Genomic DNA, 69,880 nt, shown 5'->3' on the forward strand with positions numbered 1-69,880 from the left:
GAAGGCTGTGTGACACCATTAAAAGCTCCAGGAAAAGCAGTACATGGGATGGGATGGTTTTGTGAAAAATGTTAAAGTAAAACATGAACTCATGCCTCTCAAAAGGAGTTGCTGTTGTTTTATCTTACGAAAAAAATAAATAGCTGCAGTTGTTTGTCTGATGATCGTGATGAAACCACCTCTTGAAGGTGAGACAATGGCGGCCGTTCATCATTCCCTAACAGAGGCTGTGATGCATTAGTCCGGTCTCCAGACAGATTGACTGGAGCTCAAGCCAGCAGACACAGGAAGGTCCCCGAAGAGTGGCTGCCACTTTGCTTTTGAAAGGCATTAGCATTGATTTTTCAATGTTCTCGTCATCACAATATACATCCTATGAATCAGGAAGCCTCGCCGGATGAAGCTTCCTTTACAGGTGAGATACTTTGTAAGGGTTACTGACCAAATAAACACAGAAGAGTACAATAATAACACAGGTAATTATAGTAAATTTAATTTAATTAGAGATCGTCTCTAGTGACAAAGTGTTGAGGTAATTAAGGGGGCATGTCAAAATATTTTTAAGCAGAGAAAGTAAGGTGGGTACCATTTAAAGTCAAGACAATGCATGCTGGCCTAGCCTACCTGGTTTTATCGGCAAAATATATTTTATGGGTTGTATTAAAATACGCTATGTAAAACGTTATGTAAAACAACGTTATGTAAAACAACGCTATGTAAAACAACGCTACGTAAAACAACGCTACGTAAAACAACGCTATGCAAAACGCAACGCAAAACGCAACGCAAAACAACGTTACGCAAAACAACGTTACGCAAAACAACGTTGCGCAAAACAACGTTGCGCAAAACAACGTTGCGCAAAACAACGTTGCATAAAACAACATTACCTTAAGAGTGTACATTCATCTCTGTTTGTTTGTCTATGTAGAAATATACTTTAAAGCAGAGGTCTCAGATTGGCGGCCCCCTACCTGAAATCAAAGCTTGGTGTTAGTGCGGCCCGCACGTTATTTTCTTCACTTTATCTGTGTGAGTCGTTGCCCTGTGCCTTTTGTATTTTTTAACACTTGTGGGCTTCTATAGCTCAGGCTCGTGACAACAACACGAATTAGCAACGTTGATCACTTGTACCGTAATTTCCGGACTATTGAGCACACCTGAATATAGTATATAGTAGGAGGAAGTTAGAGAAGCCTATGTTCTGAAGAACCATTCTGAATTGTTATTAGTAAAGATTGAGAAGATTGGATCAGTTGTACTTTATTTGGAATACTTGAACGGCTTTTTTTGTGGAATACTTGATGCGGCCCAGCCTCACCCAGACTCTCCCTCCAGAGGCCCACAGGTAAGTCGAGTTTGAGACCCCTGCTTTAAAGTATGCGTTAAGAAGAATACAATTATCTATGTGTAAATAGTAGTGGCCCGAGGATAGACCCCTGCGGCATGCCACTACTGATGAGCTTGATGTCAGCACCGTCGGACACAACCGTGTAAACTAGAGAAGAGTGGAACCATCATCATCTCAAACTAAATGTTTGCTGATAATCACTGAATAACCGCACAGATCAAAAACAACATCCGTCCATTTTTAATCAGGTTCCACGGCTAATAAGAACTGAAGACCTGCATTTTAATTGACTAAACTGCACGCAACTACAGGAAGGCACACTATTAATGTTGATAAAAAATTACACATTCAGCAACATTTGAAGGAAAAATATTTCTTTCTCTCAGATCTTATTAAATAAAAACAAAATTGAACACTGGAATTGATTGAAGAAAGGCACAAAAAAAGGACTGAAAGAAATATATGGCACAGGCTTTTTACATGTGTGTATAGAATATATGAAGAAAGAAAGGGCCACAGAAAATGTAATATTAGATAATTACCTGAAGATCAATACAGCATCAGTGTACATCATCAAAATAAATAAATTACAGACGGGAAGTGGCAGACGATGAATCCTCGGAGGGCAAGCGTAACCTTGCACTCCAAAAAGGCCAATATTCCCCTCGGAGTGAAGCTCATGTTCACTCTCTCCAGAAAATACATTAGACACAGATGATATCCTGAGCTTGGGCCTTCAATCTATCCCACACAACCACTAATCTGTTAATTGATCTGGCGAGGGGAAGGAGAGAAAGCGTGTGTGTGTGTGTGTGTGTGTGTGTGTGTAGGCGATAGGGGGGGGGATGACATTACAGAAGAAATATATAATTTTTATAATAGGTTCAGGGACCTTGAGTGGATGAAAGCTGACTGTTGTTTGGAGGCCCTCTTTAAGAATTCATCCATCCAAATTTATTGTTGCACTCTCTGAGAGCGTTTTATGCTCTCGTCGTACGATAAAGAATTCTAAACTGCGTTGAAGATGTAATTCAGCCACTTAAAGGCAATTGTTTGACAGATAGGCGCCACCCATAAGACCGTTTATCTTCCACTGAAGCTGTGAGATTTCAGAAGATGCTGCTTACATTAGAGCGGGGCAGCGCAGGCGTTACCATCTCAAAGCAGCAAGCATGATGGGAATTTTTTTTATTTTTTTAAATGATGGCGCTAGATGAAAAGTCAGAGGTTCACCACAGTCATCCTGAGGGGTTCGAGAGTGTCGATTTGAACCAGATTTCATAGCGATAGCTGATGAGACAACAAAAAAACAACAGAGGGAAAAGCCAAGAGCATCATTCAAAGTCATCCTCTGGGGAACATGAACGCCTTGGCGTGGCAATCCGGCTGCTTTAATACCCCTCCACTCTTCTAGGAAGCATTTTGGGCCTGACTGAATGTGGAGAGCATTATTGATGTTGGGCAATGGCGCGGAGGACAAACCAGGATATCCACTGTTTATTTCTTTTTTCTTTAAGATTTTTTTCTGGCATAGATGCCTTTTATTTAGCAGTGGCAGAGAGGAAACATGGGAGAGAAAGGGGGATGTGACATGCAGCAAAAGACCTCCAGCCGGGACTCAAACCAGGGTTGGCTGCGTATATGCGTACATGGGATGCGCTCTAACCACTCGACCACCTGCGCGCCATCAATTGTTTATTAAACCTACAGTATAAAACTAAAGTTAATTAAAAAAAATAAATTAAATTTAGAGTTTTAAGTTTCCCGTTTTACTTTAAAACCTTCAACATAAGCTGAGACCCGCCAGGTGTGAACGCTTGAAACTAAAACAAAGCCTGTCTTTTTTTGAAATACCACAAGCATCTTCTCTGAAGCTCCCCCGTGTTCATTAGAGGATGGTTGAAAAACTTCATAGAAAGTATGTAAAAAAATGAAGCGTATTATTATTATACAACGTTTTATACGAGCTCCCAGTGGATGTGTGCTACTGAGGATCACGTTGTTAGATAGCTGTTGTTAGAGAGTGCTTTGATTTTGTCTCAAGCCCACCTGATACCAAAGAGCCTTCCCACTTCTCCAAGGAGACCCAGAGAAGCTGAAGAAACCCCAGACCGGGGGGATGGGGGGTGGGGGGGTTGTCTGGAGGATGACAGCAGGCATTATAGCACAGAGAGGATGATGAATGCAAAAAGTGTTTTGGTATTACTTCGCTTCTCAACCACTAAAGGGATTAAGGGCCCGATCAAGGCTGCAGCGTAGGTGATAAGAGTCAGGAAAAACAAGAAGAAGAAGTGAGTCACACTCTCTAATCCCTTCTCTGGCGTTCTCACCAGCAGACATTTAGCATCCTCCTCTGCTCGACACGTTCCCCAGCTAGACATAAGGAGCTTAGATGATGCAGCACTTTCTTTTAACTCCTCTAGAAAAAAAAAACTTGAAGTGATCATACTCGTGGCCCACCTAGTTATTTTGACTAGACGCCGAATACAGAATATAACGTACAGAAAACAATATATGATACAACACCGTATCATTTAATACTGAGCTAACCATATATTTAATTTGTTTTTGTTTTTGCATCGTGAGATGTCAACTAGGTGCCTTAATTTGTCTGGTATTTAATGTAATATACTTTGAAAACAACCATTACAGTAGGCGTGCGTCTTAAATATGCAATTGAAGCTGAAATCAAACTCGAATGTGTCACTGCTGTTTAAGCGGGTTAATATACAAGGCATTCAACCTCTCATCTATTCTGATTTGCTTTGCACTTGAAATTGGTGAGAGAAGATTAGAGAAAAGCTCTTCTTTCAGGTGAAAAACTAGAATTTAATTCAGGCTGCAGAGGGCTCAGCGTACAGAGCATCAGAAACACTGCAGGTGATACTTTATATGATCCATCCCATCCAAACACAGCACCTCTCTGTAAAGCAAATACAAACCACTCATTCCTTGTGATTGATTGTTCCATTATAACCAACTGATGTAGGCTTTGAATCAGATTGCTGAATGTGTGAAACATTTCTGCTAGTATACCGACCCCTAGTGATCATTAAAAGTAATGCATGTGTATGCTTGAATGGGCTATTTGTACAGTCCATATACTGTAATACAATACTGTCCTATGTTGGCCATCTGTTGATCAATGAACAGACTGGACACTGTATAGAATCAATACTTAATAGCTTGTTAATAGCATGTCCCCATGCAATTACTATTTTTTTGTTCCGTATAAAAGGTTTCAACCATTTAAAGAAAAAACAACAACTTTTAAATTCCACTCTTCTCAAATAAGTCAAATCTGCTTTGGATAAAAGTTTAATTCACAAAAATACATTGACCAATATAATGAAAATGTACTAAAATGTACTTTAATAATCCATAAAAGCTGGAACATCATTGACAGAAAAACACAAGAAGCATTATTAGAGTTGGTTTAGTATAATATATTTCAGCTTCAAGAGACATAGAAATCAATCCGTATTTTTCCCCATATTTCTTCTATAAAAGACCCATTTTTTCTGAAGCATTAATATGCAAAAAATGGCGTTAGAATATATTATGGGAGCTATGAAATCCCAGTGACAGAGTATAAAATTAAGTCACATCAGAGAGAGATATTCGCAGAAGATAAGTCCATGAACAACAGGGCGAACAAAGAAAAAAATATATAATAAAAATAATACATATTATAGACCTTGATCTATCATCACTGGCATGACAGGCATGGAGAATAGGTGTATGGCTATAAAAAAATTCTCACTCTTCCACTTGATTTCACTTGAAAACATCTACACTTAATGACTGATGCATTTTTTTCATGCTTGTTTTTGAAGAATATTTATAATCATACAACTAAAAAGAGGTCAACTTCCATGTCTTTCAAATACGATATTGATATTGAAAAAGATGAAAAATACTGAATCCAAGTTTCTAACTTTGTTTTCCTTCTTTTTAACGCTGTTATTTTTTCTTTTTGTTAAACTGTCAAAAAAGGAGCTGGAAATAGAAGAGGGGGGGCTTGCTCTCTGGCCATTTTGGCGGCTCATGGACACTTTTTTCTTAAACGTTCAGAGGCTTTTATCATCATCATAAGTTTGTGGTGTTTGTTGGTGCAGAAAATGGAGAGTGTCCATTCAGGGTTCACACTGAAACTGAAACACAGAGGAAGGTCCTCGGAGGCGAGAGACCAGAGTCATCTCTCTCTTACTTGGCTGGCTCTCTCTTTACTCTCTTCATCTCCATCTCTCTCTCCTTCTCTCTCTCTCTCTGGTGTAGATCATCCTCGTCTTTGATAGGAGCAGTTCAGTCAGCTGATTCACCGTTTATGGCTGATGGAGGGAGGGAGGGAGGGGGAGTGGGGGCGGAGGGAGGGGGAGGGTGGGGCTGTTGGAATGCTGGCACGTTCCAATCAGGGCAACAGTTCTTCATTACAGCATTTCTGCAAGACAGCAACAGTGGTAAGTCCTCATTTCAAAGCATGACAGGGATTTCCAAAACACATCTACAAGTTGCCAGCGCCATCTAGTGGCTGGTCTGACATTGCATCTGTAGCAGGAGTAGGCGTTTATAACGTAGGACAAGAAAACAGAAATCAGGGCCACTAAAGCTTTTATTTAATAGTAATATGTTGGTCTTCAGGGCAAAGGAGGTGCTGTTAGAACAGAATTAAGTGTACTGAATTTGTCATAGTGTACTATGTTTTTAGTAATGTTAATATTGCACCAATTTAAAATGCTACAGATGTCATGTGGTTACAGAATAGCCCAACAAAGTAACAACACATCTAAGAAGATTGGAAGAATTACAGTAGGTTGCAACATAAAAATAAAAAACACACATTCATGACATGATGGATTCAGCATTTAGTCTGATTTTTTCTAATGTTCACATCAACTGCATCAACACAAGCTACATAATGTGAACGGATTCCCTCCTCAGCTTTATACAATCGTTTTACTGCGTTTGAAAGAATGAATAGCAAAACAATAACAACACAAGATCTGAATACACCAACTAAAGCTTTTAGTGTCCGTCCTGCGAGTGAATGTCTAGCCGGCTCTCTGAATGGCAGGTATGCGGTCTCAGGGTGCTGAGGTTGATCTTTTTTCCCCACACACAGCAGAAATGTTGATTTGTGATAGTTGCAAAGAGCAGATGCTACCAACAATGGTGGCTGCCTTCCAGTGAAATGTTCCAGGGTCGGGTTTTATTATGCATGCTACTGCAGCTCACAGGCACGACCACCTGGGACACTATGAATGGAAAGTAGCCACGGCTAATGTCATTGGTTTCACCTGTGCTTTCTGCTGCTGCGACAAGTCTGCTTTGAAACAGAGCTTTACTGTGGCGTCCGTCAGAGAGCCGGAGGAACATCCAAGTCGTAGAATTCAAAGTCAACCCAAAGCTCAATTACCAACTCTATAAACGGTTAATTTGTGTATGGTGGTTATAAAACAACATGTGGGCAATGACTCTATGCAAGAGATCAACACTGACGGGGGGGGGGGAGCGCCACCTGTTGCTGCAGGTGCTCAAATGAGTCTGTGACACTAATTCACATCTTTTAATTTGGGGGGAAAGAACCAACACAACTGCAAATACTAACAGTCTGCACCTTTGAATCAATAAACCATGATATGGGGTATCAGCATCCCTGTCGATTCCTGTTCCAGTGAATACAGCGGCAGCTAAAATCCCAGACTAACTGGTTCATGAGGTCAGCAAAGTGGAAAATGCCCATGTTGTATAAAGTGAAATGTCCCATTCCCTGTCCTGTCCGAGGCTGGCACTGAACCCTCTCCCTCTCCATTACAGTGTATGAGCTTGTGTGTTGTGAGCAGTGGAACAGTGGAGCTGTAATCCCATTAGTGTTGGTTCACTGGGCTGGCCAGACACCGGCCCCGGGGCCCCACTCTCACACACTGGACCGCTAACTGACCAACACAGATGGAGTCCGACGAGGTACGCGGTGGGTGGTTTAGCGACCCTGAATTCTGGGCTGAGGCACAATGGCACCGACGATTTCACTAATCCTATGTTATCGGTCATATCGAAGTTTTATCCGCCCCCCGGTTTGGCAACACAGACGTTTTGGTCTAGGCAATGCAGCTCAAAATGACCAAATCATATGCTGTAGTGTATGTATGTACTTACGTATGTATGTATGTATGTTTGTCTTTCTAATATTTTGGTTCTAGGCGATGCAGCCCAACATGTGATTGTAAGGTCTCCTGAGGGAAAAACTCTGACCAAAGCTTTTTGGAAAAACTCTTGTAAACTCAGAGTTGGTCAGCTACACCCTTTTTTATTTCTACACAACAAAGTGGCCCTACTACGAACACTGAACCCACACTTTTTAATGTTACATCTGTACATTTGTTTATAACTGCTTTTTAATTAATGTTAGCACGCTAGATAGTAAAGAATGATATGACATTAACTGCCCTGTCTGGTATAGGGATGCTATTTTAGGGGATGAATAACGTAATCACACCAGATAGTTACTGCTGCAGGAGTACTGATGCAGAACAACATACAGAATCAATCAGCGGAAAAGCTTCATGTTTGGATACTGTCAGAAGAGAATCGAGTTATTATGATGATGCAATACCAAATATGCAGTGAAAATGAGGAATTTGTAGTAATATTTCTAACTAAACAATCTGAGGGTTACACCTCTTGCAGGTACGGCTTGAACTTCTCTTTTATTCTTCACACAACTACCTAATGTACTTTCACTGCGTTCATCCCGAGTATAACGATATCAATGAGTTTGAGAGTGACCGTGAGGAGCAAAATGACCCCTTTAGGTTTACACCTTCAAAAGGAGATTTACATCTGAGGAGGCTGGACGCATTTCATGAGATTTCACAACGATTTGCTCAACTTACTGAAGCTAAACTCATCTTTGAAACTTTGCATATCAGGGTGGAAATAATCATACTGTGACTTTCTAAGCTGGAATGCGGTGGTGTCACTGGGGTCAAATGTTATCAGGAGCTCATATCAAACCACCGACGTCAGTTGGATTTTGGTTAATGTGACCAGCAGCTAAATGACCAACATGACACATATCTTCTGTGAGATTATAGAGACTTTTGTCTCCCTGCTCAGACTTTGCTACACCGTTGTTGCAAAGCAATAAGACTCCAATCTGTAGCTATAAAATCAACATGTATATTTAGGACAATTGTAGAAAAATGTCCTTACATTAGAGCAGAAGGGAAAAATGCAACCATGCGTTTACAAAAAGGGCTGCAAGTACAGTAGCTCCAATGTACTGTCACGGTACAGTTGAAGATTAATTACTACATCACATACAGTACATGTTAATAAAGGCCAGTCAAATTAACCGAGTAGCTTTTTGGTTTAGAAGGACTGAAGGGAATAAAGCAGCTGAATTTATGGAGCGTGTCTGTTTTCAGACTTCCTCTTTACCAGTATCCGGTAAGTGTTAAAAACAGATGAATAAAAAGAAGAAGTGATTCTACTTTTCCTGGGAAACAACTTGATGACAGATCTGGATTTGCTCAGACTTTACCAGCTGCTGCAGTCTGCGGATGGCCGTGTTTAAATTCAACCATCATCCAGTGACTCATTCATTCAACAGTAACAAAGATATACAACAAAACACAAGTTGCTGATGACTAAACAAAGAAAAATGCAATTTGCCGACATTTTCTTAAAGCGACAGCAGCCGTCGTCCTGTGACAAGACATGTTCAACAGATACAAGTTTATAACGGATATAAAGAAACTCCCCTATCTGCCTGGAGGGGGGGCTCTCTCTCTGAATTGCACCTCACAAGGTTTCTCCAATTGCCCCTTTCAAGTCAGCCTGTACAGATTCATTAATTTGACTAGAATGACCTGCATGCAATGATAAACCACGACGACACTAAGATGACATAGACAGACCAACGCTGTGATGTAACACTAATTAACCTGACAGCTTGTTATGCATTATGACCTCATGAATAGGTAAGCTGCTTTTAGACACACACACCTGGCTCAGAGCTGCTGCATGGGCTGGAGGAGGGGAAGGGGGGTCTTTAAAGCAGGACACAGTTGGATTTCTTTTTCGCCTTCTTCTTTTCCACTGGCGTTTTCCTATTTATCTGTCTGACCAGGTCATAGAAGATCTGACGAAGACGCAACAAACAAAAAGAGAAAACCGTTAGTGATTCAATGTAGCGACAAAATCCTCTTGACCTCCTTACACACTGTGGCACATCACTTGAAGCCTCATCGCTAAATGGATTGATGCAGACGTTTACACACATTAGGGGCACCAATGGTGTTGCACTGAGTAGCGGCTATAATCTAGTTGAGCTAGTCATCATATTGGGCTTTGTTACAAAATAAATAATCAAAACTCTAATTAGGTCACTCTTACAATCAGCATTTAAAAAGACTCCCTTATGTATCGATGTAATATTGTGGCTGATGTTTGAGGACTAGTTGTTTGTAGCATAAGGCAGGGCTGGACGATTAATCGAATTTTGATCGAAATTTAGATTTTGGCTTCTCACGATCATAAAAACACTGTAATCGAAGAAAAACGATTAATGTGCCGCCCCGCGGCATGTATGCAAATTACTGTGTTGTAAAAGCACAGTGAACGCACCTGTGTCGCCTGCAGCTGCAGCAGTGAGTGTGAGGCTCAATTGTGGAACGACTGATTGATAACATGGCAGAAAAGCAGCCTGAGCCTTTAGTTGAAAAAAATGCAAGACAACTTTGGTCATTTGGAGACCTTTTGGCTTCAAATGACCGGACGTGGAGCAGAAGGAGATTGTTTGCAAAGTTTGTCACGCCGTCGTGTCTGCAGCCCAAAAGACCCAAAAAAGTGCAAGAGCGTCAACTTCAGCCACCGTAACCCAGTCCTCCATTGAGGACCCTCTTTACAATGCCGCTCCGTATCCCACCGGCTCCCAATGAGAGATAACGGAGGCTGCGACATTCATGCTAGCTAAGGACTTCAACACTTTGGACCAGCGGTACGTGTTGCCATCACGCAAACACTTCAGCAGAGTTGCACTGCCTGCTTTGTACAATAAATGTCACGCTGGCATTGAAAAAGATGTCTCCACTGTCGTGTATTATTTATTTTTATCTATTGTTTTTACATTGGTGTTGCTATTATTCGTTCATCACTGAAGCCTGAGGTGAAAAGACTGGTGTTCCTGCCAAAAACCTCAGTTTGTAGGAAGCAAACTGCAGGGAGAACAGTCTGAGTGCATGTAGACTGATTTATTTTTTATCTATCGTTTTTTATTATTATTTCTATATATTATTTAATGTATTATTATTTTACTTTTTAACTCGTTACTTATTATTTTTTTCATAATGGTCCAGCCCTAGCATAAGGCAACGGTCATCAGCGGTGTGTTTTCATGTGTACTCACATCGAGGACGTTGATCTTTGACTTAGCAGAGGACTCTAAAAAGGCACAGTGGTTCCACTGTCTGGCCAGGTTCTGGCCCTGCTCCTTCCCCACCACACGCTCATCCTCCAAGTCGCACTTGTTCCCCACCAGGATCATTGGCACCTGAGCAAAAGCAAAAGTTTTAATCTATAAACATTATGTAATCTCATATAAGTGACTTCAACATGCAAGCCTTCTCGCTTTAAAATATTGAATTTATAAAACAGTGCGGCAAAACAAATGCATCCATGAATATAAAATTGAAGTTTGAAGCAATAAAAAGAAGAAGTTAATTAAACGCAGATGTGTCCGAGATGTATTTTTGAATGGTTAGGCCATAGGTTCACAAGTAAGCCCATAAAAATAAACAGGGAAAAGGGGGGAGGAGGGGGGAAGTAGAGGAACATTTGGGAAAAGAGAAAAAAATTAATCGTTAGACGGCAAAGAAAGAAAAGGACTTAGGATTTTAAACATGTAAAAAAAGAGTTTTCCCTTTTAACAAAATGATCCAAAATGTGTTAATGCATCTTTGCATTAAACAGATTTAATGTGCATTTAAAAATATATATATTTTATCAATTAAATCCTTGCTAATTTGCACATTTCTGCTGAATAATAGAGTAATGCAGGGCAACAAAAGGCTCAACTCATGCGCGTCCTCAAAGTACCAGAGTGGAGTCTACACAAGTAGTCTATTAATTTCAAAGTGAAGCCTGGATTACAGGGTCGCAAAGACAATCAAGGAAATCAATCCATCCCTGTGGGAAGGCAAAAAATCATTTAGGTTATGCAACAGAGACAAAAGAGATTAAAAAAATCAATATGAACTTGCAATGAATGCAGTTTCTTTTCCTAAACTGAAAACCCAACCATGGAGAACATAACCACTGACATGAAGTGCAGCTGTGTCTGGAATCTCCCAAATACCCAACACTTCTCCTTTTGTGTCCCAGAGTCAGACGTTTTAACAACCAAGGTCGAAAAAACAGAAACTCTCTGAGGAAGAGAGAATATTCTGGGCAAAACTTGAGCCCTTACTGTCACGTCGGGACAGTCGGGGTGTCGGGATGCGTCTCATCCTGCCTGCTGTTTCCTGACCTTCTATCTGGGGAGCGTGCTGGCCCGGAGGAAGTCATGACAGCCCCGCCCAGCCGGGATAACATCGCTTTCCTTCCTGAATGTTTTCGAAACATTTCGGCTAGATTCCACGCTCTGGCTGCTCGCTGGAATTACATGATAGTGTGAGACTGTGTGTGTGTCGTTCATTCTGCGCTTTACTACACCATCTACTCTGAGACTGTATGACAAGGCTGAAGTTTGAGGTGGAGTTCAGTATTCCGTCTCAGTTTTCCAGGGGTTCACAGGATATTTGTGTCTGTGGTGCAGCTTAATAAGCAAGAAACATAATCAACAAGTGGAACATTTTTTGCAGGCAACACAACAGGCGCCAATGATATATCAGCTGGGGAAATCTATTTGTGGTGGGGGCTGCAAGAAATAAATCCATGCATGGGAAATCCTGCCTTCGCTTCCTTCTCCTGGTCCAGAAATGGCACCCACACATGTCTTGTGGATCCAGAAAAAACTGGATATTTGTAAGCACCACGGTGGTATCCTGACATGCACAAACTTGCTCAAACTTGAGACCTTCTCTCAAGTCTACCATCCAGTTGTTTTTGCTAGCTGTATGGCCGCGGCTCCTACAGAAAATTAAATACTTTTGAATGGATAGGATGAATATTCCAGGGTCTCGTTTCCATTCCCCTCGTTCTCGCTCTCTCTGGGCTATGAGGCAGACGAAAGGAAGCTGCAGTGTTTAGATTAACCCCAAAGAGGTTGTTGCTTGATGTTTGATATCCAAACAAGCCCTCTCACCGGACTGCTGAACGACATTTCTCCCAGGGGTCCTTGGAGAACCAGTGGTATGCCCTCCTAACACAAACTCTGAGCCAAGCTGGGATGGAAAGGATGGGGGGGGGAGAAGGTATGCAGGAGAAGAAAAAATGTTCGGTGTCAGCAGCATGCAAGGCAGCATTAACCTAAATGAAGAATCCACGCAGCCCACAGAGAATCTGTTGAGACGTTAGCGTGCTTTAGACAGGTCCAGTCCCGCCCACAATGGCATGATTCGATTGTGGGGGGGAAACACAGAACAGGGGAGTATAGAGTAGCTTAACTGAATGGAGCCAGTCGTTCCAAATGGAGCAGTGAGTCACAAGCATGGAGTCAGGCATTAGCACCATCCAAGTCACACAAGCAGAGACGGAGATGGCCCGGAAAAGTCATAAGACCTCTCTTACATAACTATGGAAGGAAGTAAGGGGACTTAGCTTTTCACACACTGCTCGCTCACTTTATTCTTCTCTCCTAACGACTCTTTCAAGGAGATGGAATTTGGCCCCACTGTGCTCAACGTACAGCCGCTAAAAGGCTTGTTAATTGAGCTTGGCAATATCAAGTGCGTCTGTACATATTGCCAGCTTTGCAGTAAATGGCGCGTGGAGGAGCTGAGAATGAGAACAGCTGCAGCAGCAACTAGAATGTCTGCTTTAGCAATAGCTTGAAAGCTTTCTGCAAATCGGTCCTCTTGGATGGAAAAAAAACAAAACAAAAAAAACACATCCTTTGGTCCTGCATTCCTGCGAGGGGCAAAGAAAGATTAACAGATGCCTCAGTCATCATGGGTAAAGGGATAAATCACCAGCGGACTGATGGCTGACAAGAGTGGCCGCAATACTCGGATAAGCACAAATGTGGGGGTATAATTCAGAGGTAACGCAGTAAGGGAATAAAAGAATGTCAACTGTTTTCTTGCACGTTGAGGAGCCACTGATCCTGCAATCCATCTGTTAGCCTGAGGCTAACCTCAGTTCCCTAACCACGTAGGCTCTAATGATGTACCACAGCCTCACGATCCAGTGTGTTTTTGATGAGCTGAGGCTTTCCTTGCACATCATCCCTGACAGTCCAATCACCCGCACAGAATGCCAGACCGCAGTAAGCCCACAAGGAAGGCCATGGAGGAGAGGGGGGGACACGGAGCAACAGGAGTATACGGGCAAAGATACAGGGAAAGGGGAGCGAGGAAAGGCCGACAGAACGGACAGAGAAGAGTGGTCTAAAACGTCTGCCCCAGGCAGCAGAGGGGCTTTTTAGATGACTGTCAGGGAACGGGGAGAGAGCGAGGGAAGGAAAGAGTGAGAGAGGGTTATGGTAACATGCATTCCCTCCAGAGATCACCAAAAAAGGGCATCTGAGATCCTGCTGACGCGCTATCTGCCCCACCAGAGTGGGGATCGAGGGCTTACTCATTTCACAGCCACACAATTTACCAGAGATACAGAAAAATGGAAACCTGCTTCAAAGAAACAGCCAAGCAGGAAAACAACAACATGACACATCCTCTTTTTATTTGTTCCGTTACAGATCCAAGCTGAGGGCCAGACTTGGAGCGGAAAACCACATCGCATGTGTGTAAAAAAAAACTTAAGACTGAGGGTTGAACATCCACTAACGAAACAAAGATATTCCCCCTATTTTTAAACAGACTCTTCGGCTGTGTGTCCATGTTGAACACAGATGAAGTAATGTTATGCTAGGCCACGTCGGTACACATGTACCGCTGAGTGCTTTCTTATTGTCTTATCGCCACAGACGCCACAAAAATGACACCGTGACACCATGTTCATAACGTTAAGGTAATACAAATGTGTAATTACTGGCATAAGAGCCTGCGATTACAGTGTTAAATAGTATCCATAGCAACTGCAGCCAGGTCCCGAACAATGTAGGCGTCTGAGAACACAGAAGAGGGGGAGCTTGTAACCTAGCTGTACTGTTTTCCACGCTCTCTGTGTTCCTACCGCCCATTCAAACACCATATGGAATAAAAAATGAAATGAGAAAAAAAAGTTGTGTGAAAGAGGTGAGCGCACGCTGAACACTTACATCCTCTGTGTCCTTTACTCGTAGAATCTGTTCTCTCAGGTCCTGGAGGTCGTTGAAGGTGGACTGTGCTGTGATGGAGTATACCAGGGCGAAGCCTTGGCCGTTCTTCATGTACAAGTCCCTCATCGCTGTGAACTGCTCCTACAAAAGCGGGAAAAGAGACAGAGCAAAGGCAGGACATGAGCCACGTCGTGTGTTCTATGGCAATTTATAAACAGCGAAACATTTATTGTTAAAAGTCCAACATAAAACAGGAAATCACAATGTTGTGACCCATCCTGAGATTCAGTAAATACAGTGACAGATAGTATGCAGGGGAAGAGCCACAAGACATTGAGAGTACAGCTACATGCTGTGAGGCTGTACTTAGCTTTGAGCTACGTTTTGAAGTTATGATGATGGTAAATTAAACATTAAAGAGTCAGTTAAATTATTAACAAATCTCTTAACAGGAACACCTGCTCCAAATATGGCAATCCATCCAATAGTTTGAGATGTTTCACTCAACACCTCATGGTGGAGATGGAGGAAAGTGTCAGAGGATCATTAAAGTCAGTAGGATGAATGTCTTCACAACATTTCAGCTGTTCAAATCAAGTCTAGCTTGTTGTTTTTGAGATTTCCTCCAAAAATTCACAGCCTGCGATTTTGTTTTTTCTGCCAATTAAATTACAATTGTGGAAGACAGTTTTCCACCACCTAAAATGTATTCAATACAATGACTCATGAGTCCTCATACACAGAAAGACGGGGTATCAACAGAGCCTTCGGTGGTACAGAGTTCACTTACTGTGCCTGCCGTGTCGAGAATTTCAAGCATACATTGCTGGCCATCTACCTCCACTTGCTGCGGGAGAGAAAAAAAGAGACAACAGATAAATGTAAAGCCTCATTTCAGGTCAATGGGCACATCATATTCCATATTTAAAATATTGCATGCAATACAATCCAGAGAGGGAGGGAGGGAGAGAGAGAGAGCACAAGAGCACAATATCATGACGTGAACCTGCAGAGCAGCTGGAAACAATCAGCTCATTCCTATCCGGCACTCTCCCCCCCTCCAGGGACACTCACCTTTCTGTAAGAGTCTTCTATTGTAGGGTCATATTTTTCCACAAAGATTCCCTGTACAAACTGAACCGTCTGTAAGAGAGGACACGGACAAAGTTCAGATCAATGTGACGTCACAGTGACAAAAGCAATACATCCAGCGTGACAATAGTGACCACGTGTCCCTCTGTACGGCGTTGAAGAGGACGACGTTCATGACGTTGTCAGTCAGGTTGCAAGAAGAAGTCTGATTTACCGTACAGACACATGGGGGATTCCCATCTGCCTATAATGCAAATACCATGCAGATAAAAGAGGTCCAAGTTTGGACTGTGCGACTTTGAGCACTGTACTTAATGGTAGGTTTACATTCGGGGTAGACCGAGTTCATCCGATAATGTCTAACGCTACACAGGACAGGCTGCCAGTTTGAGGGATTAAGCCCTACTTCGACACCTGGACACCGTTAGCTAAGCAGGGCATACAACATTTCACAGACACTTATGGTCTCCCGACAAAGAGATACTTCAAACTAATGTTTTGGATGAACTAATGTATAACGCTGGGCTACAAGTATTTTACCGATAAATAAGTAAAGTAAAGAGTTTAAGTAAAAAAAATGGAAATATGTGATGTTGTGGCTCCCTGTGACAAAAATGCCTTACATTCTATAAACAAACTGTTCCCCAAAAACTTTGAAGCAAATATATATTTATATGATAAATGATGGTCCAGCGAGGTGTTAAAGAAACATTGCAGAGGTGTTAGAGGCGTGTGTGTATGTGGGGGTTGAGAGGTTGCAAATACTCACCAGAGCGGACTTGCCCACACCTCCAGAGCCTAACACCACTAGCTTGTATTCACGCATGGCGGGTTTGCTTCACCGGACAGCCCAACAGTCTGCACTGGACAAAAAGCAAAATGTAGATCAGAAAATAGATTAAAAGAAGATCCAACTTTTGAAGCAAAACAAAAGGTATTTTCCCCCAGCCTGGTCTCTAAGTTTTTCCACCCCAGAAAGGAAGGATTCTAGTCATTCCTGGAAGTTATGGACAAGAAGCAGCACAACAATGGAGGGAACACCCATAAGTGGAGCTGCTTCAGGGTGGAGGAGGTGAAGAGTATGTGACCCCGCTTTAACACAAACCAGCTGTGGGGTGTACGAGTACAGGGGGAACTGAAGAGGGACATGATACATGGATCTGGCAGATATTCCTAATGACACAATCATCTGGCCTTCACACAGCAGAACCCCTCCCTGATGTCAGATGTTTCGGTCCCTCACTTATTCTTGGTATTTCTAAAAGAGCAACACAGTGACTGTTTTTTGACTAAGGACAGAAAACAGCTGAGGGAAGTGGAAACTGTGATGGGGAGGAAATTGTGAAATCACTGGAATATCCCTTTAAGGGATGCAGAGGCTTCGAATCATTGGCACACATTGTGGCATGAAGTCTGTTGGGTTAGCCAACTGGGTCACTACAAGTCGGGCTACGGGGACGGATGGACTGCTGCACCGTGGGTTGTAGCTGGGTGAAGTGAGGGATTCCTGAGTCTTTGCTAACTTTCTGGCTTCATATCAAATTACATTATTGTACACGCTGATGTTCAACAGTTGGCAAAAGATTGATTTAAAGTTACTGTGAGTAACAATGAACTGGTTATGAAACAGTCAATGTAATGCTGATGCCTCTATATATAGCGTAAACGTAAATGCATCAGTGAGAAGATTGGCAATTTCCTACTCAGTTATTCTAAATGCCAATGTCATTTGTGCCAACACGGTCGAATTCTGCGCAAAATCAGGCGAAATATTGCAGGTTCACCAGAAACTGGTTCAGGTCAGAGGAGCTCTGCACCCGGTGATGGGAGCCATCACTGATACCACGCTGCCGGAGACCCAGACCGTAATGCTGGGCCTGCTGGATGGAAGGGAGGCATGGGGGGGCAAGATCCAGGACCGTGCATGGCAGACTGTCAGACCCTGCTGCAGTAAATTGAGAGCTTTTCCCAAAAGGGACTGTGGTGCTTTTGTCCACAGGGACCACCGAAAAACACAAAATGACAGTTCCTCAAAGCAGCTGAAAACTACAAAATGTAAAGTTGGAAGGAGGTCAAAAGCATTACTCAGCATCAGTTAATCTTTTTTCAACGATTTATTTAGTTTAAGAAATGTGAGAATGTTCTCAAACCGTAAAGAAACGCTTAATCCTTCAGTTTAAAAGCTATAAATATTGGATTATGAATCAATGAAATGATTGAAAGAATTTATTTTGGTGGCAGATTGGTTGTTTTGAGAACTCTATATTTCCCGTCTGTAAAATGAAAATATGATCTGGTTTCCTTCCTTCCATAACTTTACTGAATATTTTTGCTTTTTTGGACTGCTAGTCGGACAAAACAAGACAGGCAATCAAATCAAATCATGCAATACTAAACCCAGTACATCCTGTTTATCCTAAATACAGTATATGGCAATAAAGCTGTGACTGTACGCAAACTTGCTCGGGGAAATGGTACGTCAGGTTTTTTCGACTGTATGTCAGAAGACAAACTAGCCTTTGATACTCAAGACAGAGGACGCAACTTTCCGCTCTGATGAAAATCAAAAAGTGGCTTCAAGTTCAAATCTGGTCTCAAGGGAGACCGATAGCCTCGCGTGATAAATCGACCTTTTTGCAAACCATTTAAAAGCTTAAATCGGCAGTCATTCTGGGAATCAGATGATCCCCCACATACACTGTTCTTTTTACAGCACACTCCATCACAATACTCAGGGGGGTGGACAAAAGGATCCAAGGACCTCCAACTTCAATCACAAGCAGTGACCATGTGGGACATGAAGCCCGGACTGTGAATAATTCATACCCGGTAATCCTCTACACACAAAGAGAAGTTCTCCCTGCACGATTAGGGAGGAGTCATTGGAAGGAAAAAGACCAGGGCTGCACGAGTGCTTTTGCAAACAGTCCCTGCTGCTCTCATGTAAACGTTCAAGTTCAGAGTCAAGTGCACAATGTCACATACGATGTCACACAGACAATGTCATACTTGGGTTTAGACGAGGCCTCACTATCCACGCGTCATGGCTCAATGAATGGACACTGTGACAGGACGTCAGTGACAGCTGCAGTTTGATTAGTATTACTACTACTTCAGATGTTGCTATGGAGGACGTCTGCTCCTCCAAAATGTGCAGGGTCAAATTTTATCTGTGCTTAAATGCTGGATGAAGGATTAGAAAAAAAATGAGGTGCGTGTCTGTGGCTTTTGGCTTTTTAAAAAAAAAAAAAAAAAAAAAAGGGACTGGATAAGTTTGAACTGATTCACCTACATTTTACAATAAACTCATTAGAAAGTTAAACGTTTCTTTTTATGTTAGAGAAGTTATGTTACTTCAGAAGATGCTGGGTGCCCATTTTCCACACTTAAAATAGTTTTGTTCCTTGCTATAAGAGTATGCTGTTCAGATTAGCTGATATTAATATAAATTAAAAAAAATAATTAAAAAAAGATTCAGTTGTTAGTGCTAACGAAAGCAAAGCTGGGGAACAGTGACATTCATAACAAACTGGTGGCTTCTCTCTCCTCCAAAGTCTCACTCATTCTTGGGCAATATTAAGTACTTTGGTTACTGAACATTTTGCCAACTATCATCGCCTGTATGTGGGGATGTGACGATATAGCATCGGGATAAAAAACACTCACAATCATGGAATCGGTGGTGAATTTCCATCATCGAGATAATCGTAAATGTCGTCACCAGTGATTTGAAAAAGATGCTCATATTTCTGTTGCAGAGACAATATGATTCATGATCATCTGATTTTTTTCCACTAAAAAAGGATGTTCACAGTTGTGCGTCTCATCTGTGATGCATAATGTTCCTAACTAAATGTAAAGTGATTCAAGCATGTTTTATGGTCATTTTAAGAATTTAAAGCACATTTAGATGATCGGGATAATATCGCAATTATTGAAATTATTAAGGCCAGGATAATGGTCCCATGCCTACCTGTATGTAGATAAGCAGCTAATCTGCTAGTAAACTGATGAAGCAGCTCAACCTTTGCCTGCGATCAAGTTTTGAAGTTAAAATGCATCATTGTGCATTAAGCTACTTTTTGTTTTTTAAGAACTAGACCGTGTATCTTACTGAGCTCGAGTGGGGGTGAAGGACCACATTTCTCAGCACAAGTGTGTTGATTCATGTTCTGGAGAACAGCAAAGTGGTGGCGCTTGATGCCTGCCAAGACACAAACACCACTCTGCCCAACTCAAATGATATTACTAAAAATCGAGACTCAAACAAATTCGGATTCATATTCAATAAGTGAACAACACCCGTCTCATTTGAACGCCGCTACTGTACTGCTTCCCACTCTGACCTGTAACATTTTCTACAAAAGGCCACAATGGATGGTGTCGCTTTGACTCCTTTTTCTACAAACACTCATACCAGGAATAACTACACAAAACGCTGCACTCACTCAAGCCTGCCTACACGCTCATGACACACACACTCACACACACACACACTCACACACACGCGCACACAAGGCCATTTAAGGACATCTGCTGTTAAAAACCAAACCTCTCCCTCTTTCCATTGCCCTCAACTACACACTGTCATTCCCAACAAAACAAACACGCCGCTGCCGCTCCCCTGCTCTCGTAGTAACCCCAGCAAATAAGGAGCGAGGGAAAGCCACATGCCACAGAAAACATGCTCCACCATGACATCACTGCATCACTCGCCCTCTACAGCCAAAGGTATGTATCCATCTAAGGCTGGAAACTGGATGAGGTGCTGCTGCTACCAAGAACATGCACCGAATGCATCTGGATAAACTGGGTCCCCGACGAGAGGAAACCGAAATGAGAGTGCAAGAGGCTTCGAGGCCAAACTACAAACACTCAGGATGCACCGTTTCCTGTGGCGGTGAAGCTAATCCGACGGCAGTGAAGCTGTCACAGCGGCTGACTCAGCAGGGCAGTATGATTGACAGCTGCCCTCTGTATCTTCCAACTAGTGCGGATGATGAAAATGCACACATCCGCTGGTTAAGCTAGCAGCATGATACAGACATGTGTCATGCTCTTATTTGCTTGCTCGTTGAACCACATGACAATTACAGGAGCTACACCAATAAAAAAATATATAAGTCCTCAAGGTTTAGAGGTAGAGAAAAAACAGCGAGATAACAGTTGTTCTTCTCTGGAGTGTTTTTCTTTTTTTATACACCGATGAGCTCCTGGTTACTCATTACCTCCGCCACAACCACAGCTCACATCACTTGTTCACACTAAACTGAGAGTGAGAAACCCTCTTTAGGGGAATAACCCAGAAACACAGAAAACATGTCAAGGAAAGGGCTCGAGTAAAGAAGCCAGAGTGCTTTATTTTATACCCAACTCATTTACTAAAAGTCCTGGAAATAACTGTTATTTAGTGGTAATTAAACAGGGAAAAGGAACATGTTTAGTAAGTTGTGCTGAGTTTAAAAAAAAAAAAAAGGAATTTTCCTCAAAGTACTGCTCAAGTGCAAGTTATACTATACTATTTTATCATTAGAAAATATATTCTTCATATATTTAACTGCATTATTGCCTATAGTCAAATTAAACATCTCTGCATGTTCAGCTGACCTACTGTAGCCTAACTAAAAGACTAGTTATCTTAGCAGTTAATTTGAAATAATTAATTGGAAGTACATCAACCGAACCCTATCTCTAATTTAAGCTATAATTGGTGCCAAATTACATTGTTGTTTCTAGGAAACTTCCTTGTAAATTAGGAATTTACGAGCCTGTAAAATAAAATGTTAACCACCAGAGCTTTTTTTTTTTGTTAATAAATAAAAGCAGCAACGTTTTTATAGCCTATTTTCACATGTGATAGATGACACTCCATTAATATCTTTCAGGTTGTCAAGACTTGGTAGTTTTCTGATGTTAAACTTCCTGTGCAATCTTCTTCAAAACTGCACTTCAAGAGAAAAGCACTGATAAGCTAGCTGTTATCTAATTGCAGGGTTCTTGCATCTCTTTTTCCAGGTGCACTGCAACTCTGAACGCCATCCATGAGTCAGAAGAAAACTGCAACCCAGCGCACAAAAAAACTTTGCCCCGACTTAATTATGACAAAGATCTGTAACTGACAAACACCATCAGCAGAATACAGCTGTGTCGCCGGGGGCCTTGACCTGTAACCACATCCTCTTTCCAGAGAGCAAGGAGGCTTCATGCTGATAGGATGGAAAAGGAGTAGCTACCTACTAAAATAGCCTCTTCCAGTCTCTGTTCCTGTTCAAGACTGCAGACAGAAGGCTTGCTTTAGAGAGGGGGGGGTAGGAAGTGGGGTTTTATAGCCTCCCAATCGAACCCGGTCTATGAAGATATGTGGGGCACAGCATAAGGGCAGAAGTCTCAGTTCAGTTAACACAGAAGAACACAAATATAAAGACAGCTAGCCTCCTTGCAAGATACTTGACTTGGAAACTGTGATGTTCTGTCATTAATAAAGCAGACCCCCTCTCTGTGTTTATAGTTTGAGGATGGGGGTACACACCTTTCCTGTTTTAACACAGAGCTCCCTGCAGCAGAAATACCCTGCAACAGGCTGACATGAAGCTTTGCCCCCCACCAACAGACAAGAGAAAGTCACTGGAGCTCTGAATCTACTCTTAATTTGCTTACGATAGCAGCATATGCTTTTCACTCCAGGTCGTGCTAAATCCCCTGCAATCTGTGGCGGTGACTATACCACAGAGCACCAACACGCCCGTCGATGCATAATTATTACAACACTGAGCTTCCACAACACCAATCACACTCTGAACACCGGCACACACAACATGCCATAATCTGTAATCCGGGGAATCGAGCCCCCACCCCGCCCCACGACATCTGTCCACAACAATCTAGGTTTCATACCAGCAACTACACTAAGTCCCGTTACCAAAGCCTGTTAGCAAAATGCCGCTAACTAGCTAGCTTTAACTGCCTGCGACGGGCCGCCGACACTTCACAGCCGCTAGCTGCGGCTCGTTAGCAAGCAAGCTAGCTGGCTAGCTAGCGAGCTAGCCGACACATTCCTCTCGTTCTCTCTCTCCGCTCGTACAATAAAAACACAGCTATATTGTCAATAATACATCGCCATCAAGCTCAACAAAGAGGTTTTCAAAGCGACCCGCGTCGCGGTGAATTTGCTTGGGAGAGACCGACCGCTAACGTTACCTGCCCTTCCTGCCCGGCCTTGACTAAAATGGGAGTGCACACTCCCGTTTTTGTACTTGCGGACAATTCTTTTTCCTCTTCTCCCCCCCTCCTCCGCTTACCCGACACGTACAACGGACAGGCGCGCGCCTCCCGCCGCAGCCGCTCGTTTATCCCGCACGAGCCGACGCGACGTGCTTCCGAGCAAACGGCTTATTTGACCGCGTTTCGCGTTTTCGTGGTAAAGTTCGGTGATATTTCCACTCACCGTTTCCTCGCTCGCTGTCTCTCGCCGCTCCGCAAGTGTCAGTTCGCCTCCGGCCTCCGTGCGCAGCAGACGTCACTCACGACTATTTCTCATTTTTCTTAAAAGGGCATGACACGCGGGCCACTCGTCCCGCATCATTTGCATGATAACGGGAGGGGAGGGGGGGTGCACAAGCAGTGTGTGTCAGTATAAATACACACATTCTGTGTTTTATTCATTATTACTAATACGTTGCAAACACATTTAAACAGTCCACATTATTCAAGGATGAATTACATCCTTACTTTCTAAACGCATACATTTTTCTTTATATGTAAAATCACTAAACATTGCATTGCCCAATATATTATATAGAGCTTTTGAGTACTTTTTATAAGTTTTGTCATAAGCATATAGGCATTTCTAGTTCATTTCAGAGCTTTAAAAGCTGTTCACAATTGTTTTTTTTAACTCTATCTATTTAATAGGCTACTTAATTAATGGAGAGCAAAAAGATAATTTTGGTTCCAGCTTCTCAAATGTGAATATGTGCCATTTGGTTTTAGTTCAGCTTCTGATCATTTGCTGTTTTCTATTTCTCTTTTTTGGAGTGGCGGTTTGCCTTAACTCAGTATATTCCAGCTTAGTTGAATGAGTCCAGATAAAGACTCCCGTTAAGTCTCAAGTCTACAAGAGCAAGTCCAATTTAAGTCACAAGTCTTCATACACAACTTTCAAGTAAAAGTCTTCTTAGATGTCTCTGATGATCAACATAACAAATGTTCCTTTCAAAGCTGTCAATGTCGTTCAATGACCCTCCTTTCAATGTGTGGACCTGCTTAGAACTGGCACAATTACCGGTACTTGATTACACCGCTTTTATTGTTAATGGATCAATTCAGTTATTTTTTAAGTAAAAAAATTCCAACAAATAATATATTTCAGTTTCTTAATTTAAAAGTATTTTGTGCATTTTTTCAAACATTTTATACATGATAACTAATGGTCAGTTAGAGTCCCAGACATGTCTATATTATATATAGTATGTCATGTACAACCATTTTTTAAAAATTCTGGTTCAAACTTGAGGCTTGAATTTTGTAGTCCAATCTTGTTTCTTTTGTTTTCTCTAAATATTTGTGACTTGTGCTCGACTTCCAAGTCTCAAGTGTAAGGCACTGAACTGACCCCCCGCATATCAAACCGGTGACGTGGAGTTGCATGAACCATCATTTCCCCCACGGCCTTCATGTCCTTCACCTGTCACTACTCAGAGCAGGCTTCAAATAGATAACAGGTGTGTGTGTGTGACAAACATGCAAGAATGTGAGGGGAAAGTGCTCCCTTATGTGGCTTTCGTAAACAGTTATACAATTTTGGCCCAGCATAGAGCGAGCGAGGACTACCCTCTAGTGGGGGATGAGCAATCCTGCCCGGGCAGCATGGATCATGGGTAATTGTAGTTTTAAGTACAATACACGTTTAAAAGTTTGACTCACTCCACCTCGTTATCTACACACGCCAGTTGAGTACTCGTGGCATGAATGTACTTGTAACACTACAAAAAGACACGCATAACAACTTACTTCTTTATTGTACCATAGTATAATCTATCATACAGCTTTCACAAAGTACGCATCAATCCCTTGCTTAAATTTCTCCATTAACTTGTACTGCTTGATCCTTCGTCATTGGCGGCGTTCCTACACCTTTTGTGTTTAATGTAATAAAAGTCACATAAAATAGAACAATCTGGTACAACTCTTTACAATCTAAAATAAATAAATTACTTGAAAACAAAAGGAATGGCACTGTATCTGATTGGTGTTTGCTGTCCCTAATTCTGATTAAAACATTTTTTTTAAAAGGAAAAAGGCCAGCCAAGTGTCAGTGACATATTTAAGTCAAATAAAGACTATAAGTGAATACAAGCAAAAAGCCTTTACTGTATATACACATAAGTATAACATACTTATAATTAATGACGGTCCATGTGTGACTTGATTTTGCTAGATTCAACACTTTCAGAGCTAGTCAGTCTTGACCTCCCACTTGTCGGGGGGGGGGGGGGGGGGGGGGGGGGGGCATGCAGTACATACTGTATATGAACAAAAACAGAAGAACACACCACCAAATATCACCGCATGTTTGTAATTACCCAATGTGAGGTGAAATGCACATGACAAGGCTGAGAATGGCAAAAGGCAGATCTGTACATGGCTCTGGAAAGAAGGAAAAATGAAGATGCGTTCTGTCCTTCTACTTCTCTGACACGGTCCATAAATGTGGATGCAGTTAGTTATTCTCAGTTGTGTGGTGTTTTTCCTTTACGTCTCCATTTCTTCTTTGTAACTTCAGCACGGAATTCAAAAAGGCCTAGTGGATAAGAAGGGGGGGGGGGGGGGGGGTCCTCTCACTGGTATTGTCTGTAGTCTCCAAAGGAAGGAGTGGGCATGGGAGCAGGGGCCGGTTCCTCCGCAAACTGGGGCCCTGGAGGGAGAGAGGAAAAAGTCAACTTCAGACTGTCCTAAATGACTTTAACAGTTAACTAAGTGAGATGAGAGGTCAGTGGACCCCTTTGAAAATCCCTTTTCCCCTCACCGTAATGTAGCCTAACTTTGGAGCAGTATTCTCAACATTTAGGGCCCTTAAAATTCCTTTTTTATTTTTTCCAGAATCCGTTTTATTGTTTTCCCTTTAATACATTTCTTAATTCTGTGTTTTAAAATTTAACAGCATTTCTTTTTTTTTTTTTACATCAAATGTGGTTGATGACTCAAAATTCAATAAATCAATAAGAAAATATGACAAATGCATTGAGGAAACAGTAACATAGTTGTTCTTATTCTAATCCCTTGTCATTCAGACACCATGCAAATGTGCATAAACAAGGGCAAGGGCACGTGTAATCATTTATGGAGAAGTCACAATATACCTGCCACTATAAAAAAAAATACTTTATATGTCTTGCATATAAGTTTCTTTTGTGATTTTCTTTTCCAAGTGATTGATTTCAGGTAAAAACGTTTTGTGTATAAATAGATTTTCTGTGAGGAGGTCTTAATAACTGCTGTATAGGAGGTGGATCTAAAACACAACAATCTGTGTCCATGCAATATCCTTCACATCCAAACTTCCAAAATCAGAAGTATTACTCACCGGTTGGGAACTGTGAAGAGGCAAACCTAGTAAGCAAGATTCCAGCGCCCTCTATCAACGCCAGCAGGATGCCTCCCATTGCTGCGGAGCCTACCATGGCGACGGGTCCGTCTACAAAGGAGCAGGAAATGTTAATATATCACATGCACAGTACATTACTCTCCACATAAGAAGTAGATTAAATGAGGAAGTTGAGACGGTATCCCCCACTGCTCAATGTTTACCACTTTGTTTTTAAACACACAAAAAGGTTTAGGAAATGTTGTAAAACGTTGCACATTAACTTCAGATAACCCGCACAGGTGTTTTCACTTATTGTGCCTTAATTAAAGCGGTGCTCTGATTTAAGTTAGGTGGAGTCATGCTGGGTGTTACGCAAGGTCACCAAAGTCCATATACTACTAATAAGGTGTTTTTCCTGCCCCAGGAAGTGCAACAACATCAACAGAACAGTGAAGAAGTTGTCATTTTGTTGCATAAGTCTAATTAGCTCAAATGATTTAATGTGGACTTTACATTGCAGCACAGTCTCAATACTTAACAACTCCTCTTTTCAACAAGGTTTGTTTCCATATTTCCAGTTTAAATACTGCAAACAGGCCAAACGCAAACCATTTTAATAATACTTTAGTCAGTGTTGCTAATCAGGACCACATCTAGACACTGAGACTAGTCTTGAACCATCTATGGCAAAGAAGATTTTCTTACCATGGCTTCAGTTTAGTTTAAAAGGTGCAATGTGAAATCTCTAGCCTTCAAACAAATAGGGGTCACCATTTCTCCTCTAACACTGACTCCAGTCACTGGTGATTAAATGTACAATCATTCATCATCTGTAACCGCCGAGCTTACTCAGGGTAGCCAGACCTGACAGGTCGCCAGACTATCACAGGGCTATAGTTTACCTCAGCCATTATTGTGTTTACTGTGCGACCAACTGGGATCTGTACGATCTGTACGACTTTGTCCGTTTCGATACTTAGTTTACTGGATCAAATAAAGTGGCAGAAATGAGAAAACAACTCGTCGAATTGCTTCGTCTTCCCCGTCACCGGTAGACTACCACAAAGACCGAGTGAGAGTCACTGCTCAGCAGCTGCCCAGAGACAGTGGTTGAATAAACAGTGTGCTTGGCTTTTGCATGTATGTGCTATCTGTTGACTGTTTACTGCCAGCTTCTTCCAAGCTTACTCACTTCTTGCAGCCAGGATGGCTCCCGTCATGGCTCCACTTGTAATCGAGTTCCAGGGATCCTCCTTCCCTCGTACTTTTACTAAACCACAGTCAATCATGGAGAAGAGGCCTCCCCATACCGCAAAGCTTCCTGCAAGCCCCAAAAAGCTTCACATAAGTTCAATAAGAAACACTTTGGCGATGCTCCACTTTGTTTTAAGTCTATTATACCTTAATTGTGAGTTATACTTGATCCAGAATGCATTTCTTCAATATCAAACACTCAACATTCCTAGGGTTAACAGTGATTACCACGATACCAAGCTGACTACAGCCCCGTTTATTTGCAAAGGAGCAAACAGAGAGTGAATATTTGATACGATATATACAGATACGTTTTTTCACTTTCAGGAGGATAATATTTAAATACAGCAGATATCCTCACCTCCCAGCTGTGGGGCTCTGGTCTTGATGGCAGTCATGCTTCCTCTCATCCTGTGGCTCATTCCCTACGACAGAGAGCAACACCAAACACAGATCAACGGAAATTCCTTATCAACTCAGGATATCTTCATTCTTGATGAATGCCAAAATAGCAGATTATGACAATTTAAGACTTGGGGGAAAAGCAAGTTGCCTTTCAGTGTCGCTGAAATCAATGAGGATGCCACACCAGAACAGCTAAGTGCAGTTAAGAACAGCGAATTACACCAGAAAAACAGATACCTTTTAAATATGCACTCTGTATATTCCAATGTCATCTGTGTTAAAAGCCCTGCTTCTGTTTAAGACGAACACTGACTGCTGTAACATGCAACATAATGATATCCAGGTGCATACTACATTTTACTTCACTACTGTCATTTTTCATCTGACTTTTTATTAATGTTATACTAGGTTTACATGTGTTGTCGAAGGACAGAACATTTGCCAACTCTTCCAGAGGTCGATAAAAGTCACTTATGATTATTGAGGGCACTATTAAAATAATTGCCTTAATCATGTGACAATAACAAAACACAACGTAGTGCATGCTCTGATCAGGGGTCCAAGCAGTCTGATGTTTTATGTAGTGTAAACTGTATAAGTAAGTCATAATTGTTGAATATTATTGAGACAATACAGAAAATAACTTACTGAGGGTGCATTTCTGAAGCCTTTTACTGCCTGAAATATTCCTCCTCCAATAGCTCCCATGGTGAAGGCTCCCCCACAATCGTCCACGATCCTCCAGGGGCTAAAAGCATAAGACCGCCATTAAACATATAGCATATTACACATGCCAATATCATAACCTCATAGTTATTGATATGGAAATAAAATAAAGCTAATATTAATTGGATATGGGTGGTAGTTGTAATTGTAGTACTTGACTTGAACGACATAATCTTTGTAAAACACAATATGATCACAGTTACATCGAACATCCATAAACAAACAGGTTCATTATCTCCTGGCAAACACTTTCTGTAAAGATATCTGTCTCACTGTTTACTTAGTTTAAGGGCATCCCTACTTAGATCTAAATGTAATTATCATTACTTTCTGACCTTAAATGTGATGTCATTAGCACATGTTCAACAATTAAAAAAGCAAGAAAAATCTCCTTGTTACATTAAAGCTAGTTAGCTGAATAAGCAGTGCATAACATACTTTTATTGCCCGGTAATTACCCCGTATGCCACCTGGTCAGGTGATAGCTCAACCGGATCCAGAACCTCACATACTGTAACTGTGTCACTAATGTTAAACACATAAATGACCTTGACTTGCACGTAGACACTTTTAGTTCCAGCCACAGCGTTTCCATGAACCGGACAAGTTGCCATCAGCAGCGGTTGAGCAATCCTAGGTCGCCCCCCCAGCAGGATACTGCTAGCACACAGGTGGCTAACGTAGTTAGCTTATCAGTATGGTAAAGCAACATCCTTAACTTATGCACTGACTTTACAAAAAAAACGGCCGTAGCATCGATTGACAACCACTGAAGATCATATATGACTTTGTACAGTCGGTGACTGGTGTCACTGAGCTAGCGTGAAGGTAAGACGCGAGCAAATCGACAAGGTCACTAACAACGTGATGCAGCACCGACGGTCTGGTGCTAGCACACACCGCCGATACAGTTATATGTGAAGCTAGCATTCGTGCTAACTAGCCGGATTTGAGCTGTTTCCGGTAATATCACATATTGTACCTTAAAAATACGTATAGATATTAAAGGTGGTAGTGACGTCACATGGAGGACGTTGTAAAACACGGGGGTAAAAAGGCTATTCTATTAGGTTATAAGACTCACCATGGCTCTCTGGCATATTCCTCCATCTTGTTCTTTCGCTGTACTCTCTGACGTGACGCGCATCGACAAGCTGACGTAACAGCACGTGATATCTTAAAGGGGTATTACACATGTTTTTTAAGCAAAGCGCCACTTAAGGCAAAATAGCTTGAATAAAATACATTTTTGTTATATTGTGGGGAATGTATTATTATCTTGTAGAGAACTCTTTTCAGTTTTGTGAATATTGTGAGTTTTAGCAGAAGGAAAATAATATTTGTTTAGGGGGGTGGGGGGGTGGGGACACTTCATGGACACTGTTCTCACCAGCAGTTGTTTATTTATTAACTGGCTCTCTACTGACAGTTGGCCTTGGGGTTCCAATATCAAAGTAGCCTAGAGGCCAGGGGAGAAGGAGGTACACGCTTTGCAGTCATGCAAATCACTATGGGCCCGTGTGGGCTCATGCAGAGTCAAGCAGCAGCAACAGAAAAAACGCAAAAATAATAATAGGAGCAAGAAAAATAATATTATGTTTGGCACATGGAGAAGTGGTATCTAGAGTACTCCACAAGAGATGGCTGGTTTTTACATTTTTTATTCTACAGAAGCAACAGCATCACGCTTAAGAAAACAGAAAAATCTATGAAGTATACAAGCATAAATATATACGTATTATTAGAGGAATGGCTGCCACAAAAGCCACAGGTTCACTGTTTAGCAATAGATTTGTGAAGTGGGTAAGTATTTCTTCATTCAGTACTTTTCATTTTTTGCATTATGCAGGATTTAGTGGCATCTAGTGGTAAGGATGCAGATTGCATGCAGCTGAATACCCCCGTTCATTCCACTCTAATAGAGAGCTTAAATCACGCCCCTTTACGGTGTTCCCCAAAGGACTTTATTTAGAAAAAAAAAATTAACATGGTAGTCCCAGACGAGACAAATTATTTTTTGATCTCGTTTAAACTGTGCAGTGAATTACACATATGATGTTTCTGAATTTACAAGATTAATTTACAAGTCAAGAAAGTCGCACTTTGTGGAAGATTTGTCGCAGTATAATTTTTAGTTTTGTGTGAAACTGCTCAGTGAACTTCATCTCTTGTGTTGCACAATGTACATCACCAACGCAGCCTTTAACATGACTTGCTAGCTAGCTACGCAAAGTAGCTTAGTTTCATGTACAAATATTTGTGTTTTATCTAGCGACTCTTTTGTTAGCCGGGAAGTGAAAAATGCAACCCAGCAGCATAGCTTCAGTGATACGCATCACTTACGTGACTTTTGTGTTTGTCGTTTTTTTAATTATAAAAAATTCTTGGTCATTATACGCTACTGACACTCAGGGGCACCGAAAAGGGGGGGTACCTAATGATGATGAAATTATAATACAGAAAAAATAATGACACTAAGTTATTAACTAACATATAATCACAAATGTTTTATTTTCCATGTCCTGGTAACAATAACTTTATTTGTTTTAGAAACATCAACGCCTGCAGGGCCCCCCCTTCCCGCCCTCTATTTACGTAAAATGGTTCAGTCCACTGGATCAGCTGCAGGTGCACCAGCGGTGTCACACAGCTCCACAGATTGTATGTAAAATAGCATCAAAAAATTTTGCCACTGTGTTGGGGGGCCCTGTAAAGATTCTTTTCATGGGGCCCAAAATCCCTAGCGGCGCCCCTGCTGACACTACAGTTATGAATATTACAAACCAGCTTTGCCAATAAATCCTCCTAAACCCTAAACACTGTTAACACAGAACCAAGAGACTCCTGATAATCTAACAACGCTGTTATGGCTACCAGTTTGAAGTATTTCAGTTTACTTTCTGAGATGTTCTCCGCCTGGCTTGAAGAAGAAGGCAAGGTAGTAAATTTGCTTTGTTATTACTTTTGGGAACAAAATATGGCTCCGTAGTTGTAGCTGTTATATTACCTGACTTTAGTTCCTGTGTCCAATTGTTCTTTTTCAGATATTTATTGAATCAGATGATATAGTGTTTACATGTTGCATAAACGTTTGCAAACATTAGTTCATCTTATAATCCAGGAAATGGGGACGATAGGGGGCCAGCTAATTTTTGCCCTGGGGGCCCCCAAGCAGGTCATCCGGCCGTGCTACAGAGAAGATACTTAATAGACAGAATTGAAAGACTCAATTAAACCACAGTACAGCTGATGTAAACAAAAAAAATGAACAAAATGTGAATATATGATAATGTCCACTGGGTTACCTTCTGCACACAAACAATCGCCTGCGTAGATCTCCTCTGTTGGCGCTGAACAACACAGTAAAAGCTCAACATTTTCATTCCTTTGCCTCTTTTTTCCTTCCATCTGAGATCAGCGGTGTTGGTCAGGGGAGCAGCTACAGCCGAGAGACAGACCGCTGGCCCTCGGCCCATTATTAGGAACGAGAAAGGAATGAATTGCGGAGCAAGCGTTCATTGAGAAATGCCCAAATATAGGCATTTCCATGGATGCAGAGGGCCGAGGCAGAGGGATGGAGACATAAACTGGCCCGCTGCTGTTCTCAGGATGATGGCTGCTTCACCAGCTGGAGGGTGAGACGCCACCACATGGCTCCCAACTTCTTTCTCTGCAACTCAAACGTGAAAGAAAATGTTCTTGATTTGCAGAAGCACAGGTATGTGAATAATTCTAGAATGATGGGAGAGATTCTTCAAAATACCTCAGGATTCACAGCAGAGGTCCTTTACATTATCTATGGTTAGCTGTCGGATACATATCTATATATGGCTCTATATATTGTGCAGCAACGGCCAGATCTGAAGTGACAGTAAACACCTGAGTGAGTTATTAGCTGTGAATGATTTCAGATAAACCAACTGGAATGAATGACGGCTCATTGGATATACAGTATATATTGTTCATAATGATACATACATATCTTGAATTATCATAGTGGGAAAAAAACAGCAATTTCATCGTACTTATACTGCACATATTCCCCTTTATGATACCGACATAACATTACACTTTTTTTCATTGCAAACATGCCAGAAATCTTTTATTGAAAGACGTACATGCTCTGTAAGAAAGGCACGTGTAATCATTACACAGTGCACGCATGAGTGCCCCTCGGATTTCCATCATTAAAATTCATTCACTCAAAAAAGTACAACATAGATCAACAGAAGGGTTTTGTTTAAGCCAGTAATGGTCTTTTTACAAATCCCCCCTAAGGTTCGGACACGTGGGTGTGTGTGTTACGTTACACGTTACGTAAGGTATTCACCTCGGCTAGAATGATTCTGTACAAACTATAACATCAGATACTGAAGGACAGCCACGTGCACTTCCTGATTAAAAAAAAAATGCATTATGTAATTACTTCCATGCAAAAACTCTTTCATCACGCACCAGGATTCCACTGGGCTGCTTTCCAAATCCATTAAACCCTGCCTGAGATGCCTTGAGATTTGGCGATGAGACCCACAATCAAAGACCACCGTGACCTTTTTTCTCTCTTTTTTTTTATTGCCCAGATTTTCAGACCGCCATATTTGTTAATTCCCTGATATTTCCGCCATCTCAGAATTCCCAGTTTGAACAGATTTTATAACTCTACGAATATAAGGTGGATTCCCTCTCCACAAATAAATAAATGGTCAATTTAATGTCCACTATATCGCTGATAAACTTTTTGTAAATTATAATTTCATCATGAGTTATTATTCGAGTCTCTTTTTAAATGAGCTCACTGCACACATTCAGACGCGTACGCAAGCCCACATGTTATATGATCAGCTTCATATTATCTAGTGCAAATAACCAGCAAAGCGTCAATATGTACTGAAGACTAAACAACCACAACACTCTCTGCAGTCGGGTAATAGGGAGCCCTGCATCACTCATTCTCCACAGAGTCCTTTGGTCCAGTGTTTGAGGGGAGAACTCATAGTGAGGGCTGGACGTCCGACCGATGGGCATCTTCCTGTTTCACTTCCTTCACAGTTCTCCGCCTGGGGAAGTGTAGAGTTCATCTCTCTCTTCTTTTTCACTTCATATTGCATCAGGAAGTATTACTGCAACCACTTTGGCACCGGCACCTGTGGGGGGAAAAAAAAATCAAAAACGTGAGCAAGCTGAGGTACGTTGTTGCCGAGGCAACCCATCCATAAACCCCGCCTCACCTTCTTGAGTTGTTTCTTATCGCTCCCTCGGATCGAGTCAAGCAGTTGGTCCCTTGTGTTCTTACTGCCGCCGGGGCTTTTCCCGTCCACTTTCCTCTGCGACACCGGGGTCAGGGAGTTCCTCAGGGCGTCTACATCCAGCATGGGAGGTGGGGGAGGCGGAGGTCCACCTCCGGGAGGAGGCGGGGGCGGCGGTGGACCTACGGATCCTCTCTTGGGAGTCAGCTTCGGGGAGGGCATGGGCGACGGTATGGGAGAGGGTTTTGGAGAGGCTCTGGGCGAGCCCCTCAGAGATCCTCCGCCCCCCACCTTGGGCACCTCCAGCGCCCCCTTCTTCTCCCCGTTGGCCTGGGCCTGCTTCTGCTCCTGCAGGCGCCTCTGCCTCTGGCGGTCCATGTTGCGACTCAGTATGTTGGTCGTGGTCATCCGGGGCCCGGCCAACTCAAAGTGATAGCCCAGCTTGAGCAGCGTGGTGTTCTCCTTCAGGATCTTGGTCATCTCCATCTCCGTCTTCCCGCCGCAGATGTGCCGCTGGTTTTGAAAGCGCAGCTCGGTGAGCGTGGCGTTGTGCGGCAGCGCCTGGATGAGGGCCAGGATGCCCTTGCCGGTGAGATGGTTGGAGTCCACGTTGATGCTGGTGATGGTCTTGTTGTGGCGCAGCGTGCCAGCGATGGCGTACGCCACGTGGTCGTCGGCGCGGCAGTTGGCCAACGCAAACTTCTTCACGTGGGTGTTCCTGCGCAACGCCTCGGCGAACTCCATGAGCGTCTTGGTCTTGATGACCTCGGAGTTGTTGACGTTGAGTTCGTCGAGGGCGGGGTCGTTGCTGCGAACCTGCTCCATCAGCTCGTCGAACATGCTGGCGTCTTCGTCCTCCTCCTCTTCCTCCTTCGCCTTGCTGTTTGGGCTTTTTTTGGCCACACAGTTGCCAAGTTTCTCAGCTTCCTCTGGTTTTCTAACTTTCTCCTCCACTTTCTTCTCCTTCTCCTTCACATGGTCGCTGTGGTTCACCAGCTCCTCCCTGTCGGTTCTTTTCTCCGCCATGTCATGTTTCACCTGCACCTCAGCCCTCTCCGACGGCTGCCGCTCCAGCTTCACCTCCGGCTTGTTTTTATCTTCGGCTCTTTTCTCCTCTGCTTTGGGCTTCTTCTCCTCTGATTTACTCTCCGGAGTCGTGCTTTCTTGCACTTTGCTCTGCTTCTCCACCATTTTAGAGACGAGTCCCTGCGTCCTGAAGCCCTCAGATTTTCTCTCTTTTTCCTTCCCCGCGTCCTTCTCGTGTTTTTCCCGCAGCTTCGAGATAATGTCTTTGGTTTTGCCCTCGTCTCGTCTCCTGCAGTCGTCTCTCCTCTCTTTGCCGTCGTCCTTTTTTTCTTGCAACTTAGTGATCATGTCCTTCGTTTTGCTCCCTGTGCTCTCTCGGGTTTCTCTTCTGTCTCTTGTCTTGTCCTCGTGTTTCTCTTTGACCTCCTCTTTCCCGTTGCTCTCCTTGCTTTCCTGCTTCACATATCTACTCGAGAGCCGACTTCGCTCCTCTTTCAAGCTTCCGGGGCCTTTGCCGTTTCTGTCGTCCGCCGCGGCGTCTCGTTCGTTGGAGACGCTTGTTTGTCTCTGCAGCCCGACTGTCACGTCGTCGTTCCCCTCCTGGCTCAGGCCCATCTTCCTCAGATACTCCTGCTTCCGGCTCTCCTTCTTGGTCTCGCCCTGCAGGAGGACGAATATGAGGAGTATGTCAGAAGGTAAAGCAGGTATATATATCTGGGTATATCTTATATATCGGGTGTAAGAAGGAACTGCGTCAAAGGATGCAGATAAAGATGGAGGCTTACATTTTGCAGAATTTAAAGATGTCTGTCACAATTATAATCACTTACTTAGTTTATAGCATAGACGTTGTTCTTAGCATGTAGGATGTATTACATGGCATACACTATCACCCATAAAGTTTGAATCAATGTTTTCAGACACAATCCTCTGTTTATTCCTATTTAAATGCATCAGTAATGACTTTTGACCAGGTGCAATGATTACATTATGTGTCCCAATTACCCAGGTGGAATTATTCATACATAACATTTGTTTCTATAAAAGACAAGAATAATTATTCCAACTTCATGGGCGACTCTATATATATATATATATATATATATATATATATGTATATGTAGTATACTGTATTATTTTCTTTTCCTGTCAAACATCACCTCGTCCATCTGCTCACACACACACACACACACACACACACACACACACACACACACACACACACAGAGAGACAACACCAGACTTGTGTTTACAGTCAGCAAACGGACGAGGAGTCATTTTCTTTTTTTATAGTGCGGCGATACATTTGCGGCGAAGTGTTTGATTTGTGAGTGTCCATCTGTTTTGCCGTGTGAGGCCCGAGGCCCTGGCAGATGTATCCTTAAAAGGCAGTGAGCCGTAGGAGCAATCAAGCAAGGAATTCCATCAGGCCAGGATTAGGACGCTCCGCAGGGCCTCCGCTCCATCCACTGAAGTGCCTCTCTCTTTAAAACACACAAACCTGCAGGAAACCTGTCTTCCCCAAAGACACGTCCAAACCCAAAAGAAAAAGGGTTTGGGTGTGTTTCTGGTTGTCGTTTCTTTTTTTTTTCCGCTTGCAAGAAGATGAATGTGAAATGCATGCAAGCAAAACCTCCAGAGGGGGAAAACAATATTTTTCCTGGCACAGAAGCCAAGTCTGAACTATTTATGAATTGATGGGACTCGAGGTGCATTGGGGTCCAGTTGGCGATCCAGCAGAGTGAAAGATGGCACATTAAAGCTATCATGAGAATACCTCGGGGACAGTGGCTGTTACATAATAGTGTAATCTAATACAGCAGAAGTGCATACACTGATGTTTGATTTGATGAAATCCTCTGAATTCAACCATCTGCAGGTCATTTTTTTTATAAAACACACTCAAATAAAGACATCTTACTGGTCTTAAGTCAAACCTAACCAACATGCCACTGAAAGCAGAAGGATTCACAAACCTCAAACGACTGCTCCCTCTCACCGAGCCTCCCTTTGCGGTCACCCTCCCGTCTGCCGTCTGGTTTTGCGTCCCGTACGTTGTTGCTCGTGTGTGGCGCCGTGGCTTGGCTCCCCCCCTGGTCGACGACCTTCCCATCCTCCGGCTTGATGTCGGGCACCTTCATCATGTCCTTCTCCAGCTCCTCAACCTCCTCGGGGGAGAGGGTGGACAGCAGGTTGTCCAGGTCCGGGTCTTCGCTGACCTGGCGGCCCGTGCGGGTCAGGCCTCTCACCTTCCTCCTGGACATGGTTGCCTATCTGAGGGACGCTACGCCAGTGGAGAAGAACAGAGAGGTTTGGTTTTTTGGAAAGTGCTGATGGTGTTAATACAGCAAAGCTTTCTCCTATGTGGAGAAGATGAGTATTCCCATAGGTCAAAGCCGTCGTCCTGCTGGACGGTCGTGTCCCGCTCACCAAAAAGCCACCAGATGCATCAATCCTGGGCGCAAAAGGAGGCTGGACTCCCGGTCCTGCAGCGAGGGGTACCAATGATGAACTGCAAGAGGCTCGCATCATCAAAGTGGACTGTGAGGCTGGGACATTCTTTGAAATCCTGTGAAAGTGCATGTCCATATTTAGTTCAGGGTACACACTCCTTTAAAGGCAATGGGAAGGGCTGAAGTTTACAGAGCTGCCAAAGCAGAGTCACACAGACTTCCTATTACACAATTCATGTTTATATTGAGACCAGCACCTAATTTCTTGTTTAGTAATGAATCCGTATGCGATCGTTTTAGAGCTCCACGTTACAACTTTTTGCCACAGTGAGAACATCGGCTTTTATGTGAAGATGTTTTTTTCCCCCTAGCGTCTTGAGTTAGCAGACTCCCAAGGTACAAGTTTAATTTAAAATATCGTTTTGTTTTCACACCAGCAAGGGAATGATTCAGGGTGAAACAGATGAAGGGTGCTAAAAGAAGAACAATATCTGGCTGTTTATTACACCAAAGGCACGAAAATTCAGAGAATTGTTAAGATTTTAAAAGCAGCATTAACAATGTATTTGATTTTTTAAATAAATTACTTGAAAGTATTTAAAAGTTGTTTAGAATGACAAAATGTCAAGATGTTAGGGACCAAAATTAATTAACTAAAAACGAAAACGAATTATCAAAAACTAAATAAATGAAATAAGAAGAAAGTTACACTATAGGTAAAATCTTAATTAGAAAAATAAATATAAAATGTATAAACATAAGTACGTAATGGTGTAATTTCTATTTCTAGGAAATGTTAAATTGTCACATTTGTAAGGCAAACTTCACAAACCAATATTGCATAGTTTGCGCATAAATATACTAATGAGAAATAATATTTATTTTAGGCTTATACTTTTCTTTTGGACTAGATGCTGCTTGTGACGACAATAACATGAATAAATTCTGCCAAACGTTTGAACATATTTCACATTGTTTGGAGGTTAATATGGACATCTAGTGGTCAAAACTATGTAAATACATACGAACCCTTTTAAAAATGTTTTATAATTAGATTTCTTGAAAACAAAACAGAAGACAGTAGTATTTTACATTCCAAAGTTAAAATTTATGTTAATAGAAATAAAAACATTTTTCCCATTCACTTTATATTACAATGTCATACCATCAATATGACAACAGACAAAAAGCCACCTAGACAAGTTATTTTGCCGCCGGGTGTCAGTTCCAGTAAACACACTCATGGAGTTTAGAAGCACAAATCAACAGAAACATCATTGAGCAAATGTCAACTACCGGTACATATGAAAGCATCTTACAGTGTTCTTAAACAAATCTGTACAAATGGAGGAAACTACTTATGCTTGAAACTCGCAGTAACGGTTCTTGTTTGGAGACAAGATACAGCAGTTAAGTCTCAAGAAAGGTCTCAGGCTTCTCCGATACGTCAGCATAAACGTTTTAAAGGTTGAGAATGAAGATAATTACCCGACTGTAAGTAACGTGCTTGAGATGTCACGTTTTACAGTTCATACATCCTACAAAGTGCACAGGGCTGTCCAAGATGCTAAACTCCACCCACTTACAGAATATTTACAGACTACAAGCCCCGACTTCACTGGAGCCAAAATCTGTACCTTTAAATTGAAGGAATGGTTTCACATTTTGGGAAATGTGCTTTTCTGGTGGAGAAACGCCTCATGAGAAGATTGATACCTCTGTGACATTGGTATTGATCATCTCCAGTAACTGTGACTTTAAAGAGGGGTGTTCAACAACATGTACTTTCTCCAACAGTAGTGGTGTTTGGCTTTAGCTCATCCACAAGGTGAGAACCCATTCACAGTAACAGGAGCCCCAATAGTAATAATAAATACCGAATGTAAAGATGCAAAAAAATATATATGCTAAAACGTCATACGTTGTTACAATAACAACACACCATGTTTAACTTGTTAAAATATCATAAAATATTCAGCTGAACAGATTTACAAAATACATATTTAAATAGTTAATCCCCCCCCCTTTCATGGTTAATATCTGTAAGGCAGGACATTTTGTTTTAGCCAAGCAGCATGACCTGCAACTCCCCTGATATGTTACAAGAAATAAACATTTAACATGACTTTCACTGGAAAACATCCTAACATTATGGGATTTATCTAAAATACGTCTCGTTTGTTTTAAACTGGAAAAGAAGCATGAGAGGACAGAAACCTGACTGGGTTCGCATGCTGATGTCGAGGTGCAACATTAGTGCAGCTACTGTGACCTAAATTAGCTGAGTCGGGTACAAAACAAGAGGAGACAAAGTTGAACGGATGACTCAAGCCTCTCACACAGAATTAGGAGAACCATAAAACACTTTAGGCCATCTGTAAGACTGCCTTTGAGCCATCACCATGCAGTTTGTTTTTCACATTAGCCTCTAGCACATCATGAAGGAAAACATCAAATAGAGAAAGAAAGACGTCATGTTGTCATATTCGGGGAGCGTGTGACCTGGAATGTAGCCTGAGGCAGTTTATCAAATTTAACAAAAGTGAGGAAGTAAAGCATGTTTTCCTCTTAATGAAGAGGGAGTGCATCATCATTTGTGTAAATCCCTTCTGAGTCCTCTCCTGTTGAGACACCATTCAGACGCCTCCTCACTTGGGGATGGCGTGACGGCCTCTGCGAAACCCGCCGGGAGCAACCGGGCGTCGGGAACAGGATTTGACTTAAATACTCCAGAAAAGTAGGACATCGTAAATAACATAAAAAAAACCTTAAAGTGCCTGCTGCTAGTCGAGCTGTAGCGTTTGAGTGTGCGTCTTTGAGTTCCCCTTCGAAACAGTCCTTGCCCTCAGTTGCGGTTCTTTTCCACTGTTTGTGTGTGTGTGTGTGTGTGTTAGTGTGTGTGGACGAGCCCATCAATGACCAGGATACTGAGGTGGCGAATACGGTGGAGGGGCTGAAAAATAAGCAGGCAGAAATATTAAATAATATCAGACCTTCAAGCGTTACTACAACTATGTTAAAAAGTAATTTACAAAAGAATCACCAAATTCAGTAAGTCTCATCCTCAACATCCTCAACAATAGATTTAAGTGGAGACTGATGCTGCCATACAAATGTAACATTTGTGACAGCACTAGTGGAGCCATGGAGTCATTAGAATTAAAAGGGTTTATGCCCTTGGTAGCATGGCAATCTGCCTTTTAAATCAGATATCTTTGAAATTGACCTTCTTGACAGCTGCTGGTGCTAGAGGGCAGTGTCCAAAAATAAAGTGGTTGCTCTCCGTGGAGCATGAATGTCATCAGTAAATGGCAAACGGCATTCATGGCAAAATACCTATTTGTTTTTTCAGATTTCTTGTGAAATTTATATCCGATGTTGGCGCTACAGTAACGATCGGGGAGTCACCAAAACCTCCCTCAATCATTTTTTATGACAATCTGTCCAGTGGTTGTTAAAATAATTTGTTCAAATTGCAGAAAAAAAATCATCACCATCGACAATTCTCTGCTGCAGGCCTCTATCCACATTCTCCCTGTGTGTATTGGCTCCACCAAGGGAACAGTGTCATATTCAACGGGTAATATTAGACGTATAGAAACACTTCCCTTTCCCAGAAGTAGCGAACATCACCTTTATTTTCTACAGCATATTGTGTGTTTGCATTTATTTATTACTAGGACACTAGCTGTTGTTACAGCAGATCAACAAAATATCAAATATTTACCCTGGCTGTATGCAGGATCCATTAGGTGTGGTGGATAAGGTCCAGGCTGCATCATCGGGTAGTGTGGAGGCATGCCAGGATAGTGGGGCGCCATTGGATAACCTGCATGTGGTACCAGTGGTTTTCCATAAGCATCATACATGGGCTCCACTGGATAGCTGGCCATGGGGATGTGCTGGACTGTGGGCCAAAAAGTACAGACTGCTGTGAAGGACACCATCACCTCAAGGTTCTGCACGGGCATAAAGAGTAGAGGCCTCACCATCATAGGGTAGCCTGCCCCTCTGCTGCCTCCTCTGGCAGCAGTAGCAGCAGACCATGGTCGCAATGATCGCCACAAAGAGGAGGATGGAGGAGGCGATGCCTGCTAAAGTGGTGGGGCTGGGAGGAGAGACAGAAGAGGGCTTGAGTTTCAAAGCATTTCCTTCCTTCCTTTGATCATCCAGCCTCGCGTTGTTCCTCCCATCTCTATCGCTCTGATCACGACTCGCGTTACAGGATTGAAACAGCGACGGCTGTGATGTCACGCTTTGGATTCAGACACACCGTTTCCCACAGACTGACCCTGAAACATCTGAGTTAACGAGGTAAACGCTGCAACCCTTCGTCTCTACCAGATTCCATCACCTCATCGTCTCAGTGAAAAGCCCTCCGTTTCGGCGCAGCCTCTGCCGCCCACTGATCTGATCTCCCACAGGGCTCAATGAGCTGCAGGTTGTCTGCTTGCTACTGGATAGAGACGGATGGTTTCCATTGCTGTGGAGGCCATGTTGCAGTCTCTCAGGTACAAGCCTGCTTAGATCAGCACTATGAGATCCCTCACAGGGGAATAGCTGATATGATACAACAACTAATGAGAACAAGCTACACTGTGGGGACCAAACAGGGTCAGTAAGTAATGCAGCGAGAGGGACATTTTAAGAATGACAGAATATTTTCTATGTAGAATCCTCATACAAAAAAGATTTTTCACCACAGAAGTGATGCATTATACACACAAGACACCTAACCTCTACGTCACTAAATTCCATTACTTCAAGTGCAATTCTTCTATATTTTTGGCAAGTCCCTTATCTTCTCACCTTGTCTGTGATTATTTGTATCTCAATATCGCAATGTATGCATGGGTTACAGTATATACTGCATTTTATTTTAATTTTGTAATGCTGATTGTTGGAATAGTGGAAAGACTAATCAGGACATGCTTGATGAGTTGTATTTTCTTTCTGTCCACTTGAATAAAGTTTGTTTCCCAACGAGTTAACAAGGCAAGTAAACCAGAAGATGCTGAGAGAGATCAGATCTCTTGGTCAATATAGCACACACTTATTTCTTCAGTGAAAAACATTTGACATCAGCACTGATTGGACATCCACATAAAAAGGTGGCAGCTTTTCCCTTAAAAAGTATCTGTCTGCCTTCAGCAAACAAAGGATATTTGATCCTGCAGTGATCGCCTTGAACTGCAAACAAACACTGTCTTGTGTCATCGTGAAGGAATAAATAAGTCATTCAATTAAAACCCTGCTGTTGCTGCCCCCCACCTGAACTGAAAGAGCATGCAGCGTTTCTGCTCCGTCTCGGTGATCATCTTGAAGGCGTCCAGGCAGCAGTAGCGGCGTTGACATTTCCCACAGCAGAATGTTATGAGAGGGCAGTCAAAGCCGTTGTGCCAAGTGCCGTTTTTATCCACATACCACAGACAGTCCTCGTGCCAACCGCCTGCAAAACAAACACAAAGTGTGAGGGCAGCTGAAATTACCAAGGGAAATAAGGAAGCAGCAGGTAAAAATACAGTTTTTCCTCTGAATTTCTTTTTATTTTCCTGCTTACAATCACTCAGTTTGACCGACTAGTTTCTGTTTTTAAACGCGCATATCAAAGTGAGAAAAACCTTGATTGTTCAATTATAGATACAGCTTTGCTCAGCCTTCAGGAGAACATAAATATCTATTTTGAAAATGTACTGGCTCATCTTTCTTCCAGGCCAAACACAGTCCATCTGTAGCCTGTAAGGCGACAGTGCTAACCACTACATCACTGTGCTGCACAGTCATAATGTATTATTCAGCTGTGGTAGAGCTGGAAAACCGATAAGGGCTCAAGTATGTACCCAGGATTTAAAGGGCTTGCATGTCTGAATCTATTCATTCTAGGACTTAGACTGTTTTTCATGATCAATTATCTCCTTTTTTCCCTGTAACATAAGATTATAGAATATAAATACATTCCCATCACAATCTCCTACAGACCAAATGTGTTCCCCCCCATTAATATTTTGTCCAACCGAACAAACAAATCTTCAGTATATTATATTCACTAACAATATTCTCACATTTGCTATCAAAAACCATCAAAAAAGGACGGTGTTTTTCTTTTTTTACCACCGTCAAGGACAATTTAATCACACTTGTATGTGCAAACGTTATACGGTTTGATAGATTGATATAAACGCTGACATGTCGGAAAAATACGATTTTAACACTATTTGGTAGCTAACTTTTTTTATATTTAAGTAAAAGAGACAAACAAACACATAACTTAGTTAAACAAACACACAGAAAGCAGTACGGCGAGTTCACAGAGGGCTGGACAAATGGCTGCTAGCATAAATCCTGTTACCGTTAAACCGTTAGCTAGAGGAGCAGCTGTTAGCCGGGATCTAAGCGTTAGCTAGCGCTGTAGACGTTAACCGGGATCTAAAAGTTACCGTTGAACCGTTAGCTAGCGGAACAGACGTTAGCCGGGATCTAAGCGTTAGCTAGCGCTGCAGACGTTAGCCGGGATCTAAAAGTTACCGTTGAACCGTTAGCTAGCGGAGCAGATGTTAGCCGGGATGTAACGGTTACCGGGATGCTAATCCATAATCTTACCCTCAGTGGAGCCGAGGACGACGTTGAGCAGCGACAACGTCAGCGCGATGAGGGCCATGTTGCCCGCTGGAAATATCATCCTCGTCCTGATTTTTGAAAAACACCGAGCGAGCGATATTTGAAAGAAAGTGTGTGTACGAACGAGCTAACTGTCGTCTACAGACATTGTCCTAGCTCGGGAACAACATAGGTGACGAGCGCTAGTGTATTTGTCCAGATGATGAGGTGACGCCGTCTACAGGGTGTTGCCTTCACGTGCAGCCTCAGACGTCGGACAAAACAAACTTTCCATCAAGCGCCAGAACGTTTCGGGATCGCAGTCAATACTCATCCTAAAAGTAGGCCACTGTGCATACTTAGAGGCTTTAGGTCAGCAAAAGTAGGAAAACATTCATTTTAATTCAGTAAAAGTATTATCAACAAAAGTGATAAGTATCAAAATGGTTAATTTCAAAGTCCTATATTATTATAGAATATTATTATTCTGTTTTAGCACTAATTAATACAAGAGAGCATTTTAATGTTGTAGTTCATCAATATAGAGCCAATTTTTTTAATGTGTGGCATACTGCTGGGTAATGTAGTACGGCACCATGTTATATATCATATCATGTTTTGGTATGTAAAAATTAACTAGTAAGTAACTGTCAAATAAATTAGGTGGAGAAAAAAAAAGTACTTTATGTATAGGCTAAGCATAAATTCACATAAAATGAAAATACTCAAGTAGTATCTCAACATTCTAAGTACTTGAAATATAAATTCATAAAACACACTGGTCAGTCCAGGATTCATGGTGAACACGAACAGAGGCATGTAGCCAGCCCCTCCCCCTTGTGGGAAATCAGTATAAAAGTTCCCAGACATGCATCTTGAAACACAGGGTCGAGCATCACTAAACAAAACCTATTAAAATCTGCTTATACAGCTGAAGCAGCTAAATGGAATTCAGCCATGATCAGTTTTATTTATTTAACCCGTGGTTTTCCTGCTGTGACGTCACGTGTCATTCAGGACAGTTTCATGACGTTTAATGACATCACATTATTTTTGGCACAGCTCGCCCATAACTTCAACCCCAAGACAGAACTAATCAATCAGAATAAGTGAAAACATGAATCATGAACATGAATCAGAAATCCGCTCTAATGTTACAGGTTAATATTGTCACCTCATTTTTAATCATTCAACTCTTAACCAGTATTCTTTCATCACGGTGTAGCAGTATATAAACATTAAACTGTTTATTATAATGCACTATAATGTACTTGTACGCAGATGTGAGTTAGTTAACTCCTCCGTGTGCATGCATAAGTGGAGGCTGCTGTATATAAATATTACTTACAAACCATAATTACACCTTGAACCCTCAGTTTTAATTTTCACCAAATTGGTCACAATAATGTCTATGATGTACAGTAACAGTAGTCGTGTACTGAGTGGATAGAACATGTATGTTTTCTGTTTAACATATCAGATTTAAATTAAAAATGCTTACTTTAGTCATTTATTTATTTTTTTTACAGCTCGGGGAGACAAGAGAGGAATCTGGAAATCAATCTGGAAATGTCCTTTTTGGACTTTTATTTAGAAATCGTTTTCCGTCCCAAGTTTCAATGGGTGTACAAGGAAATGACAAGGCTTAATCACCATAGCAACAGTGTGAATTTCCCAAATACCCACCGAACCCAGAGGCCCGACAGCTGGTCGAAGAGCTTTTCATTTCCTGTCAGAAACAGTCGCCGTCTTTCTAGAATATAAAAGGCCACCAATGCCCCCCCCCCCAAAAAAAAGATCAGGATGTTTGTTTTTGTTTGGATTTCCTTCAATCATTGTAAAGTCTCTCGGAAGTGGTTTTCCGTGTTGCATTTAAACGCCGTTTGTACAGAAACGCCAAAAAAATAACAGGCTAAGTTACAAACAGGACGTGGCAAAATAGTCTGTTTATATTTCATGGTTCACCTGTCCCGCCGTGAAGCCACAACCTTATTCTCTCGTCCAGTCTGAAATTACTCTAAAAATGGTGAGTCCTCTCCGACCTTCTGCAGGAACGAACCTGCGCAGTCTCTCGGCTCTCCAACCGCCCCTCCGCTTTAACATCTGCAAAGTCCTTCATCCCATCACAAGTACACAGAAACAGGGGGAGTTATGGATAAGTGCATGTCCATTTCTTTTAACCCCGTTTCCTTCCTCTACAAGGGTCATCGTCCCATTTCTCCTCCTCTTCTTTGCTCCGTGTAAATTCATCATGAGCGCATAAGTGATGGGGCATTAGGAGAGTTTCGATGGAAGAAGATGCGTTGGAGTGACAAGACGGCGGGCTAGAGGCCGATAGACTGCAGGGTTTGTCTCTCCACGGTGGTGAGGTGGCCTGAGAACATGCTGTAACACGGCTGCTGGGCAAACTGTGTCAGGAAGTCTGTCAGGTACGCCTGGCAGGAGACAGGTGAGACAGTGCAGGTCAGTTAGAATGACATCAGTGCTCTGGAGTCACAGGAAATAAATCAAGTCAGAATTATTCATCAGTAGTTGCTCAAATTGCATGCAGTCTACCGAATCGCATTGACCTGCAATGGCATCCTACTATAGACGTCCAACATAAAACCCACTCCTATTGCCCAAATCTCCAGCAAAGTGCTTAAACCGAGATCCTCTACCTGGAAGACTGTCTCCCAGCTCGTTAATCACAATTTTGAAGATGAGGCATGTGGAACAAAGAGTTTATAGTACGTGTACCTGCAGATCGATCTGATATAGGGGGTCTTTCAAGGCGTCTGGATCGTCCTCCTCATCGTCCTCATAATAATCATCATCTGTAAGACAGGAACACAGCAGGAAACTAAGTGACCTGAAACAAAGTTCTACGCTAGGAGTCAAAGCAAAAAGCAGAAAAAAAAGAAAAGGAAAAAAAAAAAAATACAGGAATATCTGAGGCACTGGGGAGATACGAGTACCGTATTTGTTGGAGGCGATGAGATCAGAAAGCAGCTGCCCTGCAACGCCTTCATCCTCCTCCTCATCGTCATCGCCCCCCTCGTCCTCTTCCTCCCACATGCCGCTGGAATCTGAGACAAACAGTAGGTGGTGGCTGAACATGTCTGCTGTCGCGTTCGTTAGTTTACAGGAAACAAAGACAACAAGTCTGCATTGCAACCTTCCAAATATGACTTATCGTTACACTTCATTGATACCCTGAGCAGCTTTGCTCCTAAATAGTCCAGATGGGTCCAAAGTGCAGGACCCTCACTTCTGATGAAACCTTTGACCCTGAGACCTCGGATCATATCAGAGGTTCCACTGCAGAAAGTTGAGATTCTATTCATGTCCCTAAAAAGCCATTTGTCCCATCAAAGCTTCCCAGGGGAGAAACATCGAGGGGAACCCCTGATCTTTGGAGGTCCGAGCTGAAAACATTTGTATTATTTGTATTCACCTTGACTCCAGTCGGCTGCGTTCGCCCTGCTGGCGTTTGCCTCCACGACCGTCGACAGCTCATTGATGATCAATTTAAAGATCTTCACTAGCAAAGGAATGTTGGTCCACCTCTCCGGGTCTGTGGAGGAGGCAATAAAAGAGTGAAGACCTGTGTGGACGTGATGAGATGTACACATTCGACTCTCTCTAGTGTCGTCGTCGGCTGCCTTACTCTTGGCTGATTTGGAGCGTGTGCGTATGCCGTCTTCGGGGCTGTAGATCTCTTCTCCCTTCACCACGATGTCCTGGAGGCGCTTGTCATCAGTGTTGAGACCGTGCTGCAGCAGCTTACAGAGAGCCACCGTGCTGCAGGAAGTCACAAAAACAAACATGACATGTGTGGCAAGGCTGAAGGAAAGAAAGGAATTAATTCTGGTCAAAGACTAAACAACAGAATTTCACTGATGCCAAGTACCCAAAACACAGCATCATCATAGATTCCAAGAGCCACAGTGCCAGCATTTTTAGTCCAAATGACAAGAACTAGTTTGCCAAGTGGGGCTGCTTAACCGATTCATAAAGCATGCAGATGAACCTGTCCCAACCTGTGTGATGTCACATCTCCAGACAAGTGAAATAATCACAATTGCAATTTTGACACCGGATAACTGCAGATTTTCCTCTTTTATAGGTGTTTTATTACCCGATATCAGACAGAATTGTCAGCTGGTTACACGTACGACTGTATAAATATAAGACAGTCATAGTGACGTCATTGGTTTCTGGACGGAAGTTATTTATATTTGGAGGATCAACATGATGTGACCGACTGGTCGAGCCGAGTCGACACTAGCATTAGGAGGCCACCGACACACCACAAGCTTATAGAATATATGTGAATATATAAACGATGAATGAAAGTGTTGTCTGACCTGACTTTACCCTCGTACTGTCCGTAGAAGAGGTGCTGCCTGCTCATCCACTCGGTCATGACGAACTCCAGAGCCGGCTTCCCCGTCGGCCCGGGAAGACTGCACAGGAACTCCAACAGAGGCTCCAGCTGGGAGTGAACCAGGTGGGCAAACACCATGATGAGAGACTAGATCAGAGAGAATAAAGACCAGGTTACCAAACACATCAGGAACAGGTTTGACTGAAGTTACAGCCACACATAGCAGCTTTGTTACCCCTCCTCCTCACCTGCATGACACTCAGAGTCTCCGCTTGCTGCATCTTGCTCAGGATCGCTCGGAGGATCTGGTCCAGCTGTTCCCCTAGCTGGGTTCCCGCCCGAGAGATCAGCGTGGACACCAACCTGCCCACGAAGGCAGCCGTGAACTCGGAGGTCCGGGGGTCCAGCAGCTGGTTGACCACCTGCATGACGTACCAGAGGCCGCTGTTGCCCTGCTCGTCCCTCCACTGAGCGATCGGCTCGAGGGCGACGGAGACGTACGCCCGCAGACACTCGCCTCCGTTCTGGAGAGGAAAGTGTTGACGGAGCAGGAAGTAAAAAAAGAAGACACAAGAATTATTTTTTTTTGCTCAAAACCTCATCTTTTGCTCAAAACCTCATCCTACTGCTGAGTTCAATATGCTCGCGTCTGGATGAAACTAGGTTGGCCTTTACCTGCATTAACGTGTTGTCGTCGGTGCGTAACGTGCACTGTGCCACCACGGGGAACGCCTGGCACACCAGCATCTCCGAGAGAGGGGGTTTGGTGTTTCGTACAACCGTGGTCAGGATGTCCATGGACGTCTGACGTGCAAACAGAGACAATTATAGATTTAGTTATTAATCTCAGGGGGGGACAACTGATGATTACGCTGCACAATGGAGCTGATGAATTTGGGTTTTTGTCCGAAGTTTTAGATGAACAACATCGCTATGACCACTGTCTACTTACAGCACAGAGTCCGGAGGGGATCTTGTCGGAGGGAGCCTGCATGATGCTGACCAGCGTGGGGATGAGACGCATCTGCATGGGGCCCTGGCAGCCTTCGATCTGTGCCAGCTCCTTAAAGATGTCCTGAGCCAGCGACGCCACCACCGGGTCTGAGGAGAAGCGAGGAGACGGGGCCTCAAAAAAGATAGAAGAGACAAAACCACTCTATGCGTCGCTTAACTTTAACATGTCTATATCAAACGCAGGGAAGTCTGAAAAGACGCTACAGAAACTTGAGAAACCGAATCCAGATAATCGGTTAAAAGTATTAAAGACAGTGTGCAAGTCTGATAGAGGATGTGGTTAGAGGAGCAATAGCAGTACCATTATTGTATTTAAGGAAAATAGCAATGGTGAGGGGACAGATTTTGTTCTCGGCGCTGGTGGTGAAGGCAGGGTCGACCGTGCAGACGATGCACAGGGTTTCCATGACGAGGGTGAGCACCTCGGAGCTGAACTGGGCGGCCAGTTGGACCAGTCCTTCGAGGATGCTGGGGAGGAAGGGCTGAAGGACGTGGGTGCTCTCCGACAGCTTCAGCTGATCACAATACCTAGAGAACGACAGCAGACGTCAATGAAGAGGCAGAGCATGTGATCCTTTCACATCTTCTAAGTGTAAAATAAAATGTTATTTTCAAATTGTTTTCGTTGCCACAATCATATTCTTTTAATTAATTCTCTGATTGTAAAAAAAACAAACAAACAATGTCATGGTGTGGATAGGGACGTTAACTTATTTTAGCCACATAAAAGAAAAGCCCATCTAAGAAAAAAATGTGTTTAGGTGTATGTTATATTTAGAATATTGGTATATCTTGCATTTATACAATCTGTTTCTAATGGGGAACTGAAAGAACTCTTCAAAACACCAAAGCCTGGTACCTTGGGCGAGGGCTTCAGTTCCCCATCAGAAACAGATTGAATAGCTGCAGTTATACAAATATTCTAAATATAGCGTACACTTAAACTCATGCAGATTATTTAGTCTTTTAGGAGACTAAAATATGTCTATTTTATGCAATTCTTTTGACATTTTAGGAAACGCATTTGTTCCCTTTCCTTGCCGAGAATTCGATGAGAATATCAATACAACTTTTTGTATTAATTCAGCGTGAAGAGTGAGAAGAGCCCTGCTCATCCACCACAGACTGACTGCCTGTACTGCAGGTTCTGGCTTTCTGGAAACTGGTGGAGAACAGCTCGCTCACCCCCAGATGGCCCGGACCGAGGAGATGCGGACGGAGGGCGGCTGGCTGTCGTGGAGGCCGCTGACGGTGGCCTGGAGGAACTGCTGGATGAGCTCGGGAGACATGGCTGCTGTGAAGCGACTGGCCGCCCAGAGAGCCCGACCGAGGAGGAACGGAGACGCCGCTGGTCAAGAGAAAAGAAAACATAACATATGGCGGGGAAGAACAACACAATAGAATATTTCGTGTTTTTTGTAGCAATGTGTTCCTTATGAGGAATTGAGGAGTTTATAAAGTAAAAAAAAAACAATATAAATCACCAGAAATGAATTAAATTAAAGTCAATACTCTTGTGCCATATTGTTGATCACTTCTACAGTCAGTTTCGGACTCACCTGCCAAGTTGAGGTCAGCGAGAATAACGTTGGCCAGGAAACCATGCATGTCAAACTGGATACGACCGTTCTTCACGTTCTCTGTGATGATGGTTTTGACAGATCCCAGAGCCAACATGCAGGCCTCGTGAATCTTCCACCTGGTTAAAAAAAAAAAGCATAATTATTATACTTTTCTGACTTTAAAAGGTCTGCACTGGTGAAATTACAGCAAGAACGCAGCACAAATTCAACAAAGTTATTTGGTATTTGGGTTTTAAGACCAGATGCTGAAATGAAGTCAGATAATATTAATAATAATAATATGTTTATTTGATATAGCACCTTTTACAAACTAAGTCACAAAGTGCTTCACTTGATAACAATCGTTGAAATAACACCCAAACAAAAAAAATAGCAAGCAAAGACATAAATACCACTGAAAATACATTTTTTTTAATGAATTAAAAAGATATAAAAAACAGAGCATTTAGAGTCTCACCAGTGCTCGTTGCCGGTGTTTTTGGCCTGCTCTCCCTCCTGGAGGTGTCTGGTGGCTGCCGCCGCCAGCGCTGCTGCGCTCTCATTCTGAAACTCTGCAGCGACAGCCTGCAAGCAGAGGTCAAAGGTTAGCAGCATTCTGCACACTCCCAAGGAGAACCAGAGGTTCGCAAAGTGAACCAGATGAGCAAAGAGGTGCTAAGAAACCGCTGCAAACGTAGAAATGCCGAGACATAGAAACCGATCAGGTTAGATGTAAAAACAAAATACCTTTAATACTTAAGGTGATTTTAAGGAAACGCAGCTACACAAGATTTAGATTTCTGAATGTATGTATAATTTGGGCTTTAAATGTCACATTTCCTCCATTGTGTTTTTCATCTAAAAGTGTTGTGAATTTACAATAAGAGTTGTAGGTTTTATCTCACCAGCAGCAGGTCCTGAGCAGAGATCCTAACAGAGTAGGAGAAGGTGTCGTCATCCTCGTCCTCCACAAACTGCTGTGGGTTCGCCGTCCACACTTTGATCTGAGGGGGAAACAACAACACTTATTTTACAGCTCCAATTCCCATCGACGGCTGTTTCAACCCTCATGTGCTGCGGCGGATCCACGTCACCTGGTCCTCCGTGATCTGCATGTACAGGATGACGTAGTAGATGAGTTCGGGCAGGGCTTTCTTCACCGTGCTCTTGAACTTGTTGTTCTCCAGCAGCGTGTGGACGAACTCAAAGATGCTGAACACCAGATTCTCAAAGCCCAAAACCTCACCTGCAAAAAAAAAAAAAGAGTCAATTAAAATACCAGAAGTTCAAAAACACGCTCCGAATACAGAGCAGTATGAAAATTTCATGTTGTGATTATCCTGGTGGGATTCACGATGTTATCCCGATTGCGATTTAAAAAGGGACAGTGCACAATAAAACTTTAGCCTTATATAAAACAAGGAGATTGCACCAGGTTTTTAGCAAACTTGCTATTTTCCACCTGTAGTCTCTGGGCAGTTATGTGGAATAATACATTACTAACAACTCAATATAGATAGAGTATAAAAACCTACATCATAAAATTTTACAATCATCATCGATCCCCATCCCACCTAAAAAAAAACTACATTTGTACAAAGTTACAACAATAAATAGTCATTCCCTCCCACCTCCTGTATAATCTAAATCTGAATGGTCTTACAACTCTAAAACATATTATATCAAATCAATCAAATACGGTTCCGTTTCCACTTTTTCAAGTCAGTTATCTCATTCAAATTCAAGACGATCAACTTATTGCGAGTGATTTTAAAATCCTACGTTGTCCGATCTCTATCTGCCAATGCTGCAACCTTTCAGTCCAATGTTACATATTAGTAGTAAAGTGTTTATCTCACCATCCGAGTCTATGGGATCGTCCACTTCCTCCGTGTAGTTGACTTCTGTTCTCACATAAGTGAACATACGGTTAAGGAATGCTCACCTACAAAAAATCTTTTAGTTTTCGTCAGCAGCAAAGAAACGAGTAGCCAACATGCAGCCTGGCTTTTTAAAGGATATAAAGCTGCACTTTCAGTCAGTGTGTTCCAGACGATGGGTAATATCTGCTGCATGGACGACACCATGGGTTTGGGGAAGTTCCTCACCAACACCGTTACTGCCTGGGACAGTGGATGACAAAGATCACACATTTAAATCCTCATAATAATTACAAACCACTTCTCATATTTGTTTCCTGAGTGGATGAATATATTGTGACTAACACTTCCCTACGTGTCGTAATCACTCTCAAAATGCAACATTTAAAAAAAGAAACACCTTAAATGCAACTTGAACTAATGAACGACGACTCTCTCACCTTGAGGACTTCCATCTTGAGGCCGCTGTCTGACGAGGGTCCGTCGGGCATCTGCAGAGCCTGCACAAACGCCTCGGTGAACTGCTGCACCACGGGGAAGATCAGCGCCTTGGCCGCGCCCTACCAACACACACATTTACCTGCTAGTCACTTTGTCAAAATGAAGTCGCTTCGGAGGGTCCGAGAGGAAATTAACACACTCGTTTGGGTCTCACCTTCTCGAGCTCCTCGATAGCGCAGATGAGGTTGGCACAGGTGGTGAATATCTCCACTGCTCTGGATCGAGTACGAATGCTGTACACCTGTAACGGTTATCTCGTTATCCACCCAGAAAAACAATGTCACACTAAAAAATAAATACCCGTAGAATAATTAAACCATGTCAAAGACTTGTAGGAATACCTCGACCATGGTGAAGATCTTGTACATCTCAGGTAAGATGACTGGAGCCACCAGCGGCATCTGTGTGTCGGTCACCTCCCTGGTAAACTCTGGAGATGAAACAGTATATATATTAACACTGCCTCCCCTCTTAGAAAAAGTAACGTATATGTATTTTTAGGGGGTTTGAGTGCATTTGATCATACACCTGTGAGGACTCTCATGGCCCCGTGCACGGCATTGACGTCTCCGCTGACCAGCATCTCCATCAGCAGGGTGAAGAGCTGCGGCCAGGCCTCGGGCCAGTCCCAGTGGGCGATGGCCGACACGGCGTACGCAACACTGGAGCGGACTTTGCTGATCGCCTCCCGCAGACCACTCGGCAGCAGCTCCCTGATGGCGGCTTTCGCCTGGAAGGGGGAAAGACAGGGGTAAAAATAGAAAAACTTCTGCGAATAGCAAAAAATGTAATGTACTTACGGTGAAGTATGGCTTACCTGCTCTGTAGTTTCAGGAGGCCTGAACTTCTCTGACTGGGAACACCAGTGTGTCTCCACATACTGCTTCAGGATGACCGATGCCAACTGCAAACCCAGGACAACACATATACGCCACGATCAATAACGCGCTAACTTTTATTTGACACACACGTGTGCGGGGCTGGACGTCCTTTTGCTCTTTTGCATTTGTTTTTTTGTTTTTTTTAAGACTCACCTGACGGATTGCGAGCGCTCCCTGAGGGTCAACTGTGAGTTCTGCCAGATGGACACCAAACTCTACAACAGCAAAGACCAAAAAATATATTAATTTATAAATGTAAAAAAAAAAAAATCAGATTTTTAATGCGCATTGGGATAAAAACACTCACAACAATCGATCGTGGTGAATTTCCATTATCGGGATGCTCATAAACATCAGCCTGAGTGACTTGAAAAAGCTATCTAGCTCGCCATCATGGTAGAGAAGTGATAAATAAAGCTGAATTTAAAAAAAAATCCAAGCCACAGCATACAGTCGGACACATACACAACAGTGTACAAATATAATAGATGTCTAGGTACGTGTTGTGAGTCTGTGCACTAAAATAAATGACAGCATTGATATTATTTGGTTCCTAGGCTAACACCAGTGCAACAACAGAGTAGCTACACAGCTAACAGAGCACACTGGTTTTGAACCTGGCCTTGACAGGCATGCAGACTGTGTGTGTGTGTGTGTGTGAGTGTGTGTGTGTTAAATACAGTTCGGGATCAGCATCGACCTCAGCTCTGATCCGGCTCTCTCTCACTGGGTTTTACTAGGTGTGACATCAGGCGCCAGAAGACAATGTTAGTGCTGACAATCCTACAAAAGGTCTGCCTTAGAGAGGGGCCAGCGGAAAGGGTCGACCTCGCTGCGACGCCGCAGCACGGCCGACAGACAGTGTTCACAATTAGCCTTTCACCCGGGGCACGAAAATCGCCGGACAGACAATGGAAAGTCTCGTGGAGTTTAGGCTGCAGCCACTAGCTCCTGTATCCATCTGTAGCCACAGAATGGGTTCGTTATGGGTTTTATTTCCACAAACTGACACCAATGGTTGTGTATGTATAGAGGCATGCCGTCAGGATTATGTCCATGGTACTCGTATAGTACATCAAGTGTATTATGAGGCCTTTAGCAACCACTTTGATTGGATTTTAATTAAAAATAGAACAGGAAAACTGTTTGTTCAACTGCGTATTTACCTCCCGGAGTACAGCAGAATGTGAGTGTGAATGGTTGTTTGTCTCTACATGTCGGCCCTGTGATAGACTGGTGACCTGTCCAGGGTGAACCCCGCCTTCACCCAATGACAGCTGGGATCGGCTCAAGCCCCGCCGCGACCCTGAATACAGGATAAGCGGTAGACAATGGATGGATGGAGTACAGCAGTACTTATTTGCTTTCATTTTGCAACCCAAACGTGTGCTTATAATAATCATAAGTATATGATAACTCAATTCAAGCCTCGAGATGTGTTCAGGGCCTTTAGTTAACTTCATAACTTGTGTGTGAGACACAATGTGCCACTATGCTGGTATCACTTTACATTTTAGTTTTAAATACAATCATAATTAAAAACAGGGATGTATAGGGAAACATTTTTCTACACAATATGGACAGGGATGTTTCTGCAGTCATGCAGCTTGATCAGATAACTGTACTATTATGGTATGTTTGTAATGGTATGAAGTATGAACTGTATGACAGTAGTCCTCTTTTTTGTCTTCCCACTTTAGAAGACAGGGATGTGGGATCCGCAGGCAGGGGTTGACGTCTTCGCGGGAAAATCTGTCATCGGGCAGTGGTTGCCATAGCGACAACAGGAATAAATTAGGTTTAGGGAATGGCGTTAAGACTACTTGGAAGACGTCTGGAAGTCAGCTGGTACACACTTTATCGCTGGTAAAAAAAACAAAGTGTATAAACTTGTTTCAATAAGCCGTTGGTCGTGGAGCCGTTGCTGTCACAAGTGACGTGTTCAGATTCCAAAAGCGCTCGAGACCAGAAACTGGCGTGTTGTTGCTAACGCTACAGAAACTATTCATTTTTGTGTTGTTTCCAACACATAACGTTCAATAACGTAACTCAACGCTAAGTGGACGTTTTGATGGGGTAAGTGAACCGGTGCCCACTGTTGCTGTGCTGCTGAGGCCGTCCTGGGGTCCTCACAGCCCCCCCTCCTCCCTCCATGTGCTTAACGTTAACTTACTTCAGCAGCTAGCGTTACCGATCGAGTTTTAGCTGGGACTTGTCACTTTGAGCAAGGCAGGGCAACCGCCGAAGAGCTCAGTTAAGGATAGCAGGGTCTTTTGGTGAGCTTTCAAGATAACTTGCTCATCACTAACTTCTGAGATTATGGCCTTTTCGGGGGGAGCCGACACAGTTCCCTCCCAGGCTAACGTTAGCTCCTTCTAGCTAAATCGGAGTTAGCATAGATACAATAAGTAGACAGCTGTCCCCGCGTGTTGCTCAGTCTCTCTCTCCCACCGGAGGTGACCCATGCCAGTAAAACGAGCGAGAAACACCGGGCAGCTAGCCGCCGTTTAACTCCCTCAAACTAGCATTCAGCAAACAACCTGGCTACCACTCATTCACTCACCCTCCGTCACTTCCAGCACTTTGATCTGCTCCTCCGCGGCGGCGCGCACTTCTTGAACCGGGGACAGGATCGCTGTCAGCGTCTCGATCAGAGCTTCTTTTAGCCCCTGCTGTACCGGGCCAGTGGCCGATCCGGACCGAGCACTACCCGCCGCACTCATGCCTGCTGTTAGTTTTCACCCGCAAGTCCCCCTACAGAGTCAGTCCAAGCAGCACCGCCGCCACCCGGGGAGGAGGAGCAGAGAGAGCCACAACCTCAGAGGCGAAGCGCGCCAATGCATGGAAACGTAAGAGGCGGGGTCTTTGCGGGGAGGAAGCACATTTTGTCGTCCCTTCTGGCCCACGTGCTTTTTTTTTTTTTTTTTTTTTTTTTGGTCTTTGTTTTTTTAAACTCTGGCTCCCTCTTGTGGAGCGGGGGGAAATGACACTCAATAATAATTGGGAAATGTTAAAGGTTGATTATAATGTATTCAGAAACACTTGAAATATTTGTAACATACCGATATAGCGATGAATAAATCAAATGCTCTCACATAAAATAATCTAAAAAATATAAGCGGTGACCGTGGAAGGACTGTTAAAAACTCCAATCAAAAAGTCTGGCAAAAATTTGTTCTGGGGGAGCGGCTTTGAACAGAGATCTGAAAGGGGGGCGGGATTTTGTCTGTTCCATTCTCCATTCTCATTGCAATAACCCTATATGCACTAAGTTAGCATAAACAAATGTTTTTCCCCCCAGTTTGGTGTGGAAGAAACTTGCCCAGCCTTCAGAGCCCTGACTCTCAACTCCATCCAGCACCATTGGGATGAATGAGGAAGCATCTACTATGCAGATTATAGCTGCAGCTGTTTGTGAAACCCTCAGTTAACAGCCATATTCTCACCTGAGCACCAAGATGGGTTTCCACTTTCATTCTGGACTTCTTCATTCTTTTGACAAGAGTAATATTAAACCGCTGTGAAACAATAGTGCAATTCTTTGTGAGGCGTGGCTCTCAGCCTGCGACTCTGGAAGTGTCAGAGGGTCTTGTTACCGAAGGAGGAACTACCAGCTTCAACTTCATCGTCCTGTGGCTCCGATAAGGAAACTGGAACATCAGCAAGGAGACAAGAATGTGACACACTTTTGTTTCCTCTTCAACCTCTGTGATTTCTCTGGATCTTTTCTGTGTGCTGCAACTAGGAATCTTCATCCAGGAGCTTGTCGGACCAATCTTAAGACCATGGTATAGTTTGGATGTTTGGAAATAACATAATAAGAAATGTTGGTCCTTTTGCAAAATGAAGTGTGCCAACAATAAGTAGTGCATGAACAGAACTGGCTGGATTAAAACTTGTTTTTAACGCACCAAATGAGCGAATAAGCTAAATGTAGATTTAACAAAACATGTATCCTGATATTTATGTCCCTGTGTCTCTCAAGAGTTGTTTTTAGTCAGTGCTATATGCAGATTTTAAACATTTCATTTAAATATTTGTACGAAATGTACTGGAAAAGATGACACAAAAAAATACTGAAAACAATACACAAAAAACCCTAAACCAGATGCGGTTTCTTGTTTTGGAGCTGAAATAAATCCCTCTTAATGCTGCAGCCTGTGTTGCATTATGGGAAACCCAGGTGAGGAGGTGTTAAAACATAAAAATAAACAGTGAGTGTGATCTCTTCTCTCACATTAGCACTGCTGTAGATCTCGGAGGATGAATAATAATTACATATTGAAAGTGCGTGTTCCAGGAAAGCCAGTCTGTGTGTTTTGGGATATAGTGGGTTGGTCTAACAACCTTATGTATCCTTTGCAAAGCGTTTTTTTTTTTTAATTCTTTTATAAAATCCCATTTCCGTGGCATCTTCGAGACCTACAATACTCAATAAGGTTTTGTCTTTCATAGTGGATAATAAGTGGATCATCCTTCGAGGAATAACGCCCTGATGCCATCTTCTTAGCAATCATGGTGGAGACCATATTTATATCTTTGACGAGAAAATCCCCAACAGAGACGGGAATCTTAGGGAACAGGAGAACTTCAATAAAATGCATCCCTTGTGTTGTAAAACGTGAGATGTGACGGATGTTACTTTGGCAAACCTTTCAAGGTGACGAGACTGACGAGTGTCAGAAACACACATTAGTTTATACTCAGTTGCCAGTTTATTAGCAACACCTATAGCTATAACTAGTCTAATACAAAATCCTACTTTCATTAATCAATCAACCTTTGAGGCTGCAGTTTGTGGTGCTTTTGATCCTCTTTTAAATGTATTTTTCATGTAAAGGCTTCTTCTCTTATTTAATGTTTGCAGGTGTGTATTTATTGGAGTATGTGATTGTATGTAGTATTATTTTTTCTCACATTGTATTTGTATATTTCCCCTTGTAAAACACTCTGTTCTCTGGTTTTGATAAGTGCTCAATAAATAAACTTTATTATTATCAACTGTATCATGTTAAAAATCTAAGAAACGCCCGTCGCAGAACATGAAAGGATTTACTGCAGGATTGTTGTATTCAGACATGTGTATCTAATCAACTGGCAGCTGAGTGCATGTGATGTCGATGCAGAAAGGATCTAGTATACTCAGCCTAACAAATGAACCAAACACTAATACAACCGTTTCTTCTTGTTTAAGCAAAAATAATTTGGTTTATGTAGAAACAAGCAATGTTTTGCAACTGAATTTCCCCTCTCCTAAAAAAAAAAGAAGTAAAAAATGAAGAAGAAGAAAATGAATACCCATCCCATTGCATCCAGAATCACCACCTTCTGAAAATGTTTGCGGATGTTTCTGACAGAAAAAGCAAAGGAAACCTGGGGGGACAAGTTCACAAGGGGTTGGGGGGGATAGATATAAGTGTACAGTACATATATATAAAATATAAAATCTGAAATATATTTTATATATATTAAATTGTGTTAGGGTTCAGTCTCTTAGCATTAAGGTGGTGTGTCTTGATTATCTTTTTTTTCTTAATTTTCTTTTTCCAAATCCTATTATATAAATCAGAGGAGAGTCAAAGCAAAACAAATTAATCAACGAACAAATATGGGAGGAAAAAAATAAAATAAAAACCCGGAGCGGACAACGTACTTAAAGCCACAGACGAAAGGCCTCCGCCCCGATCCGATGCCCCTCCCCCGGCCTCCAGCGAGGGGCGAGCCAGCACGGACGGGGTGGGACAGACCCGTCCAGCTGTACAGCGCAGTGAAACATAACTTACATATTTAGCTCATTTTTACACGTACAGTCGTGATCAAGGCACAGGGATCTTCTACAAGTTATTTTTTTTTCTTCATTAAAGTTGTACAAAATAATACATTTTACAGTCTGTACAAGAATAATAGTCCAGCAGTAAAATAAAGACAGACGGAGTTAAAAGCCGGGGAGGAGGACGGGGAGTGGGAGAGGTGAGGGAGTCAGACGAAAGGTGAGGGAGAGGACGTCGGGTGGAGGGGGGGAGGTGGGGTTGATGAGGGCTGGAGTGTGTGTGTGTGTGTGTGTGTGTGTGTGTGTGTGTGTGTGTGTGTGTGTGTGTGTGTGTGTGTGTGTGGGTAGAGGGGTTTAAATGGTGCACAAAGGCAGACACAGTGTACACCAACACACAACATGGGGTAAAAGCTAACAAAAACTTAAAAGTTGATTTGTGTTATTACAGGAATATATAATATTTATATATATATACATATTTATATATACACACATATATAAATATGTATATATCTATACATATTTGGATTTTTTTTTTGCACTGCATGAAGTCCATTGGTATGCATGAATCTATGCATTGTATGGTATTTCCTTTTCTTCTGTGTTTTTTTGTGGGGTGTGTACGTGTGTGTGTGTGTGTGTGTGTGTGTGTGTGTGTGTGTGTGTGTGTGTGTGTGTGTGTGTGTGTGTGTGTGTGTGTGTGGTTTTCTGCTGTCCCTCCTCGATTGGTTTCTTGAAGAGCTCGTCATGTGAGCGGTCTTATGATCGAGTCACGCTCGCGTCCGCAGGCAGCCAATAGTCAATCAGTCCATCTGTTTGGAGCAACAAAAAGGCTCACAGCTCTCCTCTGTATCACGCTGCCACCCTCCATGTCCATTGTTCTCTTTTTTTCTCTCCTCCTCCTCTCCGTTGTCGTGAATAAACTCCTCTCTCTCAGAATGCCTTATTTAATTCGGCCTCTGCCAACTGCTAAAAGCAGGAGGACTTAAGTTTCAAAAAGGTCTGCGTGTGTGTGATATGAGGCATTAAAACCCATCCGAGGGCTCTGGATGTCTTACGCTGTAGTGTGTGTGTGTGTACCTGCAGGTGTGTGTGTGTCCATATATCTGAGAGAATACGAGCTAAAAGGAGGGGGCGGCCTGCACTGAGGGATTGTCGTCTCGACCCTCTATCAAAGTGAGTACAGCAGTCGGTCCCGTCTAATGCTCGATGAAGATGTTGGTGTATCCGTGTTTCCTTTCAAGAACAAAAAAAAAAGAAAAGAGTCCACTGTTCTGATTTTCTGATCCCGGAGAAGCAGAGTCGTATCGGGATGGAGGGGCGTTGGTGGAAGTGGAGGGGGGTGATCGGCTAACTGGTGGTGGATAGGTAGAGGTTGGTGGGTACATAAGTGAGCCGCCGGACACCGCCGCCCATCACAAGAGCTCGTACTGCCGGAGGTGCATCCTCTGTATGATGTCACGACAGTCACTGAAGACACGGCGGATGTTTTCTGTGTCCACCGCACAGGTGAAGTGGGGGTAACAGTAATGACGCCCGTCCCCGCTGGCGGTGCTGATCCTCTGGAGAAAAACACAGAAGTACAGACAAGTTAGAGAGTTTTTTGTTGTTTTTTTTTGTCTGATATATTCGACTTCCCCGTCGTGATCGTAATATTTCCTTTTGAATGGATCGGAATCGAATGTTATTAACTACTGACAATATAAAAGCAAAAACTGTGACAGTAGTTTTCTTACAATTCAACTATTAATGTTAAAATTTAGTACATTTGATCAAGTTTGCATTGGAGGATAATTCATCATCAATATTTATAACTCTACAACACTAACGTTTGGGTATATTTAAGCCGATATAATATACCTGATGAAACATAATTCTCATCAAAATGTATTAAAGTACAACAATACATGGCAAATTGATGTACTCTTCTTTTATTTTCCCTATAAAACGTCTCAAAAAACAAAAATGATGGGGGGGAACCATTAAAAAGCCTCTAAAATGTGTGAAAAATGAGGAAATCATTAACAAAACATTCCTAAAAATAAAAATAATGGAGCTGGGAACTTGTCCAGCCGTTCCTGTGACATGTGAGCCTTGTCTTGTGAAGTCATTTGCATTGTTCCTGCCATGTAAAGTCTACCCAAAAAAATCTCCGATGCTGTCGGTCGGGGTGGCGTTATCAGCTGTAAACCGCCATATCAGCCGGCCGGTGAGGCCACGATCACAAACGCACCGGAAAAACGATCAGCGATCTTCTTAAAATATCTCGTAGGCAGACATCCTCTGTACGCAGCAACTAAGACGGCAACATTAGTGGCCATCTGCAAGATTTCTGCTCTGATTTCAGGGCGACATCTCCGGTGCCGAGCGGCTGTCACCAGTGTTCCATCCAACAAGAACCATTTGCCAAAATCTATTTGGATGAAACTGTGATGTCTTTTACTTTGGACATTCTGTTAAGTGCTGTTCGCTGCTTCTGTCAAAATACATCCAGCTCAGGAATTGCAATGTTATACAGTATTATGAGTCAGTGACGTAGGCGTCAAATTGTATGTTATCAAGTAAAATGTGGATAAGACTACTCTGCTGATGATGGAAGATATGTATATGTATACATATCATTGTACATATATATGTATAATGATTGAAAAGATTCAAATTAACTGATGTTCAGATGGAATTCCTTGAAAATTTCAAACTGAGCAGTGGGAATGGAGCGGAGGGAAACCACATCATGTAAAACTCATAAAGGAAGTATGAAACAAACACAACAAAAATGATCAAATTCAAACAAGTACGTACCAGAAACTCATCCCGAATAAAGTACTTTGCCCTGGTGACACGTGGATCCTCACCTGGCTCTGGTATTGCTGTTGAAGCAGAAGAAATCTAGTCACAAATCAAGTCTTTTTTTTGTTTTTGTTGGGAGGATGTGTGTGTGGTGCGTCGACCTCTAACCAATATCGGTGTGTCACCCTCTTACCATCGTCAGGCGTAGTGTAGCGTGCAAACTCCGGGAAATACTCCTCGATTTTAGATTTCCCCGCCAAAACCTTCTCAGCGAGCAGATCCTGTTTGTTCAGGAAGAGGATGACCGAGATGGTCCGGAGCCACCTGTGGAGCGAGAGCAAGTTTCAGGGTCAGATTTTGTTTTTGGGGAATCCCAAAAAAACACTGGTCTTGTTGCCTGCATGCACATTTGCATATCACGGACTACCGGCCTCAAACAAATAACAGGAAACAGTTTGAAAATGAGTAGTTAATTCATCATAAATGGAGAGATCTGGTGAAGAAAATATATAAAGTATATCAAATATATGAAATAGCGATATCTGTTGCACCTGCTTCCGACAAATGTAGTTTTCGAAGTCTCTTTGGATAAAAGCATCTGCTAATTTTTAAATTATTTTCTGTTGATGAACATGTGACATCGATGCGACCTTTGAACTGTGATATACAGTATGATTTGCGAATAATTGTCATTCTAGCTATATTATTTATTTTTATGTTTATTTACATTGTTTCACTTTTTGTTTTTTGTTGTTTATTTATCATTAAAAAATGCAAAAAATATGCTAAAGAAAAAAAGACTACTGGCCTTGGTGTTTAAAGTATATATTGTTTTTCTTTTAATGAAGAACCTTTGAGTAAACAGTGACACGGCGGTATTAAGATGCACATTTAAACTGAAACAGAAACGTCTTAATCTCAGACCAAAGGAAAAGACTTGAAGAACAACATGGCTTTAAAAAAACATACAGAATTAAAATGGGTTTAAAAGGCGAAAAGAGAAATTGATGGTAAAAGGTATCTGAGAAATACCACAACTATATTGTGTCTCAACTACCAGTAATGAATTGGTCTCCATGGATCTCACCTGTTGTTCCAAATGTTCTTGAAGAGGTAGAGGGCTTCCTCCAGTCTGTTGGTCTGATTGTCTTCTCTGATCACCATGTTGTAGCTGCTGCTCGCCACCACGAAGATGATGGCCGTCACATCTGTGTCACACACACAACATCAAAACTACCACCTTTAGATTTCAAACACACAGATATGCATCTTGTAAAAAAAAAAAACAGTCAAATGACTGTTAATCACTGATTGATAATGAGTTTCTTTACTAAAATAAAGCCGCTCCGTACCGTTAAAACACTGGATCCACTTCCGGCGTTCGTCCCTCTGACCCCCGACGTCGAACATGCTGCGAGACGGAGGAAGATAAAAGCTTTGTTTGCATTGTGAAGAAACGACTAACTAAACACTGAAACAGGGGTGTGAGTCAAACAAAACCAATCCCAATAAATACAAACAATTTTAAGAAAAAAAAATGTATTCATGAGGTTTATTATGTTATATCAGCAAAAATGTCTTATTCATTTTAAAATGTTATCTTTCGATGTTTGGTAACTCACTGAAAATTGACTTTGTCTATTTGAAATCGAGTCTCGAAGATCCCAGACGTCAGCACTCGGCATCTCAACAGGTCCTGAAAAACAGAGACGGGAGGAAATAAAGTACTGATTAAATAAAACTATTCAAGTTAAACACGCCATCTATAAACAAGGTGCACGTTCAACTTCCTCTCAATTCAGGTCAGAGTTCAAAATGAATAAACAAAGCTGCTTTATGTTGATTATGTAGAATCCATGGGCTTTGATAGAAGCCTCAAAAACACAATCCCCAGTTTGTTAATGCAGGAGATGACAGCAGTGTGACTGTACTGTCGTCGTTCATGACGCAAAAGGACTTTGATTTATAAGTGTCCAAAATCTTGATGAACGACTCTCTCTGTAGTAAACTCCAGTGTGTCTGTAATTGAGGAAGTAGTGACGCAGTCAGCAGAACATTTTCAGATAAATGAACCTGACAGTGTGAGAGAGAACCAGCCGGCAGATTTATGCCATGAAACGGAAGTGAATTGTATCGTCTACACCTTCAACTACCTGTTTATTTCATTCAAATACAGGAAAAACGCTTTTCTTATACATTTTCTTCATAATTTAATTCATATAACATGCTTTTATTTGTTTACATTTGTTTGAATTCAACAATACTAAGTAAAGTAAAAGTATATGCTTAATGAACTGAGCAGTTCATATTTTTTTCTTATTGTGACATATTGGTATAATGATATGACGATATTTATTTGTTTTATATGAATGTGTTCAACACTTATAAAATCTGACATTTAGCTTTAAAAAAACAGTTTTTTTTAATGTAGCTAGTTCACATTTGTTAACCTGGCACACAGCCATCTTGGAACACAAAATCACATGACATGTCACATGACCCACCAGGATGTTCAGCATGTGTCTCTTTGGGACTAAATTCAATGATAAATCTGAAGGAACTTTCCAGGACATTTCAAGGATGTGTGACACCTGAAGTTTCTTATGGGTTAAGTGAAAGTAGATAAATGATTCATACAATGAATCGATGAAAAAAAAAACACACACACACAGATGCAGGCATTTGGCTTCAGAGCGATGCTGCAGATGTGTTTGTGTTTTGAGCGTCTCACCTGATCTGTGGGCGTGTAGTCGTTCTGCCGGACCACGTCGATCCGGTCTAAGAAGCTGCAGAAAAAAGAACAGGAAGAAATGCAGCCGGTTAGACCACGTAGTAATACAATAAAAAACAATGATCTTACACACACATGTTTTGTGTGTTATATACACACACATTATAAGGAGGCTGAATGCAACTTTGCACTACATTTATCACACAAATCCCACCATGCTGACTCCTTTATTGTACTGTGCTAATGTAAAAACATATCCAGTACATTATCAGGTAGCATAAGAAAGATGGAGGACGGTGTTCCCCCGAGCGGCCACCAGGGGGTGTGTGTTTTAATTCACAGTGAGATCAGAAGCAGCCAGTCTGAGTCACCGGCAGCGTTTGCTCTGTCAGACCAGAGGAGCCTCGTCAATGGAGCTGCTGTAGTAATACTTGCACAGCGAGGAGGTGTGTGTGTGTGTGATTGTGTGTGTGTGATTGTGTGTGTGTGTGTGTGTGTGTGTGTGTGTGTGTGTGTGTGTGTGTGTGTGTGTGCACATCAGTGTGTGTATGTACAGGGGTGGGGAATGCAGGCCGCCTACGGTGAGATCAGATTTGCAGAGCGCCGACCCAAATTAATGTTGATTGTTCCGATGAAATGGCCTACATAACTGCTGTTTTTCAAGGTGTGTGTGTGTGTGTGTGTGTGTGTGTGTGTGTGTGTGTGTGTGTGTGTGTGTGTGTGTGTGTGTGTGTGTGTGTGTGTGTGAGCTGCCCTGATGCTTTCGTGATGACTGTATCAGGGTCACCTGCTGGAGATGTCTGCTGCAACAAGTCAGGACTCAAAAAAAAAAGAGAAAAAAAAAGACACTTTTGCATTTCTCTCATGTATCCCAGAAGAAGTTTTGACTAAACATCCCTCCTCGTGTACAATATGTGAGGACAAACAACAATGCGTCGAGTTTTAAAATGCCTGCCCCAGCTTTCCTGCCAGTCACTTTCAGATGCACAGAAGAAACATTATGTGGCTTGGAGCTGCTCCTCTCTGACAGCGGAAAGACAAGTGGGCTGAACTCCGGCTGCACTGAGAGGAATTTGGTGATCGACTCTAAGGCGAAGCTGCAACTATCACAACTGTTCCACAAGCGTGCATCGATCAGGCATCGGTGCTGCAGGTCCAACAACAATGATTCCTCAACATCAGCAGCAGCAAAAAAATCATCTACAGAACGCATCAATCTTACAGGCTAAATAACAATCCTATGTCCCATAATTAACATTCTCATTTACAGAGAAAGCTTTTTTTCTCTTATACGACACAATTTGCAAAATACAACATTAAGACACAGATCATCGTGATTAAAAGTGTCCCCGAGTCAGTTTGGGGGATAAACAGGAACATAAACTCACACTGGGAGGCCACGGTGGATTGGACGGTAAACGTTTGAGACGCATTTATTTATTTGCTTAACCTGTTTTAATGTTTTCCTGATTGGTTCGTTTAAAGACAACCCACGCATTCCTGAGAGGGTTTGCAGTTAAAGTGATAGGAAAGCAGAAACAAGCCTCCCGTATTTGTTTGTGAATTACTAAATATCTTCAAATTATACAAAATGAAAGGGTTAGGGACGCAACGGGTCACAACATGCAAAACAGCAGCAATGAAGACAATAAAGTATTTCCTGCAGTGTGTTAAAGCAGAGGTGCGTCTCCTCAATTGAAATACTCAAAAAATAAAAACATACATTTTTATGGAATATAATATTTAGATTCAGGGAAACATGTGTTTAATGTTTACAGGGTCCACTAATAACTAAACCACAACAAGACAACACGTGTTAGGGCTCGTTCATTCACTGGGAAAACCTTGCAAGGCTGCAAACTTTTAACAATCTTTTTATTTTTTTCATGCTTTTTGCACATTCCTGTACAGCTCTTCCGTCTCTATTCACCAAATTTATATTGTATATATTATAGTCACTGTTTGTGTATCGTTTATGGTCTTAGATGTGTGACTACTTATTCACCAAGATAAATTCCTCGTTGGTGTAAAAATACTTCTTGGTAATAAATCTGATTCTGGTTCTGATTCTGAAAAAATAAAAAACCTGCTAATTTCCCCACCATGTTTGGTCTCTTGCGCGGCTGTCGGTGTTGAGTGATCGCCCGCCTGCCGTTCCTACAACGGGGGAAGGCGAGACACTCGTTGCCTCTCAGGGCAAAAGGTATGCAACCCCCTCTGAGATAACTAGGAATGTGGCGGGCAGGGGTGAAATGTGACAGGAGGGCTGCAGGTAACACACTGGACCAGGAGGGTGGGGGCTGGAGGCCAGAGGAGTCAGGAAGCAGTCGGTATGAGAGTGAAACAAAAGGGACGCCCACGTGCATATCTGTCACAAAAGTGACACAGATATTCATATAAACACACACACACACACACACACACACACACACACTGGATGTGACAGAATCTTAAAGCTCTAATGATGACAGAGTTAAACATGGCCACCGACATCTGCAGAGGCCGAGCACGTTGTTGATCTACGGCTCCGGTCTGTGGCGGCAACACGCCCAGGACAGACCAACAAACACACACACACACACACACACACACACACACACACACACACACACACAGGGCTCAATTTATAGCAGTTCTCCCTATTAATAGGAGTAGTGCCAATAATAACCCGTGCCTAGTAGGTTGAACTAAATAATAGTAGCCGCCCCGGTAACAGAGAGGTCTGCGGTGTTATGAATAAACCGCCGGGTTATTCTGGGGGAGCAGACAGGCCGACTTAAACTCTGGATAAACACACATAGTCCTGTCTGGTGAGTGGAAATAACACAGTATTTACAACAAAAAATATTAAGGTACACATTTAACTTTTGAGTGTGTTCAAAGTCTCATTTGTGTTGGTTTGTAGGTTCAACAATTGTGTGTGTGTGTGTGTGTGTGTGTGTGTGTGTGTGTGTGTGTGTGTGTGTGTGTGTGTGTGTGTGTGTGTGTGTGTGTGTGTGTTTGACATTATCTATGTATAAAAATGTATTTTTTTCTATATTGTTTTTTTTTGTAGATATGAACATAAACCACATTGTAATTTAATTTTAGTAAAATTTACAAAAAAGAAAAACCTTTAAGATTATTTTCTGATTTACACAAAACAAAGAGGCAAAAAAAAGAATATAAAATCTAGAGCTTCTTCCCAGAACAGATTGGACACACAAAATTCAAAATTACCAGTAAATATGAGTTTAAAATACAAGCATTCCCCAACAATCACAGGGAGATGTTTCCCGGGTTACAGCATCAGCAGCAGCGTACAGAGCTGATAACTCTCCATCCTATAATGCATGAATTCATCTTGTTAAAGTGGCAGTATTAGGACAAAGGATTACCCAGATTACGGGATAGTATACATCCTCAGCTCTACACGGGATTACTCTGAGCCCGTGTCGACTCACGGCTGGACTGGAAAATAATATGATTCATGAGAATTAAATATGAGCTTAATTTACTCGGATAAAACAAACCACCATAAACCTTAAATAAGATAACATGAGCAAGTGTTTCAAGTTACTGACTTAACAATTTAATATTCCCTTTGTGTGAACGTAGCAAAACGTTTTTATTAATCCAAACAAGAAATTAACTGTAATAACAAACCTAACAACATTTAGTTTAAATACCGGTATGTGCCATGACTGGGTTTAACATGACACACACACACACACACACACACACACACACACACGCACACACACACAACTAAACAACTAAAACGTGCCTCTTTCCATCTGCTAAAACCCATTTTTGTCTCCCAGATTTTCAAAGGTTCAACAAGCAATTTATTTTTATATTGAACTCATGTCCTTTAAAATGCATTAAAAAAATGCTAGAACCATCTAAAAAAAATGCTTGTTCAAAAACAAAGAAAACAAATGTGATATAACGGCCGAAGCAAAAGCAAAATTGTCGTTTAAGTGTAAAAAGCACAATTGTTTAATGTAACATAAATAAACAGGCCTTAGATATATGTGATGAGTCACTATTAAATTAAAAATAGTGTATATGAGTAACGTTGCTGATATTTATTTAAAATGCATACTTACTATGGAGTTAAAATGTGGGCATATATATTTATTTGATATTGATGTTAAAACTACATCATGTACATGGTAAAAAAAATGCCCTAAAAAGAGCAGCTAATAAGAAACATGTCTTTAATTAAACTGCACAATTATCATAAAGTGTTAAATTGCACATCTTGTTCAACAGTTCGAGGCGTTT

General features: G+C 42.3%; 6 protein-coding genes across 8 annotated transcripts in view; all 6 read right to left on the reverse strand.

Moving 5' to 3' along the window:
* Window positions 1-4,651: 4,651 nt before the first annotated feature.
* On the reverse strand, window positions 4,652-23,379 carry LOC311031651 (ras-related protein Rap-1A-like). Of its 2 annotated transcripts, none has more exons than XM_084038048.1 (8): window positions 23,266-23,379; window positions 16,591-16,679; window positions 15,804-15,872; window positions 15,520-15,576; window positions 14,730-14,870; window positions 10,761-10,904; window positions 9,359-9,494; window positions 4,652-5,792 (listed from the first exon to the last, which is right to left on the reverse strand). In XM_084038048.1, the coding sequence occupies exons 2-7, from the start codon at window positions 16,645-16,647 to the stop codon at window positions 9,405-9,407; spliced, it is 558 nt and encodes a 185-aa protein (XP_083894174.1). In that variant the 5' UTR covers window positions 16,648-16,679; window positions 23,266-23,379; the 3' UTR covers window positions 4,652-5,792; window positions 9,359-9,404. The 2 variants fall into 2 exon arrangements, with proteins under 2 accessions (XP_083894174.1, XP_083894175.1); XM_084038049.1 differs by lacking the exon at window positions 23,266-23,379 and adding an exon at window positions 23,019-23,057.
* Window positions 23,380-25,641: 2,262 nt separating this feature from the next.
* Window positions 25,642-29,944, reverse strand: timm17a (translocase of inner mitochondrial membrane 17 homolog A (yeast)). Its single transcript, XM_084039649.1, has 6 exons — window positions 29,876-29,944; window positions 28,714-28,813; window positions 28,022-28,085; window positions 27,599-27,727; window positions 26,404-26,514; window positions 25,642-25,734 (listed from the first exon to the last, which is right to left on the reverse strand). Exons 1-6 carry the CDS (start codon window positions 29,899-29,901, stop codon window positions 25,658-25,660), a joined length of 507 nt encoding a protein of 168 aa, XP_083895775.1. The 5' UTR covers window positions 29,902-29,944; the 3' UTR covers window positions 25,642-25,657.
* Window positions 29,945-33,526: 3,582 nt separating this feature from the next.
* On the reverse strand, window positions 33,527-37,783 carry lmod1b (leiomodin 1b (smooth muscle)). Of its 2 annotated transcripts, XM_084029396.1 has the most exons (4): window positions 37,494-37,783; window positions 37,040-37,347; window positions 34,020-35,723; window positions 33,527-33,935 (listed from the first exon to the last, which is right to left on the reverse strand). In XM_084029396.1, exons 2-4 carry the CDS (start codon window positions 37,325-37,327, stop codon window positions 33,909-33,911), a joined length of 2,019 nt encoding a protein of 672 aa, XP_083885522.1. In that variant the 5' UTR covers window positions 37,328-37,347; window positions 37,494-37,783; the 3' UTR covers window positions 33,527-33,908. The 2 variants fall into 2 exon arrangements, with proteins under 2 accessions (XP_083885522.1, XP_083885521.1); XM_084029395.1 differs by having other exon boundaries at window positions 37,040-37,576.
* Window positions 37,784-38,600: 817 nt separating this feature from the next.
* shisa4 (shisa family member 4) lies at window positions 38,601-44,341 on the reverse strand. The gene is made up of 5 exons (XM_084027273.1): window positions 44,117-44,341; window positions 42,788-42,965; window positions 41,506-41,624; window positions 41,244-41,423; window positions 38,601-40,469 (listed from the first exon to the last, which is right to left on the reverse strand). The coding sequence occupies exons 1-5, from the start codon at window positions 44,193-44,195 to the stop codon at window positions 40,429-40,431; spliced, it is 597 nt and encodes a 198-aa protein (XP_083883399.1). The 5' UTR covers window positions 44,196-44,341; the 3' UTR covers window positions 38,601-40,428.
* Window positions 44,342-45,671: 1,330 nt separating this feature from the next.
* Window positions 45,672-57,135, reverse strand: ipo9 (importin 9). The gene is made up of 24 exons (XM_084026119.1): window positions 56,884-57,135; window positions 54,474-54,535; window positions 54,257-54,343; window positions 53,968-54,169; window positions 53,781-53,869; window positions 53,594-53,680; window positions 53,379-53,498; window positions 53,081-53,181; window positions 52,918-52,976; window positions 52,153-52,304; window positions 51,964-52,062; window positions 51,537-51,643; window positions 51,056-51,195; window positions 50,682-50,844; window positions 49,798-50,024; window positions 49,435-49,583; window positions 49,158-49,286; window positions 48,731-49,006; window positions 48,463-48,629; window positions 47,763-47,896; window positions 47,550-47,669; window positions 47,071-47,181; window positions 46,853-46,929; window positions 45,672-46,548 (listed from the first exon to the last, which is right to left on the reverse strand). The coding sequence occupies exons 1-24, from the start codon at window positions 57,041-57,043 to the stop codon at window positions 46,438-46,440; spliced, it is 3,129 nt and encodes a 1,042-aa protein (XP_083882245.1). The 5' UTR covers window positions 57,044-57,135; the 3' UTR covers window positions 45,672-46,437.
* Window positions 57,136-60,115: 2,980 nt separating this feature from the next.
* Window positions 60,116-69,880, reverse strand: part of LOC311025604 (guanine nucleotide-binding protein G(s) subunit alpha-like) — a 26,124-nt gene continuing 16,359 nt past the window's right edge. Inside the window, exons 6-12 of the mRNA XM_084028577.1 lie at window positions 65,612-65,666; window positions 64,503-64,576; window positions 64,233-64,291; window positions 63,968-64,088; window positions 63,074-63,204; window positions 62,893-62,960; window positions 60,116-61,652 (exon numbers count right to left, since the gene is read on the reverse strand). Of these exons, the coding sequence (XP_083884703.1) occupies window positions 61,506-61,652; window positions 62,893-62,960; window positions 63,074-63,204; window positions 63,968-64,088; window positions 64,233-64,291; window positions 64,503-64,576; window positions 65,612-65,666 (655 nt within the window). The 3' untranslated portion in view covers window positions 60,116-61,505. The remainder of the gene's footprint in view (window positions 61,653-62,892; window positions 62,961-63,073; window positions 63,205-63,967; window positions 64,089-64,232; window positions 64,292-64,502; window positions 64,577-65,611; window positions 65,667-69,880) is intronic.

The sequence above is a fragment of the Eutrigla gurnardus genome (genome assembly GCF_963514095.1).
Source record: "Eutrigla gurnardus genome assembly, chromosome: 2".
In the NCBI taxonomy this organism is placed as follows: Eukaryota; Metazoa; Chordata; class Actinopteri; order Perciformes; family Triglidae; genus Eutrigla; species Eutrigla gurnardus.

Coding starts and splice junctions, on each gene's coding strand:
- timm17a (XM_084039649.1), bottom strand. CDS start 29,901: ATGGAGGAATATGCCAGAGAGCCATG. Junction 28,814..29,875: donor GAATATGCCAGAGAGCCATG/GTGAGTCTTATA, acceptor TTATGCTTTTAG/CCCCTGGAGGATCGTGGACG. Junction 25,735..26,403: donor CTCTTCACAGTTCCCAACCG/GTGAGTAATACT, acceptor CTCTCCCTCCAG/GGCCCCAGTTTGCGGAGGAA.
- LOC311031651 (XM_084038048.1), bottom strand. CDS start 16,647: ATGCGTGAATACAAGCTAGTGGTGTTAGGCTCTGGAGGTGTGGGCAAG. Junction 15,577..15,803: donor TAGAAGACTCTTACAGAAAG/GTGAGTGTCCCT, acceptor TCTCTCCCGCAG/CAAGTGGAGGTAGATGGCCA. Junction 9,495..10,760: donor CAAAGATCAACGTCCTCGAT/GTGAGTACACAT, acceptor CGTCTTCGTCAG/ATCTTCTATGACCTGGTCAG.
- shisa4 (XM_084027273.1), bottom strand. CDS start 44,195: ATGATATTTCCAGCGGGCAACATGGCCCTCATCGCGCTGACGTTGTCG. Junction 41,625..42,787: donor TGCATGCTCTTTCAGTTCAG/GTGGGGGGCAGC, acceptor CTCTCCTCCCAG/CCCCACCACTTTAGCAGGCA. Junction 40,470..41,243: donor GGATCCTGCATACAGCCAGG/GTAAATATTTGA, acceptor CTTATTTTTCAG/CCCCTCCACCGTATTCGCCA.
- ipo9 (XM_084026119.1), bottom strand. CDS start 57,043: ATGAGTGCGGCGGGTAGTGCTCGGTCCGGATCGGCCACTGGCCCGGTA. Junction 52,063..52,152: donor TGCAGATCACGGAGGACCAG/GTGACGTGGATC, acceptor TTTCCCCCTCAG/ATCAAAGTGTGGACGGCGAA. Junction 47,897..48,462: donor CAGTACGAGGGTAAAGTCAG/GTCAGACAACAC, acceptor GACTTCCTGCAG/CACGGTGGCTCTCTGTAAGC.
- lmod1b (XM_084029396.1), bottom strand. CDS start 37,327: ATGTCCAGGAGGAAGGTGAGAGGCCTGACCCGCACGGGCCGCCAGGTC. Junction 35,724..37,039: donor AGAGGGAGCAGTCGTTTGAG/GTTTGTGAATCC, acceptor GTCCTCCTGCAG/GGCGAGACCAAGAAGGAGAG. Junction 33,936..34,019: donor ATAAGAAACAACTCAAGAAG/GTGAGGCGGGGT, acceptor TTCCCCCCACAG/GTGCCGGTGCCAAAGTGGTT.